Source organism: Borostomias antarcticus (genome assembly GCF_949987555.1).
Source record: "Borostomias antarcticus genome assembly, chromosome: 15".
Lineage (NCBI taxonomy): Eukaryota > Metazoa > Chordata > Actinopteri > Stomiiformes > Stomiidae > Borostomias > Borostomias antarcticus.
Window position 1 is genome coordinate 16775184 of NC_140248.1, and position 53906 is coordinate 16829089.

At 46.8% G+C, this 53906-nt stretch overlaps 6 protein-coding genes across 6 annotated transcripts in view; 4 read left to right on the plus strand and 2 right to left on the minus strand.

The window, feature by feature from the left end:
• Window positions 1–10931: 10931 nt before the first annotated feature.
• On the plus strand, window positions 10932–14338 carry napaa (N-ethylmaleimide-sensitive factor attachment protein, alpha a). Its single transcript, XM_084450059.1, has 11 exons — window positions 10932–11116; window positions 11207–11289; window positions 11634–11750; window positions 11915–11961; window positions 12426–12503; window positions 12614–12669; window positions 12788–12872; window positions 12987–13091; window positions 13282–13350; window positions 13491–13541; window positions 13667–14338. The coding sequence occupies exons 1-11, from the start codon at window positions 11022–11024 to the stop codon at window positions 13766–13768; spliced, it is 888 nt and encodes a 295-aa protein (XP_084306185.1). The 5' UTR covers window positions 10932–11021; the 3' UTR covers window positions 13769–14338.
• A 178-nt stretch (window positions 14339–14516) lies between these two features.
• On the minus strand, window positions 14517–16835 carry rsph4a (radial spoke head component 4A; the record flags this gene model as incomplete). Its single annotated transcript, XM_084449886.1, has 7 exons — window positions 14517–14748; window positions 14861–14978; window positions 15110–15254; window positions 15384–15833; window positions 16003–16308; window positions 16422–16650; window positions 16738–16835. 7 exons carry the CDS (start codon window positions 16833–16835, stop codon window positions 14517–14519), a joined length of 1578 nt encoding a protein of 525 aa, XP_084306012.1.
• A 678-nt stretch (window positions 16836–17513) lies between these two features.
• sympk (symplekin) lies at window positions 17514–27364 on the minus strand. The gene is made up of 27 exons (XM_084450113.1): window positions 27227–27364; window positions 26658–26776; window positions 26500–26565; window positions 26346–26399; window positions 26111–26184; window positions 25842–25968; window positions 25471–25720; window positions 25160–25330; window positions 24762–25001; window positions 24502–24653; window positions 24257–24407; window positions 23511–23736; window positions 23244–23394; window positions 22861–23096; window positions 21951–22032; window positions 21726–21839; window positions 21310–21457; window positions 20744–20904; window positions 20442–20550; window positions 20218–20318; window positions 20003–20093; window positions 19765–19866; window positions 19443–19630; window positions 18719–18895; window positions 18272–18349; window positions 17931–18119; window positions 17514–17755 (listed from the first exon to the last, which is right to left on the minus strand). Exons 2-27 carry the CDS (start codon window positions 26760–26762, stop codon window positions 17582–17584), a joined length of 3717 nt encoding a protein of 1238 aa, XP_084306239.1. The 5' UTR covers window positions 26763–26776; window positions 27227–27364; the 3' UTR covers window positions 17514–17581.
• A 1885-nt stretch (window positions 27365–29249) lies between these two features.
• hnrnpul1l (heterogeneous nuclear ribonucleoprotein U-like 1 like) lies at window positions 29250–37775 on the plus strand. Its single transcript, XM_084449648.1, has 16 exons — window positions 29250–29313; window positions 29817–30101; window positions 30339–30794; window positions 30918–31356; window positions 31458–31531; window positions 31627–31766; window positions 32285–32384; window positions 32484–32596; window positions 32729–32995; window positions 33183–33305; window positions 33407–33535; window positions 34849–35017; window positions 35724–36002; window positions 36087–36256; window positions 36444–36629; window positions 36735–37775. Exons 2-16 carry the CDS (start codon window positions 29858–29860, stop codon window positions 36864–36866), a joined length of 3021 nt encoding a protein of 1006 aa, XP_084305774.1. The 5' UTR covers window positions 29250–29313; window positions 29817–29857; the 3' UTR covers window positions 36867–37775.
• An 852-nt stretch (window positions 37776–38627) lies between these two features.
• LOC311319016 (protein FAM98A) lies at window positions 38628–41578 on the plus strand. Its single transcript, XM_084450453.1, has 8 exons — window positions 38628–38813; window positions 38945–39051; window positions 39166–39285; window positions 39399–39664; window positions 39748–39831; window positions 39954–40070; window positions 40731–40877; window positions 41051–41578. The coding sequence occupies exons 1-8, from the start codon at window positions 38755–38757 to the stop codon at window positions 41213–41215; spliced, it is 1065 nt and encodes a 354-aa protein (XP_084306579.1). The 5' UTR covers window positions 38628–38754; the 3' UTR covers window positions 41216–41578.
• A 7711-nt stretch (window positions 41579–49289) lies between these two features.
• Window positions 49290–53906, plus strand: part of LOC311318146 (ryanodine receptor 1-like) — a gene marked incomplete at both ends in the record, with an annotated part of 62724 nt that continues 58107 nt past the window's right edge. Inside the window, 4 exons of the mRNA XM_084449386.1 lie at window positions 49290–49337; window positions 52607–52726; window positions 52824–52925; window positions 53117–53137. Of these exons, the coding sequence (XP_084305512.1) occupies window positions 49290–49337; window positions 52607–52726; window positions 52824–52925; window positions 53117–53137 (291 nt within the window). The remainder of the gene's footprint in view (window positions 49338–52606; window positions 52727–52823; window positions 52926–53116; window positions 53138–53906) is intronic.

The window sequence follows — 53906 nt, forward strand, 5'->3', positions numbered from 1 at the left end:
GCTTTGATTTATTTACATTTTTGTTCTGAAGTTAGAAAGCTATTATTTGATCTTGGATTGTTTGGTTGGATGCAAATACACACACACACATACACACACACACACACACATCACACAACCAAACCATGCACTCATACACGCTGAAACAAGCTGGAATCATCAACCAAGGAAAGAAGAACTCAAAGAAAGTAAGATCCATGTGGTTGTGTTTGGATGTGGATTCTCTGTTACTGCAGATGTCCTTGGTCACCCTCTGGTCACCGCAGAAGAGAGTCGTCCGTTGGTGTCTGAAGACTATTTGTTGACAGTGGACCTGCCTGTCCAGGCCTCACCCCATGAGTGTTCTCTCTGTCACAAAATGCTTCAAACTGATAATGCCCTTGCCAAACACGTGCTGACACACCAACAGGAAAGACCACAGAAGAGACCACATGTGTGCTCCATCTGCCAGCGAGCTTTTAAACGCCACGATCACCTGTGAGTCAAACAACCCCCTCTGTATAACATCATGTTTAACTCGTTAAAAAGTAAATGTTCTATTCAAATGCATCTAATGGAGACATTCACATTTGGTCTCGACAGCAACGGCCACATGTTGACCCATCAGAAACGCAAGCAGTTTCAGTGTGCCGAGCTCGGATGCCGGAAGAGCTACTGCGACTCCCATTCACTGAAGCGCCACTACACCTCCCAGCATATCACCCCCTTCATGGCTCCCATCAGCCAGAGGCTTCCTCCTCCTCCGGCCCTCTCTGCTGCCCCCCAGTGGGAGCCTGTGGATAAACCTGCGTTCTGTGGAGCCTCTGCAGCCAGCGCTGATTACCACTCAATCTTCTCAGGCTCTCCACCGCAGCCGAAAGCAGACAGATGCCCAAAGAGCTTAGACTACTCTGGCTTTAGCAGCTACAATAGCAATGTAGGCTTGGATCCTCAATGTGGCCTGCCGATGAACGCCTGCTCGGAGCAAAACCTGCCTCAGCCAAAGTCTGTCGTAGCCCTGGGGACGTGGAGGCAGGGGATGGATACAGATCCTGGTAATGGCTGTACAGGGGAATTAAATGCATCCCAATGGGGCCCAGAGCTACAGGTCCAGATTCAGCCCCAGGTCCAGGCCCAGCTCAGCAGCGCCGCTACTGTAGCCTCCCTACCTCCTGGAGTGGAAGGCCCCGGCCCTCAAAGCTGGGACAGTGGGATTGACTTCATTATGTCTAACCTCCAAACTCTGGAGGAAATGTGGTCATATCAACCGTGCAGCTGGCCAGCCGACGCCAGAGGAGACAGTTTATTGAAGCCTTCCTCCCCGACAGACACGCAGTCTGAGCAGCATGATGTGATTAAGCAGCAGACTCCTGGCCAGAGGAGCTCTGAAGGGAGCACCCAGGAGAAACCTCAGCTTTATTCTTTAGAAAACCATAAGCCCGAGGCTTGCTCATTTCCCATAATGCCCTCCGAGTCTATTACCCAGGCTGTGTTTAACCACTCAGGCTCCGCTCTCCCAAACAACCCCAACCCTGGTCTGCCACCCCCAGCCGCCATCGTCCCTCCTGGCCTCTACAGTGTGGTGAGGTCAAAGACTTGTCCAGACAGGGCAGACAACGGCAAGACGAGCGAGAGACAAAGGAAGGCGCGTCCGGCGGACCTCCCTGCTCCGCCTCTTCCCTTGCCTCACCCGGCCTCTCTCCTCAATCCCCGCCGCCCCCAGCCCCGCCCCCTCAACCTCGTCTCCCCCAGTCAGGTGGCCATGGCCTCTTTCTCAGATAGCGCCTCGTGTTGGCCCCTCAAGGTACTCTCCTTTACTCGCATCACAGTTTCATTTGGGGTATCTAAAAAGTAACATCAAGTTAACATTATTTATTGGTAGTAAGATTATCAGACGACAATTCCAGTTTTTTTGTTTCTCTGACCAGGAAGGAACTCTCACTAAGCTAGGAAAGGGACAAGAGGTTACTCACAGGTAAATTCACTGTTATATTAGGGGAACAGTAGTCAGAAATAGGTAGAATAGGTAGAATTACGACTGAAACTACAGTAGAAGTACAGTAGTATAATAAATTCCCGTCATAATTCTCCTTATCTTATGCTTGGAGTAAGATTGTGATATGATTGGACAACCTAACCCCCCCCCCCCAGGATGACCCTTAGCTCCCAGCATGCTAAAAAGGCCAGGGCTTCTGGACGACCAACTGGACCATCCATCAAAATAGAATGCCACTCTCCAGAGGTACCTGCCTACTGTCTCACTGTGAAGTTAGTGGTAACTCAACCATCATATTGTGTTAAGATGTCAATTTGAATTTGACACTAGATTATTTTGTTTGTATTCTCTGTGGTGAATGGATGTGTTTGATGTTTCCTGCAGAGTGAGGACAGAGTTCCACTGAGGGAGAGGTCAGAGGTCATGGCTCTGTCTCCTCTGGTCATTCCTGTCTCAGTTCCCGTCACAGTCAAGACAGAAGTTGACATGGTGGAGGCAGAACACAGCTGTCACGCCTCAGAGGATGTAAGCAAGATAAGAACTACTTAATACCTTATGTGTGCTTTCACTTACAGTAAGCGTTGTATAACCATCCTGCGAGCTCGCACCACCCTTTCGCAGGCACATTTTCTTTCTCTAACCTCGTACAACCATCCTGATCTCGTACGAGGCTGACTTTCTGTTTCAGTGCCTTTACATCAGTCATTTAGCTGATGCTTTTATCCAAAACAACTTAAAATAATTGCATTTAACATACGAAAAGCCAATGTACTACTACTTGCCAGAACTCACAAGTGCATCTTAAAACAAGTGACTAAAAGCATAATCTAGTGCTGAAGGCACAGTGCAATAATAGCAATCTAAAACACAATAGGTTGGAACCAGTTAGTGAGCTACTTGTAACTCTGTGGATCATACTGTAGGTGACACAGTATAAAAACTAGGGATGGGTATTGTTAGGATTTTATTGATACCGGTATTGATACCGATATTTATCGATAGTCTTATCGATACTACTCTACCACTTTGGGACTCATACACTGTCTGGGTCGATGTTTCTGTCTCAGTTGGCCTTCATTTACATGGTGGACTGTCACTGTAATATAGTGATCCTGTGTGGTCCTTGTCCAGCCATAGCTGGTTATGGCTACTTTTTACACACATAGGCAAGGACATACACATAGGCAAGCTCAGCTATGATGTTTCTCTTTTTAACTGCATGCCACTTAGGTATGAGGGTGTCTGATAATGTGCCTCTGGAAGGGGGATGGGAACTGGGGTTAAGGGCTGTGGTCGTCTCCCTACAGCAGGGGTGCCCAATACGTTGATCGTAGATCTTGTTGGGCTGGTCATTTTAAAAGTAGCTCACAAGCTCAAAAAGTGTGGGCGCCCCTGCCCTACAGTAACAACAGTTAACAGTAACTGTTACTAACATTAGAAGATATAGACTAAACTGTGGTTACATTACTTATAGCAACCGGATATTTTCATTTAATCTCTCACCCGCTAATCGCAATGCTAATTTACGCTATGTTAAACTCCATTGAATTATGCTAAAAACATTAGCGATCTAAAAGTCTGCGATTGTTGGGATTAAATTTTTTTGGGGGGGGTATTTCAGGAGGTAAATACCGATAGCGGCACCGTTTGTCCATGAGCTTATCAATATTTCGGTACTGACCCAATGACATACCGGTACCAAAAAATACCGGTTCCCGAAACCCATCCCTAAAGAAACCCCCAGATTGAAATGGTACTGGTGGCTGCTTGTGTTCCAGGTAGGGAAAGCTCCGGGTGGCTCTGGGGGGCTACGGAGGATTCGCCGGCTGGACTCCGTGAAGAGTCTCATCATCCCCCCTCTGGTGCTTCCGCCGCTGTCTCCACGCCGGCTGCTAGGCGAGGAGGAGGGGCTGGCCGGCCTGTGGTGTCGCGCTGCCGGCGGCTATCCCAGCCAGCTGCGTTCCCCGACGTACCTGACAGACCACCTGCTGACCCCCGGCTTCCGGCCCCCTCCATACACGCCCCCGCCCATGCTGAGCCCGTTGCGCCCAGGAAGCGGCCTGTACTTCAGCACCCTGCCCCCTCCCCCCTCGCACCCCTGCCCTCCTGCGCCCAGCACCTACACGGCCACTCTAGGTGGGTGTGCGTCCGTCCGCTGAGGGAAGCTTGTCACCAGGGGGGGGCGTAGAGAGGTCGCTCAGTGACACCGTCTCTTCTGTTCTCTTTCACTCAGACGGAGCAGACGGGATCTCACTGGTGATGGACGACACAGTGGTCAAAATCGAGCCGTACGCCCCTCTCCTCTAGCCTATAAACCTTAGCTGTGTTCGGAATCGCTCCCTATTCACTATATAGTGCACTATATAGGGCATCAGCCATTTTGTTTGTAGTGTCCGAATTCTCCACGGAATTTTTGTTCCCTATATAGTCCACTATTTATTACCCACAATTCACCTTGATTTGCAGGGAACAGCGCATGTACCCTACATTTTCTCCGTTCCCTAGGTAGTTCACTACACGGTGAACCCTATATAGGGAATAGGGAGTGAGGGAACGAGGGAGCGATTCTGAACACAGCTCTTGTTAGAGTAGTAGGTGAGAGGCGGTCCTATGTTCTCTGCCTCTGTCATCTACATGTCGTTTGCAGGAGGATCAATGTGGGCCAGCGGTTCCAGGCGGAGGTGCCCCTGCCGCGCAACGTGCTGCTGATGCTGTACGACGAGCACCCTGCCCAGCTGGTGTGGGCACCCTGGGGAGACCTGTCCAGCAGCACCGAAACCCAGAAGAGGGGTGAGTCCTGCCCCCCCCCCTTTCTCCCTAAGATGTATTGGGCTGACCTGAAGTATTGGTAGAACATTTGAAGAGGATAGTGGTCAGTTAAATGTGTACATAAATTGACATACCATGTAGTATTGTGAGCTATATTATATCCACACTAAACGTTTGCTAGGTTGAATGTGTGAGGTTGCCGGTCTGTTTTATTACGTTTGCAGTGACAGAACTGCTGGACCTGTGCTGTTCCAGTGTACTGCCAGGAGGGGGCACTAACACAGAGCTGGCTCTTCACTGTCTGCATGAGGTGCAGGGAGACATTCTGGTGAGTTTCAGTTTCTAGCAGTGTCTCAGGTATTTATTCATTCGTCTTTTTCTAAGCTGAAACGTTGACAGAATAAAGCAGAGAAAAGGGTGGGGGAGTATGAGTTTTTTTGGGGGGGTGAAAACTAGAATTATCAGTCTAACTAAGAAACACATGAAAGTGATGATGTAACACGTCTCCAGGCTGCTCTGGACCTGCTGTTGATCAGGGGAGACTACCGTTGCTCATCTCACCACTTAAGTGACTACCACTACCCAGGTATCCTGTTCACTTGTCAATATTCATGACTGTTCCCATGTATCGGCAAATGTGAGAAGTGAAATTATCGTTTCCAAATACCTTTGACCTTTCAGGGTCTGACCATTGGACCCCTTTAGAGAAGAGACTCTTTCGCAAAGCTCTGCTTACCCATGAAAAAGACTTCCAGCTGATCCACACTGAGGTGAGACAAGAAAGTACTGAAAACGTGTGACTACGTTCTGAAACGACCGCTTTAGCCAGCTATGCCGCCGAAAAGAACAATACCGACTGATCTGACCTGAACACCTTCCTAGCATCCTCCCTACAGCAATGACTGACCGTTGTCTCCCTCTGAAGCTGCGCACCAAGTCCGTGTCCCAGTGTGTGGAGTACTACTACGGCATGAAGAAGCTCAAGAAGTTCAAGCAACGCAATCGAGTGTCTGAGAAGGAAGGAGCTGATGCTGAGTCTGTGAGTGACACAGAGTGACTGTTTCAACACTTTGAGATTGTCTCACACTGAAAAGTGCTTTATAAATCTAATTAATTATTATCCTTAATAAACTACCTATATAAAACAAAGGTTTATAAATCTCTATTGTTAGGGAAACACCAAATAGTATTGTACACTCTAGTTAAGTGAATAACTCAACCAATGTGTTTCAGTGGAGTTATAGGTATGTCGTGTGTGTTGCAGATGGCGTCTCCAGGTCACTCTGAGGACACTTCGATGGGACGGCAAGGGCCAAGGAGAACCCTGGCCAAACCAGACTACAGCACCATGGGACAGCAGGAGGAGCACACCATCTCTGGAGGTGCCTTGGAGTACGCCTGTGGAGAGTGTGGGCGGTCAGTGGAATTATTCAATCACCAATCACAGGGACATATCCATTTGCTCCCAGTTAATAACACCGCGACACGTCATTGGCTGCCCCTCTCTGAGTCACATTGAGCCGATTGTTCCCCCTATGCTGTCCCATGGACTTGGTCTTGCCCCCTCCCAAATCTCCTTCCAGGATCTTTGACAGGGTGAAGAGCCGCAGCGCTCACATGAAGAGCCACCGGCAGCAGGAGAGACAGTGGCTGAGCGGATACGCCTGGTCGTCAGGGGAGGAGTCTCGCCAGAGTCCCACCAAGAGCTCACGCCCGGCCCCGCCCCTCTACGACCCCAGAAGAGCACTTTACAGTTCATAGTTCAGCGGTCCGCTAGGAACTCCTCAGTCTCTGTTGGCTACTGACAAATGGAAATCAATAACTGTAGACATTACCAAGGTTTAGAGTTAAATCGTTCTGGCCATTATTGTTCAGGGAAATTACTTCAAAATAATGCCAATTTTATCTGATACTTGCCAAAAACCTGTGCTCATATGTGTAGGCAGTTCAGTTTCAGCAATGTTTCAACAATACAATTCAAGAATACATCCAACAGATTATACAACCTAAATTGGTCATATTGTTACCTTCTGAGAGTCCTGGTAGCTGAGGGGACAGAAGGCAGAGTCCTGGTAGCTGAGGGGACAGAAGGCAGAGTCCTGGTAGCTGAGGGGACAGAAGGCAGAGTCCTGGTAGCTGAGGGGACAGAAGGCAGAGTCCTGGTAGCTGAGGGGACAGAAGGCAGAGTCCTGGTAGCTGAGGGGACAGAAGGCAGAGTCCTGGTAGCTGAGGGGACAGAAGGCAGAGTCCTGGTAGCTGAGGGGACAGAAGGCAGAGTCCTGGTAGCTGAGGGGACAGAAGGCAGAGTCCTGGTAGCTGAGGGGACAGAAAGCAGAGTCCTGGTAGCTGAGGGGACACAAGGCAGAGTCCTGGTAGCTGAGGGGACAGAAGGCAGAGTCCTGGTAGCTGAGGGGACACAAGGCAGAGTCCTGGTAGCTGAGGGGACAGAAGGCAGAGTCCTGGTAGCTGAGGGGACATAATGCAGTGACAGTGCTGGCCTATACCTCCGTTCCTCCTTGTTGTGAGTGTTGTTTCAATGGATGTCTCACGTTGTTTTATAGTAAACAAATTACTTCATACATCCTTTTGATTGTACAGTTTTAATCAAACATAACAGAACAACATTTCAGCAGTGTTTCAGCAGAGATATCTTCGTGGACATGCTACAAGACGATTTTTTTTTACTTGATGCAAACAATGTTACATGGACTGTTACAATTTACAGTTACAGTACAAACGTTAAGTGACATTTGAGAAACCTTTGTAGGCATCATAAGGAACTTAAAAACAATGTATAAAAAACACAGTATATAGCTAATATACAGTACACCCATATCTGTACTTTGTCATGTATTTGATTCTGAACCTTCATTCTCTAGAGGCAAAGCCATAGACTAAAACAAAACGACCCAGTATGCACAGTAAATGAATAGTGGATGGACAGATCATAACTCCTTTCCTTTGACTAGGCCTTAGACTCATAGGACACTAAAGACTGATACAGAGTCTCTCTAGTCTGGTCTCGCCCGTGCTTGTCCGTGCCCCTCTCCCTCCCCATGCCCATCAGCTGCTCCACATAGTCACAGTTCTGGTGGAGGAACAGGATGTGGTCCAAGTGCTGGGGGCCCAGAGTGGCCCTGCGCTGAGCAGCGGGGGTCTCTCTGGCGGAGAAGGCGCTGTTGGCGGGGACGGCCGTAGCAGGGATGGCCAGGTACTTCCGGGCCAGCCTGGCCACGGCGGGGAACCGGCGCTCCTTGGAGCACCACCACTCCAGAGGGGACAGACTGCGTTTGCAGAGCGGTTCTGCGATGTAGTTCTCCAGCTGCTGGTGGATCTCGGGCATTCGCTCTGTGGGGTCCTCCCCCAGCAGAATATCATACATGCTCAGGGGCACCAGGCTCGTTTCTTTACGAGGGACGCCCTGCGAGTCCCTGGTCAGAGGGCGAGACAGGCCTTTCTCTGCGTTCGCTCTCTTCTGGAGACAACTTGTGGAGCTGGAGTGTGAGCCTTCACCCAGTGCCCCCTTACAGGCTCGTGGTGGCATTGTCCTGGGCATCATTGGCTGCAGAAGAATAATGTCTACCTCCTCATTTGATCCACAAGACACAGGTGAATCGGGGGGAGCCAGTGTAGGTTGTAAGTTCTCCAAATCCATATTTGTCACTCCCCCGTTCCTTTCCTCCTCATCCTCCGCCTCCTCCTCCTCTTTGTCACTCTCTTTTATAGTTTCCCCTCCTTCCTCTACCTGCACCTGAGCGGACAGAAGCTCCTTCACTTTGTCGTGCAGTTTGCTGCGGGCGTGCGGGCTCAGGAAGCGCAGCTCCTTGAACCTGGGATCCAAGAAGGTGGAGAGGACCGCGGGGCTGTCCAGCAGGGCGTCCTCTTCGCCCAGCCTCCAGCGCCTCTCCATCCCCGAGCGGACCCTCTCCATGACCCCTCGAGCCACGGGGCAGCTGCTCTCCGCGATGTGCTGCTCTACGACGCGGGACACGCCGTGCAAACACGGCATCAGGGACGAGATGGGGGCGTTGATGTCCTCGCTCAGGAAGGAGGCGGCGATGCGCACCGTTCGGAGCACGGGCACCAGCTCTTGAAGGAGCCTCCACTGGTGGTCCGCCAGGTTAGCCGCGGCCTTCTGCTCCTCCAGGACTGAGCTCACTACCCACTTCAGCTCCAGGAGACTCTCGCACATGTCAATGACGGTAGCCCAGCGGCCAGGGTCGTCCAGCACCAGACAAACCCCTGCTTTATTGGCGGCCTGCGCTTTGTGGTTAAGAGCGGCAGCCGCGTGGGCGTCATGCTGGAAGTGGGAGATAATCCTGCGGACCTCAGCTAAAGCCTGTCTGACTGGCTCCACACTCAGCCCCTCCTGGATGCACAGTTTGAGGGCTTCCCCTGCGCAGTGCAAGGCTACCGAACCCTCTGGTAGATTGTGAGGTAGCCTGCTCGGACCGGCGGTAGATCGGTTCTCTTTCTCAAGTCCCCTCTCCTCTGCTGCTCCGGCCTCCGGAGGAGTCCACTGAGTGTTGTGGACGATACAGAACACGACGTTTTCCGGCAGACGGAATTCAGAGAGAGCCGCCTTCAGCGTGTCCCCGAACAGGGTGAACCCTCGTCCGCCGAAGTCCGGCATGGGGATGGTCTCCAGCACACAGCGGGCCAAGTTCCAGTCTTTATCGACGAAATGTGCGCTTATAGTGAGGAAGAGCCGTCCGCCGCCTCCGACCTCGCAGCCTGCTACGGACTGCCAGTACTCAGTGCAGAGGGTCAGGCTCCGGGGGGTCAGGGCAGACTGGAGGTACTGCTGCAGGTGTTTTTTAAGAGCGTCGTAGCGATGCCAGAGAAGGCTGCCTAGCTGAGACGGGTTGGGAACGCGGTAGTGTGGCTCTAAGCAGCTCAGCAAAAGACCAAATCCCCTCTCCTCCACCACCGACAGGGGCTGCATGTCTCTAAACACCATTTCCAGAATGAGGTCGGTGAGGACCCTTGCGCGCTTTTCACTGCATCCATTGAGACTCGGCCCACTGTGCTTGGTACTACCAACGCTGTTCTCACTGTATCCAGCATGGGAGTGGGTTGGATCCGGGTCTGGGTTGGAAACTGGGTTCGGATTGGCAATGCCACCTACATCCGGGGCAGCACATGGGACTCGTGCACGTTTGGCCTCCAGTACCTCGGGAGGTATGTCAGCATCCTGTAGTTCTTCCTTCACAATGAGTGGACCAACGGGCTGGAACATGCTTGGGTTGGCTGTGGTAGATGTAACTGAATTAATGCAAGGGAAGATGGGTTGGAGCATTGGCTGGTGTGCTATTGTGCCAACCACTATGTTGTCAATGTCACGGAGATGATGTCTGCGGACCAGGTGCTCTCTCATACTGCTGGTGCTGTTGTGAAAAGACAACTGCTTTTTACAGATGTTACACTCAACAAGAGTGTCGTTCAGTTGGGTGCAATAGTTCCATACTTTGGACGTGCGTCTGTCATTGCCCCGGTCTGCTCTCCTCTTCATCCTGTTCCCCTGACTACTGGACATGGGACAGCCTGGGATATCCATGGATGAGTAACTGGATCACTAGAAGATAAGAACACAGATTTTTTTTAATAACTGATTTGTGGCTAGAAGCTTCAATGATGCAGAAAATTACTGATAATTACATTGAATGCATGATATAATGTAATGACCACCACCAAAGATATAATGACCTCCATGTATTGGGATTTCACCTGGATTTTAATTATACAAAATATATGTTCTGGTTAATAGGCATACTCTCAACACGTACGTTACGTTGCTATAAAATAAAATATAGCTGGTTGTAAAATCGTTTTCATTGAGGCAGTAGAGCCCGCCACGCGAGGCCATTGAATGGCCGAATGGTCTCGCGTGGCGAGCTCGGGCGCGCTACACAAACAGATACTCTTGCATAATCGCACCTTTGTTTTCCTGATAAACTTGTGTTGCAACTCAAAAGTAATGATCCAAACTGCACAATATCTTCATTTAATTACGGATACCGTTGTTTCAAAGAAAGTAACACATCCATTCCCGATTACACTGATCGAGAATGACCTCTGAACGGGAACTGATAGCTAAATGTTATACTTCCGGGATGACGTGACGCACTAGCTAGCAGCATCACCGCATGAACTGCGTGACGTACTGGCGTAAACTGTGCTACTGCAGTCAGTAACAGCTGTGCTGTGAGCTACCAGACAATATTTCATTATATCAGCCAAACATACATGCTTGCTACGACTTTCTGTGGAATATAACATGGATAACTCCGGTAAAGAAAAAGAAGCCTTGGCTCTCATCGCCCAGGCTGATAAGAAGATGAAATCACATTCAGTCCTAGGGAGTCTGTTCGGGTATGTGCTTGCAGATTGGCTAACGTTTATCTTTTACACCGACAGTGTTGACCGACATAATGAACATTGCTGTACATGTTTTTCCTTCAGGGGCTCATCCCGTAAGTATGAGGAAGCCTGTGATATGTACGTCAGAGCTGCAAACATGTTCAAAATGGCTAAAAACTGGAGCGGTAAGTTGGATTTTTTTTTTGGGGGGGGGGGTGATCACACCTATCACTACACCGTGGTGAAATAAAGAAGTGGGTGTACTGACTAAATAAGTGGATACTGTCGCAGAAATTTTAGTGTTTACGTTAATGGTGTTTACAGAAGTGGGTATACTGTGGGACCATGGATTAGGTATACTCCCAATACCTCCGGATCCCCTGCACTACACCGCTGACTATACACACACGCAATACACAACTATGCTTTGGTACACATTCGGGGGGGTGATGGATGTCATTAGGGCGGGTCAGCGATACAGATACGTCAGGCTGCAATGATGGCTACACATTTCGTTTCCTTCTTTCAGCTGCAGGCAATGCGTTCTGCAAGGCAGCTCAGCTTTACCTGCGGATGCAAAACAAACTGGATGCTGCTATCAATTTGATCGATGCCGGCAATGCCTTCAAAAAAGCAGACCCACAAGGTATAGCATTATATTTTACAATCGCAACCCATGGTGTTACAATGTTTATATAGTTGTCTGATTTGTATCTGCATGTGTATATGAGTTTAAATGACCATACCACAAATAAAGATAAATTGACAGCAGTGACTGTGAATAATTTTTGAACACACTCATCTCCTCAGAGGCCATCAACTGTCTGGGTCGAGCCATTGACATTTACACAGACATGGTGAGAACTATGTATCTCAACATTAGCTGCTCGTTGAACAGCACTTAAAGTAACAATAATTACGTTGTAAGGGAAAAAACATTCCCTAGAAAAACATTCCGTGTTGCTGATTGATTCTTAGTGCACGCTCACACTTGTCCAAAACTTGTGTTGACTCGTCACTAAATTTTAGTAGCAGACTTAATTTCTGTAACAGAGCCAAACAATTGGTTGCAAAGAGTTGCTTTTCATGGAGGTCCTCATTGACTGATCCCTCTCTTTGCATCATGGCAATATAGAAATATAACCCAAAATCCTATATATTGTAGGTTTAACTTCAAAGCACAAGAAGAAACATTTGGCAATATTCAGCAATGTGCATCACTGTTTGTATTACTGTATGTAATGACCTGCTGTACAACATTGCTGACTGATAGATTGATTACTGTGTCATCTGATTGTTATGTTAATGGTTTTGTCTGCAGGGTCGTTTCACCATTGCAGCTAAACACCATATCACCATTGCTGAGGTGTATGAGACTGAGCTGCTGGACATGGATAAGGTCAGCCACAGCACACACGAGCCACGAACTTCCATGGCTAACAAAGGAAGGGAATCTTTTAACATATAAAAACTATGCGACAGATAGTAAATGTTTGCGTCTATCTGCAGGCTATTGCTCACTATGAGCAGGCAGCAGATTACTACAAAGGCGAGGAGTCTAACAGGTACCCCATATATTACTCTTACAGTCACTTGGGATGTATTGATGCATTACCACACATATGCATGGATTCCCTGTTGTCTTTTGAATTGACTCTGCTGCTTCTGACATTTCAATGACAGTCTTGCAAACAAGAGCCTTCTCAAAGTAGCCACCTATGCGGCACAACTGGAGCAGTACCAGAAAGCCATTGAGATTTATGAGAAGGTTTGTAATGTCCAGTTTATACCAACACCAACATTTTAGTGACTTAGTCTGTATTGGCTTGCTCCTGCCTTATGTGATGTCTTCTTGACTTGTCTGGTATTTGTGTATACTTAGATTGGAACATATGCAATGGACAGCACCCTGTTGAAATATGGAGCTAAAGATCACTTTTTCAAAGCAGCACTGTGTCATTTCTGCGTGGACATGCTGAATGCAAAGGTGACTATACTCTTTGGTTTTCTGTGAATCAGGGTATAAATTTCCATTGAGTATGCAGACTTCATTTAATTTGACATGCATTATCCATAATAAATCAAACATGAGGTAAGTAATATTGTAGTATCTCTGTCGACAACAACTTCTGTGCCAACTACCTTTAAAGGTTCACACATTTCTTTTCTGTCATCAGCTGTCTGTTCAGAGATATGAGGGAATGTTTCCAGCATTCTCAGATTCACGAGAATGCAAACTGGTTAAGGTTAGTATTTATCTTTCTATTTGCTCTTTGTCTGCTCTGGAGACAAACAGTCCTTTCATGTGGAAGAGCCTTTGTTTCTGCGTCCAGTCAATGTGCTCCTTAATACATTCATTATACTTAATAACTCTTTATTTGAACAGAAACTTCTAGATGCATGTGAGGAACAGGATGTGGATGCGTACACTGATGCTGTAAGTTTTTCTTTTTGCATGTCCGTTGTATTCACTTTAGTCCTCTACATTGACATTTTTCTTCTGTGTTGAATTGTTGAAAATATCGTCATTATTCCTGTTTACTACTTCTACTCCTTTAACAGGTGAAGGATTTTGACGCAATCTCAAGATTGGATCAGTGGACTACCACGATGCTACTGAGAATCAAGAAAACTATACAGGATGAGGAGAGTGACCTTCGCTAACCTTTGCCTCCCTTAAAACAACCTATAATCTTACATTGAACCCCTTGATTTCCTAAACAATGCGTCACTTCACATTCCTGAATAACCTGTCTCACTTTCCATTTCTCTCAGGTTTCTCCCAGTCTTTATGTACAGTATTGTGTATTTAACCCTTTAAAGCAAGTGGCTCATTCCTTTACCTTCTTCTGTGTGTAACTTGTTTCCTTCATTCCCCATGGCTTTATCACTCTTTCATCTGTTCTATCTTCTTTATGTATGTGATGTTATCAAGCAATAAGGGCTTTTTCCCAGACTCCAAAGAACACTAATCTCAAAAACACTGTAGAGGAAAAACTAGAGTATTTCACATGCCGGATCATTCATCACTTATTTATTGTTGTAAAATAATACAATAATATATTGATTAAGAAATGTATGAATATCTATTTGATTCTTATATGAGGAAATATATTGGGGGAAAAGAGTTTGAGTGGAATACATTTTTGATTAAAAAACAATATTTTTGGCATGCAACCTATTCATTGTTGTAGGATTTAATGCATTACAAATAACATAAAAACTCCACTTAAGCAATTCTGTTTTGTTTTCTTATGCATATCGTATACTAAACATTTTATTCAATAAATTCACAAAGAGCAGAACTGCTGTCTGAATGGCTTTATTTTGAGTATTAGCAAACTAAGGCTTCTGTCAACATATTAAGTATTTCTAAATCTTTAATCTTTTATCAAATTGAATAATCAGCTTCTCAGTCATCGTCTTCCTCCTCCTCATCTTCTCCATCCAGGCCTTCTTCCTGAGCAGCTCTCTGCTCCTCTAAGGCAGCTTTTAGAGCCTGCTCCTCCTCCAGGCTGGGGTCCAGGGCCTCTGTGATTTCGGGCCCACTGGGGTATTCTCGCTGGGGCATGGAGGGTACAGATGGAGTGTACCCTTCGCCTACAAACTTCATCCCCCATCCAATGTAAATGTTCTCAAACTTCCTATATGAAAAAACAGAAACATTTGTCTTGGAACGGAATGTTTCAACCTAACCTGAATGACAGTAGATAATTATTTACACTCAAACTTGTGCTACTGGGAATCAAATCTTACTTTCCACTAGCGTAGGCATATGCTCCTGGCCACAGGTTGGAGCGTAGCACAGCGATGGCAAACTGAGAGATGAGGTTGGAGGACATCTTACAGGTCCAGGGAGGGGTGTTGCTTATTTCTGCAGTGAACAGAAAGCACAGTGAGCACTTGAGCTCAATACAGAGGATGAATAGCTTTTGTGCTAAATAACAAGTCAACCTATCACCACCACTGTGGGCTCATGGCAATAAAAGAGAATTAGGGACTAACCTGCATCCTCTGAGAGGGGAGTGAGGAGGGGAGGCCCCACCTCGGGCTCCGGCTCATCTGGCTCCTCCTCTTTCTCTTCTTCGTCTCCTTCTTCGTCAAAGTCGTCCTCAGGCTTCTCAGCTTGGTTCACCCAAATACAGCGACCCTAGAGAACGCCACATTTGTCACCATCCAGGGTACGAAATGAACACCATCACCTGAGTTCTTACTTGTATTTACTGAGTTCTTACTTGTATTTACTGCGGGGATACAAGTCAACAAACACCAGTGTTACCTGCTGCAGGATGTGTTGAACATGATGCACCCAGGTGGACAGAGACTCAGCCATTTCAGGAACCGCTATGCCCTCAAAGTCAGGATTCTCTTCAAAGCCGTCACGGGCTCCCTCTTCTTCCTCCTCACCTTCCTCCTCCCCGAACTGGTAGAACCCCAGGGGACTGACTTGAGTGCCGGCAGAGATACGAGCGATTTGTGCCCGTAAATAATTGGCCTCAGTGCCCGGGAAAGGGGGATAGCTGACGATGGGGGCATCCAGTCTTCCTGTGAAAAACTTGCGAATCTGGCGTGCAGCTGTTATTTGAGCAGGAGTGACGGCAGGCAGCCTCACCCAGGGAAAGCCAGGCTCTTTACACACAAAGTAAGTAAACTTGTTCACACCTGTGCGGTTGTCCTCCTTTGGCACCACTGGTGGTGGTTTGTAGGTGGATCGAGGGAGCGGATCAATCTAAAGTATTAGAGATTGTATTATATAAGTAATTGGCCTACAAAGTGTAATAGAACTTAGGCCACTACACCTCATCAAAATCTCTCAATGACCGTGAATGCGAAACAAAATTACCACGGCAGTCTCATTGAGGAAGTCTTTATTTCTAAACAAATTTATATTCACTCACCACTTCGACCATCTCCGCCTCCTCATCATCATCTCGATTCTCTCCCCTGTCCTCATCCTCTGCTCTTTCCTCACTCCCCTCCTCCTCCTCTTCCTCCTCCCCCTCTCTGTACTCGCCCTCGGCAACGATGTAATTACTCTCTGTGCCCAGGATCTTTCCCCAGAGGCGACAGCGCTGCAGAGGCAGAGAATCCACCAGATGTTTGAGTGCTAGGAATACCCTGTGCATCTCCTCTCTGCCCAGACCCACCCCGGCCTGCTCCAGGAAAAAGCCAAGCTCGCCCACGTTAGGAAGAGGCGTTTCAACCTGAAGAGAGACAGAAAAGCAAAGTGAATGATCAAGCCAATTAACAATGTACAACTCGCGCATCGTTAATAAGCTCTTTTAAGATTCTTTGAGGGTTGGGACTCTCATCTCACCAGCTCCTCCTCTTGGTCACCATCATCACCCCCACCCCGAGAAAAAAGCAACTTCTGCTGCTCGGCCAAGTGCTGGGCATTGGGAGTGGTTGGCATGTCCCGCAGGGTGCTCTGCTCGTCAGTGAGCATCCCTCGCTTCACCTCACGGCTCATATCCTCAATTACATCCACCACATTTTCTGGACGCTCGTCCATCACCTTGGTCAGTAACCGTGCGAGGTGGTCATAGCTGAAAGTGAGATGACGGGAACCAGTGTGATTCAATTATCAGCTTAACTTTAGAAAGTGTATCCAAACTGTACAGCTAAATACTCACAGGTTGAGGTTACTTTTCGTGCTATTCTTTAACATAAAAGCCTTGAAGCTGATCGCCGTTTGCTCCCTTTGGTTATTCAGTGCATCCTGGGACTCCATCTCAGCTAACGCTAACGTTAGCTAAAACCACACGTTGGCACAGTTTTGTTGGACAGCTGACTGCCAACACAAAAATTCGGCAAAGCTGGGTTTTGTTTGGTTCTTACCTAGCTACTCATGCAAATCACCACTGCTTCATACATCAAAATTATTAGCTAGCTAGAAAATATCAACCGACATACTAGCCAACAGTCGCCGATTTCCAATGCGATCGTTGTGATGGTAAACAATACGGTTGCTATGGACAATGCACGCGATAACTTAGTGATCCTCCTGCCAACCAATATCGCTACTGCCAAATAGACTGGGCAAAGATATAGAATCCAGCTCTATTAATACGTCGATGGAATCCACCCACTCCACTGAAGTTTGAAGATCTCAACGGAATAACGAGTTGACATTCGGTACGTTTCGGCATGCCCACGGCGGGATACGAACCCTTTACGCTTGGGAAGGAGGCACCGACAGTTGCGCCAACAGGGACGTCCCAGCTACTCCACGTTTCATTCGGTTACACCAACTCCTCTTCACGTCCCTAATACCGGAGCATGTCACCCATGAACAGGACCAACTTGGACATATTGTAGTTCATTTCCCCCCCCCCCCCAGTGAACAAACAGAAATAGACAGCAAAACATGCTACAAACAGATTTGTTTTATTATGACAAAGGACAATCTATAAGTGAAATAAAAACAGGATTTAACCAACTAAACATTAAGCATTTTGGGTTCTGTTAGTATTAGCATCATTCTGCATCTCCTGTCCCGCTGCCGGGCCCAGGTTCTGTGGCGCTTTCCTCTTTGTCGTCTTTTGACATGCCATTGTCATCTGAAGGTTCAGTAGGTCCCTCCTCCATAGGTTCCTCAACTGTCTCTACAGGAACTGTTGAAGAACTTTCTTCCACCACATGCAATTCCTCCTAGAATAATTATAATTCACAAGTTAATTTATTTAAAAGGTCACCTTTGCCAACCCACATGAATATGCAATATTTGTAGACACATGAAATAATGTGAGAATAGAAGACCTGTGGTATACCTGTGAGAATAGAAGACCTGTGGTATACCTGTGAGAATAGAAGACCTGCAGTATACCTGTGAGACTGTGTCCGTAGGTTCCTCCTGAATAGCAGCTTCCGGCTTTCCTTCCTCCATTGGCTCCTCCTCTTCCTTCGACTTGGGCAGACAGACAGGCAGCTGGACTGGTAGTTGTGGTTCCGGATCTTTCAGTGGTTCTGGAGAAGGTTCGGTCCTAACTGCTGGCATAGCGATGGGTGGCTCAACCTTTGTTGTGAAACAAGGGTGGTAGTCCGGGGAAAAAATATAAGGAAGAATGAATAATTTTAATCGTATTGGCATTGACAGAGGGAAATATTGACGATTATGCCTTTGAGACATTGAGACACCCTGCCATCTGAGATCCATTTGTCCATTACCTCTTTTTCCATCACAGGCTCAGGCTTCTTACTGTTGGCCTCCAGCACGGCCATGACGGAGGCAGGGATGTGGGCTTGCTATAGCAACAACAAAGATGGCGGATGTCATAACAGAGACATGGAATGGATTATTTGTGACCACTGCACTGCGATTATGTATGAGCACTGCTCACATTATCAATAAGTGTTACTTACAGCATAATCTATGAGTCAAATATAATTTTTATAATGAGGGAATGACGGCTGACTAGGGTTGCAAAATTCCATGAATATTCACAACCTTCCCATGGGAATTAACAGGTATTAACGTGAATAAACTGGAAAACAGAATTTATTCCCATTAATGCCCACAAACGTCCAGTTTATTCCCATTAATTCCCGTTGGGAATTTTGGGAAGTTTGTGAATATTTGTGGAATTTTGCAACCCTACTGCTGACGGATGTCACCTGGTGGGGTGTGAAGGAGTGGACATGCTGCAGGAGAGGGTCCCTCATCTCTGGACACCGCTCAAAAACACTGCTGAGCTGAGTATGGGGCAGCTGCAGCAGCACACTGAAGGACTGGGGCTTGGTCCTCTGGCAGCACTTCACAAAGCCCTCCCACACCTTGGGGTACTTCCACACCTGCACCACAAATGCCCACGGTTAGCACGGTTATAGTCTCAACGCCAGACCCATGAGAGTTCTTTCGCTGATACACTACGTGAGCTACGCTAACTACGTTACTGCATGCTGCACATGTCTCTATGGGTCTGGGACACTTCATGCAAAAATCTGGTGCTCAAATCCTGGCAATTCATTGGCTTCGCAGGAATCCCTGCGACACCAATCAGTAACGACTTTCGCGATCAGGCGCGCCCACCCATAGATATTCCCCGCCCATCTAACCTGGGCTAGCGTCTCTCATTTGCTGCTACGACCTGTCACTCTTTCAATTTGGAACCGTCGATACGCCCTCAGAATACCAGCTTGGGCGGCGAAGTGGCACAGACTCTATGATGTAGTATGCGGAGCGCAGCGATTCAACGTAATATTTGAGTCTGAAGAGAGACTAGCACGGTTATGGAACCCCCCCCCCCCCCCCCATCAACACGTTCAGCAAGAAACCCAGGCCTGAGTGTGTCTGAAAGCCCACAGGTGCATCAAGATGGGAGCTGAAATGGCCGCTGACCTGCTTGACGATGAGGCGGGACAGGATGTTCATGACGAAGCCGCCCAGGCGGGGGTACATGGTCAGGGACTGGATGACGGTGCGCATCAGCAGGATGGGGAGGGGGCTCTGCTCCATCAGCTGCTGCATCACCACCGCCAGCACCTCCGACGTGTACACGTTCCTCTCCCCAAAGCACAGGTTGGTGGCTGTGCCCAACGGACAGACAGGAGGGGGGTGGACTCTGGTTTAGCTCAAGACATGGACCACTTCTCACTGGTGGAGTAATTATACAATCTTTTATCACTGTTTTGTACTGTACTGGACAGAGGGGACTACTGACCTTTGATGATCGACTTCATGTCGCACTTCGTTGAGTCAATGTTGTGTAAGGCGATGAGGAGCTCGCCAGGGGTCAGAGGTGACATTGTGGAGCTGCCCTCACCTGGGAAGTAGAAGTGAAAGTAAAGTATAAGTACTTCACCAGGTCACTCTTCGATGAGTTCTCTGAAATATCATATTGGAAAAGAAATTCCAGACCCTCACAATTTTTTCAAAGGCAGTTATGGAGTGGATCTTACTATGCTGTGTGCCAAGAAGACGGTTGAAGACCTCCTTCACCACAATAGGGTTGAGCTTGATCAGCTTGGGAAGAGCCTGGATCACCTCTTTCTGCAGACCAAAGACGACAGACAGTAACTGATCCTGGCCTCAAGCTCTTATGTTAACTGTGGTTCCCTGATGGAGCGGCATGTTTGTTAATGTTTACAGCTGGTGTTTTAGGCAAGAGCCTCACCTTCTCCAGGCCATTTATGACAGGGATTAGGAAGCGCACGTCCGGCACTCGTTTGTGGTACAGGTCCCTCACTCGCTCCACCAGCTCAGGGGACGGAGGCACTGCAAGACAAAAGCCAAAAGACTGTCCACCGGGCTGACACTCTCCCCTTCTCCCTCTCCATTGTTTCCTAACCAGCGTTCGGTCAGCAGGCTGGCTAGTGGAGTAATAACACAGTGTTTTACCTTTGTCGGTCAGAATGTGCAGGCAGCGGGTGACCAGTGTCTCTGCTCCTTTGGGACAGTTCTCAACCAGCAGCAGCAGATCTGGAGAGTTCATCCCCATCCCCCGGATCTGGAGAGCAGAGAGAGACCCCGTGAGGGCTGAGGGGAGTGGACCAGAGAGAGACCCCGTGAGGGCTGAGGGGAGTGGACCAGAGAGAGACCCTGTGAGGGCTGAGGGGAGCGGACCAGAGAGAGACCCCGTGAGGGCCGAGGGGAGTGGACCAAGCAGAGCCGGGGGAAGGGAGAAGAGAGGGGAGGCTTACGGGCTGCTCGATCACTCGCAGGACACTGCGCTTGATGTCAGCGATGGCCTCGGTGTAGACGGACGCCAGCTCGTGGACCAGCCGGTGGTTCAGAGGCAGGAGGGAGAGGTAGAGGTACAAACACTGTCTCACCGTCTCCTCCGTCCACGGCGACGCCACCTCTGTGTGAGAGAGAAAGACACCGTTGTGATGGTCTCTCTCCAGACTCAAATGTTACGCTGAATCGCAGCGTCTCCGAATAGTCTGGGCTACTTCGCCGCTCGCGCTGGTGTTCTGAGGGCGTATCGACGGGTCAGAATTGAAAGAGTGATAGGTTGTAGCAGCAAATGAGAGACGCTAGCCCAGGTTAGATGGGCGGGGCATATCTATAGGGAGTGCCTGATCGCGAAAGTCGTTACTGATTGGTGTCGCAGGGATTCCTGCAAAAACAATGAATTGCCAGGATTTGAGCACCAGATTTTTGCATGAAGTGTCCCAGACCCATAGAGAGATCTGCAGCAAGCAGTAACATAGTTAGCGTAGTAATTCTTTAACCAGACAGGTGAAAGATGAGCGCAGTAACAAACCTGTGTCTTTGTCAGCCCCAAAGAGCAGTGACGGAGGGTTGGGGTGCACCAGCAGCTGCATGTAGTTCAGGGCAAACTTCTCTATGTAGTCTCGGAGCTGGTCCTTGTCATACATCCTCTTAATGAAGGCCAGGGCGTTGGCGCGCACCTGGACAGTGGTCACACAGGGAGAAACATGCACATGAGCCTGGGATAAATCATCAACAACCTGCAACTCAAAGTATGCTGTCTTTATAATCCTATCTACTGTATACTGTATGTGATGAGACCATACATCTTTACGTCCATCATGTTTTTCATAGAAGTTGACTTTTTTTCCCTACTATCTAACACCCAACAACACTAATTCCAGCCACTTATCGTAGCATGTGAATAACGGTGAGTGATTCTGTTGAGGAAAACAGAGAGGGTTAAACCTTCTCCTTCTCGTGGGAGCTGAGGTCCAGAAGCACATGGAGGTACTGGAACTGTCTGGAGGGACGCTTGAGAATCAGCTCCTTCAGAGTGGTCATCCCGAGGTACACCCGAGACTGGAACGCGTTTAAACAACAGAGGTACAGCGTGACAACCACGTCCTGACAAAGCAGGGACAGTGACAGGAGTTCGGGTAGTTTTGATATAATCAACATGGTCAGCTTTACCTCATCTTCGCAGTACCGTCGTATAACTTCCACAGCTGATTCTGTGATTATAGGAGCCTCCAGTACAAGCTTGGTGAAGAGCCTGGAAGAGGGGAGGAAATTCATTCATTAAGTTTTCATTCAGAAAAGGTATCAGCAACTAGAGGCACTCGTGGATTGTTCTGTTCACATTTCAATGGATGGATTTACTCTTTCCTATAGACTGCTATACAGCACGGCCTTTGAACCTGCACACAGATCCTGAACCTGCACACAGATCCTGAACCTGCACACAGATCCTGAACCTGCACACAGATCCTGAACCTGCACACAGATCCTGAACCTACACACAGATCCTGAACCTGAGATCCTGAACCTACACACAGATCCTGAACCTGAGATCCTTAACCTGCACACAGATCCTGAACCTGAGATCCTGAACCTGCACACAGATCCTGAACCCGCACACAGATCCTGAACCTGCACACAGATCCTGAACCTACACACAGATCCTGAACCTGAGATCCTGAACCTGAGATCCTAAACCTGCAAACAGATCCTGAACCTGAGATCCTGAACCTGCACACAGATCCTGAACCCGCACACAGATCCTGAACCTGCACACAGATCCTGAACCTACACACAGGGCCTGATTCATAGTCGACGTAAACAACGCAAGCTACGTTGTGAACACAAGCTCCAACACGACTCGAGAGCTTGCGTTCTGTGGAAACACAAGGAATTGCACTATTGCTTGCGTCAAGTGACAAATTTCGGCATGACACACGCAAGGAGATCTTGCGTGGCCTTGCGAAGCTTGGGTTGCTTGCGCTTATGTAGTTTGCGTCGACTATGAACCCGCCCTAAGGCATTTTAATCATTTTAGAGAGAGTGACTTGGTTAGTTTTAAGACTATAGTGCCGTTCCTCACCCATCCCTCTGCTCTGGTTTCTCCTGGAGGCCGGACAGCAGGGTGAAGAGGCAGTGGTCGTAGCTGTCCAGCAGGCCGGACGGCTGCTGGCTGAGGTAGGTGTTGTACTCGTGGTACAGCAGAGAGAAGGCCAGGTCGCTCCTGCCCCGGATGTCCTCCAGGATGAATTCCAGCACGTCCACTTTCATCATCCCCTCAAACTGGGTCACCAGTCTGGACAGGAGCTTGACACGCACCTGCAACAGGAAGTAGACGTAGTGAGACCGTAGTGAGACCGGCTGGTCTGGAAGTCTTAACACAAAATACCCGATTTGCAGCCCTTCATTGAACATTTTAAATCTATTCCAAAGATTTTTCGATTTCTAGGATTTGAGCACACTCACATGGGACATCCCACTCTGAGCAACAGACTTCTCTGAATGCAGGATTCGCTTGACGGCCATATTAGTCAACTTTTCAACCTGGACCTCTGTTAAAGGTTTGATCACATCGGCCAAACGGAACAGTTTTTTCCTCCCACTTGCACCTGGAGCTCTGAATAACAAGAGTCACCAGAGAGAAACAATAAGAATATAACCAAGAGACAAATGTTAGCGTGCGTATAAGTGTGTGTGTGAACGTATGATGGTGCTTGAGCCTCAGATTCTCACTTGGTCTGTGTGGTGGGGAGGATGGGTTCAGGAAGCCTCTTGAGCAGCGGGGCCTCAGTAGCCTGACTCTTCTCCTCATAGCCCCCCACCACAGAGATGGCCTGGCCCAGGGACAGCGCTGACACTTTGCGCTTGATAAGCAGGTCTTTAGCAATAGACGACTCCCCTTCTTCAGTGCCCTCCTCCTTCCCAGCGCCCTCCTCCAGTGCTCTGCACTGCTCCAGTCCTGAGGGAGGAGGAACCAAGGGACAAAGATCTCATGTCGAAAATGTAGTGATAAATATCAAATTATCATATAGTGCAGGGGTTCTTGACCTTTTGTAACTTAAGGTCCACTTTTGATTGTTAAAACCATTCTGAGGACCACCTTCCCAAATACATGAGAAAAAACAACTGGTGGTCCGTCTTTTCTCATCCGAGGGCAGGGGAAAGTTTGCATCCGAGAGAACGTTCGCTAGCGGGCTACGTTAGATGAACACATTCGGATGTGATTGGCGTGGTGAGATTCGAACGTAACTGCATTTTAACTTGAATTATTTGAAATATGTGAATTATTGAGTTTATTTAGATAGAAAAATAACTAGCTTTGTAAATCTTATGTTATTTTTTTCTAACCGTTGGCAGTAAGCTAACACTGCCTCCGTGGCCTACTAGATGGCGCTCTGCGGACCACTGGTTGAGAATGGCTGATATAGTGGACACGTGTAATGTACATAACCCATGTGAGTACACCTTTCCTGTCTAACCTGGTCCGATTCCGGCAGCGGTCATCTGTGTGGCCATCAGTCTGGCCAAGTGTTTGATCTGGGCGTCCGTGCCGGCGGACTCCACCGGGGTGTACGTGGCCTGGAAGGACGCTGGCATGGCGTCCGGCAGGTACACCATGCTGATGAGCACCTGCATGTGAGAGAGCGATACGGATATAAGCTGAACGCCGCCGACGGGGGTGAAGACAAGTGTGAATGCACTGCGGCCGGCGCCAGCGGCTCACCAGGTTGGCCACGTTCTCTGGGGTGAGTAGAGGGCGAAGGAACTCTGCGTTCAGGTCGATGGCTGACTGTGCTACTGGTGCGGAGGAGGGCTTGGAGACCGAAGGAGGGGCTGGTTCCTCTTTGTCTTCGTCGTCCTCTATGAGAGGAGGTTCTGAGGACGTATTACAAACGTGTCAGTTAAGAATGCAAATGTGGGTTCTGCCAGCAGCTGAGCAAGAATGTGGCAAAAATATCTAAACTGTTAAATACATCTGCTCACCCATCTTGATCTTCTTGCCCTCTGTGTAGGTCTCCTGGCGAGGCCTTTTGCGCTGCTCGCGTGCCGGCGGGGTGCAGCGGGTGATCTCACTCTGGGACATCCCCAGGTCTAGCAGAAGAGTGCTGATCTGACCCTGGAACTCCAGGCTGCAGGGGTGACGGAGCACTGACACCAGGTGCAGCTTGAGATTCTTACGAACACTGCTCACCTGAGACTTGGCCAGGGTCGGAGGCAGGTTAGCTGAGAAGTAAAAGTGAGAAATTCAATACTCCTATTTTCATATGTATACCGATACATATGACTTCCTCTCTAAATTCACCTTGCTCAATCACATCATACTCTATCAGACTCAAGATGGTTCCTCTCTGTTCGATCACATGGAAGAGTGTATTACTGACCATGCAGCGTCTCATAAGCCTGCACCACTTTGGACATGAACATGGGTCGCTGGCGGGCCAGCGTGGCCAGCGAGCCCAGAGCGGTGGTCAGGTTGATGCTGGTGATGGCAGGATGGACCATGAACTTCAGCAGCTGCTCCAGGGCCGACTTGCCCTCCTCACACAGTGTATCTGGGGAACACCAGGAGGAGAGCATGTAGCAAGTATATGTCGTTTTAGAGTCAGTGTTACATGTTTTCCAGTTCTTTGATATCCATTTTGTTTAACACGGCTCATATTTGAGAGCTATAATAATTTAATAGCCCTCTCACCATAACGAATGTAGGAGTGGTCTTTGGGAATTTTGTCCAAACTAATGTCTCCCTCTTGCCGTTTGGGAGTGTCAGAGTCAGACGTCCTCGGGGAGAGAGTGATGATGAGAGACTCGGTGAACTTGATGGCATGAGTGCGTACTCCGTCGTTGTCGAAGTCCAACAGGGCGAGAACATCCCCCTTCATCTGAGTGACCATGTCCCAGCATGCCTCCTGCATTTCTGACACGACCTTGGAGCGCACCAGCCACTGGCAAGATACATAACAAACAAACTTAACAAACATTCCTTGATGCAGTGAATAGAACTCACAGGACACAGCATGGTTTGCAGACAATGTTCTGGACGCCTTGACTCATTCAAGTGTGTACCTGCAGCGCCACCTTGTAGAGATGAGTGAGTGTGAGAATAGCCTTCTTCACCACGTTAACACTTTCATCCTTCAGCAGCATGTTCAGGTTTGCGATCAGCCTGAGCAGAAGTTCGCTGTCCCTTTTACTGTTGAGAAACAATCCAAAAGGTGCCATTTACATTTGAGTAATTTTAGCCGTTTGTTTCAAAGCAGCAGCATGAATTTGATCATCATCATAAAAGTGGCCAGTGAGCCTGTAGGTGAGCAAAATAGGGTTTGATCACGTACCATGCTTCTTCAATGAAACCAATGACAAACTTTCTCACTTCCATTGACTTATCAGTTTGAAACGTTATAATTTCCTGCAAGTGAGGGACAGAAGGAGGGAAGGAGAGTGTGAGACAAATAAAACAAAAACTAGTAATAACCTGTGTGTAGGATTTGATCTTAAGTTCAGTGTCTTAACACCCAGTTACATCCAACAAAGATGTGCTACAATTAGGAGAGCGTCAGATATGCTTACATCTAAGAAATTGTCAAGTAATGAAGGGTCCTTGTTGATGATCAGCTCCTGAACCTGTTGAGAGAAACAGGGATTAATTTAAGTTCTAAAGCAAAATAAGTTATAATATTTGCAGTCGTTGCTTTATACTGCCATGACCAAGACGATCACAAACCTGTTTGAGGACTGTGAGCTTGCTATCTGTGGTAATAAAAGCTGCCTGATTCAGAAGATCAACGACCTGTATGGCAAATTAAGAACACACATATTAGAAACATATTTTCTTTCATTTTAACTAGACATCGAGCAAAGAGGCTGAGTGTAAGGGGAAACCTTTTCACTGGTCGTCATGTCAATAACGTTAGCTGCATCCTCCTCTCCGGAGAAGAACTGCGATGCCACACTGGTCCTCGTCCCTTCCCCGCTGTTTGAGGCCATCTTCGAATCCTAAACTTTAAGATGAAGACAAACTCAGTTAGCCAAGCTAGGCAGGCCTACCAAATAGTAACTGCTAGCGATGTCCACAGCTCTGCTGCTGAACGATCACACTTGGACATCTGACCAACTGACACTGGTTGATGATCTAATGTTAAACTAGAAGCTAGCTAGTCAACTAAATATCACATATGAAGCTACAAACTGCTGAATTCTGTGTAACGTTGGGCGTCTGTTTAAAAAGCCCAGCAAGCGCGAGATTGGCTTTGGTGTCTATTATTCAGTGCTTAAGTTAGTAAACTAACGTTAGTAAGCTAGTAGTAACTAGCAACGATTACTCAGTAATTTAGCTAACACGAAATTAACGTCAACTTCCTTGGCTAGCACACACTAGCTAGCTCAGTAGAGATAGCCACTCGGCAAAAAAAAAATCGTGATTAGCTACATATCTAACTAGAGCTGCCTACCTAATCAGACGTTGTACTTCTCAAAACCACCAAATATCGCAGGTGTAACCAAAACAATGATCAATATTTTGTTATCCTCTTGAGAAAGGTAATTTCCATCATTCATCTAGGATGCAGCCATGTTTGACGGCAGTCCGTGCAACCAAAGAATAGCTCCGGGTAGATATTGTCATTGCGGTACAAAAAGCTGGTGGTGGACTCGAAGATAATCTAAACCCCCAAAACCCATTAACAATTAAAGGGCAATTTCAAACCCGTCCTCAGATCAGTCTGACCCCATGCAGTGGGCCCTATTAATCGAACTCCTTCACCTCCATGTTATACTAATAAATAAAAATAAATAAAAAACGTATTGTAGGCCTATCATCATCCTCTTTGAAGATGCTGGCTATGACAAATGGTAGATTTCACACTTTAGTCATTAGCACCTTTATCCAAAGCAACAATGCATGCTTCTTCTATAATCTATCTATCTATCTATCTATCTATCTATCTATCTATCTATCTATCTATCTATCTATCTATCTATCTATCTACCTATCTATCTATCTATCTATCTATCTATCGTACTAGGAATTTGCTTTCGGGTGAGGTGTATAACATTTAGACAACATTGGACAGGGTGCAGGGAGATACGTTATCTATCTATCTATCATCTATGTGTAGGAGTACACATCTATCTATCTATCTATCTATCTATCTATCTATCTATCTATCTATCTATCTACCATATATCATCAAGAAGGCTATACAGTAACATTTGGATCTCCGTCACTCCATCATCAAGTTTGCTGACGATACAGCTGTGGTTGGTCTGATCTCACTAACGATGAGAAGACTGACCTGGAGGAAGTGGGGTGCCTGACTACGTGGTGTCAGGACACCAACCTCCACCTGAAGGTCAGATGAAGGAGATACTAGTGGACTATGGGAGGAAGCAGGAGAGAACCTGCAGCCCTCCCATATCAATGGGACCCCAGTGGAGATAATCAATGGGATCAATGGGACCCCAGTGGTAGACAACTTTGAATGTCTTGGAGTCCACTCCCACACCTCCTGGACATCTACACCAGGCAGTGCAAGACCGGATTAGAACTATTTTCTCAATACAGTTGGGGAGAAGGTAACGCATCCACAAGGAGAACTCAGAGAGGCACAGGAGGAACTTCTACCCACAGGCCATCAGGATCCTGAACGAGGACACAGCCTAGGTCTGCTTTCTCAACAGGATGCCTCCCTTACCAACAATAATCACTCTAATCACACTTCTAGTACCTCTGATCTCTGGACTGAATCCAGTAGCTATATTCAGCACAACATTACATTACAGTCATTTAGCAGACACGTTTATCCAAAAGTATAGAGAACAGAGAAGGGAAGCTGTGTGGGAGAACTTGGGGTGCTTGAACACCAGACGAGGGGCAGCTTTCTGTACATGTTCTGGGGGGGTTAATTACACGGGAAGAGGGGAAGGATTAGGACATGAAATAGAGGTCAGAAAGATGAAGGGGAGTGATAGAGAGGTTAGGGATGGAACAGTGTCACAACAGCACCTTATGATATATATGTTAGAATAGGTCCTATCTACATCCTGTAAATAAACATGTGAATACATATCTATAATATATTTACATAATATATCTCTATCTATTGAACTCAACTACGGAATTGCATCTGTACTAGGCTATTTTGTACTTGGCTGTAAATATTTTGCATTTTTGTACTTTACTTTAGCCTAGCCTACTTGTTGGTCACACTAAGGTAGCGAAAAATACATTTCAGAGCTCATTGTCCTGTATTAGATGTGCTAAATAAACAAAACTTTTGTTGATTATATGATGGGCTATATGAAAAAGAAACGTTTTATTATTTTATTTACACAACTGAAAAACCCTTAGGACCAACTGAAAGTTCCTGGTGCAGTGGCGGAGGGGATGCGTTCAAATGTCAGCAGGGTTTTTATCCAATCACAGATAAGAAACGCTCAGAACACAGAGCAGGAACATTTTGTCGTCCATTTTGTACAGTTGGTCGCTGCATGAGTCTGAAGGAAGGAAAACTAGCGGTCTGGGTGACGAACGAAAGAGGTTTGTAATGCATGTAGCTAGCTATATTATGCATGCGAATTTTGATCTATTCTTATCATGCATTATGGAGAACTTTTCTGGCGAGTGTAATTGCTGGAGCTAACGTTGGCCAGGTAGCTTTGTCGGCAGCAGGTCACGCTGGCTAACGTTAGCTAGCTAACCCGGTAACGTTAGCCGGCTAATGTTAACGTTACTAGCTAGCAAGACAACGTTAGTCCTTTACAAAGCAGTGGCTTGGCTGTACTATGGAGCTAAGTTAAAGCTGGCTGGAATGTCAACTGAAACTTGTTCGACGTGTTTAGCTAGCTAACTTACTTTTGTTTTCCATATGACCCAAGTTAGTGATTTAGCTAGCTAGCTAACCAAAACATAGCTAACTGTTGTATTCGCTCTCGCCGCCTTAGCGAGCTAGCTAGCGTTACGAATATAGGCTCCCAGGTTTCTGCTAGAGCTAAGTTAGCTAACGTTGCCTAACAGTAAACGCATGCCTCTGAACTCCACAGACTGAGATTGCTGATCACTGAAGCAGGACGGTGCATGAAATATGAGCGGAATCAACGTGAAGAAGCTCAAAGTCAACGAGCTGAAAGAGGAACTTCAGCTGCGTGGCCTAGACACTCGTGGGCTCAAGGCGGACCTGGTCGAAAGACTGAAGGCAGCACTTGAGGCCGAAGCGGCAGGTGACGTGGGCGGACCTCCCAGTGCAGATGTTGTGGACGAGGCTGAGGACGAACAAGATGATGGTGGAGAGCTTGGAGATGCGGATGAAGACTGTCTTCTTGAAGGAGGTAATAGTCGTTGTCTGCACTGGGTTGGTGGCTTTGCGGTTTCTTTTTTTTTTATCCCAGATAACCGAAAGTTGGAAGCAGGAAATTGCCTACAAGGAACTATGAACCCATAGAGCTTATGTGCAAAGTGTACATGCTCTAGCTGATTCATTGTAACAAAGTCGTTTATCACAAGTGATATGTGAACAGTGTAAGTGTCTTTTATCATTGTTGACTTAACACGGTTTTATCAACCAGGGGAAGATGATGGTGAGGATGAACCATATGGTGAGGGGGATGAAGCACAGATTGAACAGGAGGCAGAAGGAGAGCTGTCCGATGAGGAGAATGTCAACGATGACCAGAGTGAGGAAGAGGAGGAACAGGAAGAAGAGAGTCTGGATGGAGGGCAGATGCATGGCGAAGTTCCAGCAGTGAGTTGTGGGATTACTGATTTCACAGAAGATGTAATGGAGCCACCGGCCACGCAGGGCTTTGACTCCAAGACAAAGCAGGAGGATCGGGCAGAGACGCCGGAGCCACAGATGGAGGAACCTGAGATGAAGGAACCTGAGATGAAGGAACCTGAGATGAAGGAACCGGAGTTGGAGGAACCAGAGTTGGAGGAACCAGAGCCTGTGCAACCACCCTCACTGGAGCCAGCACCGTTTGAACCTGAAACACAACTTGAGGAGAAGCCTGAAATCAAGCCAGGTCAGAAAACGTCAAAAAAGCGTTGATACTTTTAAAAACTGTAATGTGGGAATGAGAAACTATGCAAAAGGGATTCTCTTTCATTTTGTTCCATATTTCTTTCTCTTTGTATTTCTGGTGTAGATGAAGTTAAGATGGAGACAGAGATCGAAAAGGAGGAGGAGGAGGCGGAGCCTCTGCGGTCAGAAAAGCCCCTGGAAGCAGAGGAGCCCATCCGAGAACAACCCCCGCCGATGGAGCAGCGCCCGCAGACAGAGAATCCTCCGCAAGCAGAGGAGCCCCGGGAGACGGAGGGGCCCCGGGAGACAGAGGAGCCCCTGCAGACGGAAGAGCCCCTGCAAGCAGAAGAGCCCCTGCTGATAGAGCAAGTAAAGGAAGAGAAAGCGCCAGTGAAGGAAGAGAAGAAATCACAGCAGCCAGAGGCAGGCAGTGAATGGGAGGCCATGGAGGCTGAGCAGGCCGCCCCGGCCAAATCCGAAGACGACAAGCAGGGGAGCAGTCGCAAGAGGTCGCACGACGAGGGCCGTGGCTACGGCTACTACGAACACAGAGAGGACAGACGGTGAGCGCGGGGAACAACTTGGTGCTTTAAGCTTGAGAACAGTAGAGCTCAGCTTTGTCTGGACTGTATTTTGCTAATCCACTTTTATCTTTGGCACACAGGGCACGTTCTCCTCAGCCTCCGGCAGAGGAGGACGAAGAGGATTTCGATGACACTCTTGTGGCCATTGATACATGTGAGTGAAGTCCTCTTGCATTTCTGAATATTAAAAGCTGCAACATAACGTGTTATGTTTTGTTTCCCTTTGGCTAAACTCACTCTCTTCCGCAGATAACTGTGATCTTCACTTCAAGGTGTCGCGAGACCGGTATAGCGGATATCCCTTGACCATTGAAGGTTTTGCATACCTGTGGTCAGGTGCACGAGCCTCCTATGGTGTCAAAAAAGGACGAGTCTGCTTTGAAGTGAAGGTACAGTTGTCATATTCTCAACATATTTAGATGTTCACAGATGCACTTTGAGTGAATTAACGTTTTTATTTTCATTTTATTTCATTCCGAATAAGCATGTGTGTTATGTCGAAGAAGCCAGTATGTCATGTAGGGCTGGGTTAAAAAAAAATCGATTAATCGATTCTGAATCAAATGATTCAGAATCGATTCATGAATCCCAAAATCTATCTGTTATTTAATGAATAAATGAAGGAATGAATAGTTCATTAATTCATTCAATGATTCATTCATTCATTTTTGGAAATCAGTATCGATACCCAGCCCTAGTATTGATGTGTTGCATAACTTGGCAGTCATGTAATTAAGGTTACACCTAAAAAAAACAAACAGGTTTTAGTAACACTAAACGAATCGATATTGAATCGAATCGAATCGTGATAATCAATTCTGAACCTTGTGAATCGGAATCCAATCAATTCTTGAAATTCGAATCGATACCCAGCCCTAATGTCATGTGTCGTGTCCTTCCTGTCCAGATTAATGAAGAGATCTCGGTGAAGCACCTTCCCAGCAGTGAGCCTGATCCTCATGTGGTCAGAATCGGCTGGTCTCTGGACTTTTGCAGCACACAGCTCGGTCAGTCACAATTAGTCTAAATTAAATGGAACAAAACGTTGATGTATTTTGAAGTATCTTGCATGTTCAGATATGTACCTGTTTTTGCCCTCAAACCAGGCGAAGAGCCCTTCTCTTATGGCTATGGAGGAACTGGCAAGAAATCTTCAAATTGTAAATTTGCGGACTATGGCGAGAAATTTGGTGAAAACGATGTCCTGGGATGCTACATTGTAAGTATTGGTGGGAATTTGGGACGTATTTCCTGGAACTTAGATCACACACAGAACTGTGATTGTGAAACACAATCACACACAGAAAAGTGATTGTGCTTTTCTGACGAGCCGAATCCATGTCTTGTTCAGGACTTCGACAATGGCGAAGAAGTGGAGATGGCCTTTTCGAAGAACGGCAAGTGGCTGGACGTGGGCTTCCGCGTTTCGCGCGAGGAGCTGGCAGAGCGAGCTCTCTTTCCCCATGTTCTCGTGAAGAACTGCGCCATCGAATTCAACTTCGGCCAGAAAGCGGAGCCGTTCTTTCCCCAGCCGGAAGGATATACCTTCATTCAGGACGTGAAGCTGGAAGATAGGATCCGGGGAACCACTGGGCCGGCCACCAAGGCTGAATGTGAGGTTAGTGCCATCATCACGTTGCCCCTGATATTTGCTACCAACAGTGAAAGCTTACCTAGCAGGTGAATTACATGCATGTGTAAAATAGATCATTGGTCTATTTTGCTCGGTGCAAGTGTTGAGTTACATCAAGGCTTCTTAGTTTCACACAGTGTGGCTTATTTTGTGTGTCACTGTGTTTTATCAGTTGCTGATGATGGTGGGGCTACCTGCAGCTGGGAAGACCACCTGGTCTTTGAAATATGCGGCAGAGCACGCTGAGAAGAAATACAACCTCCTGGGTACCAACGCTATCATGGAGAAAATGAAGGTCAGGGGTCATTTTGATGCAGACAGAATGTATAGGCGCAGGTGATGAGCGCTGCTTCGGGAAAGGCACTTGCCACTTAAAATATGACCCCTGACCCTCAGGTGATGGGACTGCGTCGCCAGCGTAACTACGCAGGACGCTGGGACATCCTGATTCAACAGGCTACGCAGTGTCTCAACAGGCTGATACAGATCGCTGCCCGCAAGAAGCGCAACTACATCCTGGATCAGGTACTGTCAAAATCTCACACCCCCACACTCTGTTCACTGTCCCACTGCTGTTCACTGGTGATGCACATGTCCATTAATGCCCTTCTGATATGCTGTCTCTCTAGAAGCCTTGATGTGCATCTGAACTCCTGGAAGTTACCACACTTTCCTTTGTCCTGAACATGCTGAATTCATTTTTGTTTTGCGTAAATGAAAAACAGAAATTGTCATTGTATGTTTTTACCCCTCAGTACTTTGAATTTGAAATGTTTGAAATGAAATGTCATGTTGGAAAAAGCTTTAAGCTGCACTCATAGTCCATGCCTATAATAAGATGTTGAAAACAAGTATACACTGCTGGGTGGTGAGTAAGAAATACACCTTCTGTTGTTACGTTAATGCTAATGAGTTATCACAGCTTTAAACTCACATCACCTCTGATGTAAGATTAGATAGATTTTTTATTAGATACATACAGGCTGCATATGGAACTTTTGAATATTGTATGTTAAATAATAAAACATCAAGGTAAGTGAAAACTAACATGTTTAAATTTTCAGGGCGAAAGCCAAAGTTGAATTAAGGTAGGTAAGGTCTTTGGACCATTCTTGGAGTGCCTTGGAACATGTGAGTACTGACAGGTAAGTAGTGTATGTTTGTTACATGACAATGAGACAGATGGCCTTGTGACACCAAGCAGGTAAGTTGTAAGTAAATGGGGACCCTGGTATTGAAGGTTAGACATGGCAGATCCGTGCAGTGGATGTTTCCCTTTCATGAGGAATTGTTGAATTTGCAGCAGTGTGACAAACTAAGGTGGAAACTCATTTAGGTGTATGCAAGTGGTAATGTGTGGTGGTACGATGACAGGAAAGTATTACGGAGAATAACTTCCATGTTAATAATGCTAGAGATGAGTTAGTTGGATGTCCTGTGTGTGGTAAAAAGTTGTGTTTATGGTGAAAAACAAAGGCAAGAAACATCTTCAGAAATGAAAGATCCACAGTTGAATTTCTGTTCTGCAGACATTGAGGGTGGTAGTCTTTGACCAGTTTATAACTTGGAGCAAGAGTTAGTAACTGTTTAGCTTGCTACCGTGGGTCCCCCAAGTTCTTTCTGACAGGAAATGCTTTACCTAGACAACGGTAAGTTTGTGGGGTTGTGAGAGACAACTACATGTAGTACCAGAACAGTAAATATAGGCATGAAAAAACTCTCTCACTTTCATCATTACAGGAATCCAATTTCCCTCCTATGGAAGGCAGAGCTGTAACAAAAGCAAACAAGTGAACAATAATAAACAGCTTCTACTTCTTTCTTGTCACCATTGCTAGACAAATGTATATGGATCAGCCCAGAGACGAAAAATGCGTCCTTTTGAAGGTTTTCAACGCAAGGCTATTGTAATTTGTCCCACGGACGAGGATATAAAAGATCGAACATTAAAGCGAACTGATGAGGAAGGGAAGGATGTGCCCGATCATGCTGTATTAGAAATGAAAGGTAGGAATTCCATGGATAACCAAAATTAAACAACACAAAGACAATGTATTTGCCATGCTTTTGTTTTGTGGAAAGTTGGAAGATCCCTCCCACCCCCCTGCCCCCTCAAAGAGCTATTCCCTCTATCTGTTCCTCCTTTCTCAACTCTGTTCCTCATTCTTATTTCAACCTTTTAAGTTGCTACTTTGATACATCTCATTCTTCTAGCACTGCAAACTCAGGGTGATGTCTGGTTCAAGTGTTGGTTTTGGCTTTAACCCTTGAAGGATGACCCTTTAGTGAATTCCATTTGCAAATTTAAACTAGAGCATTGATGGGGTTCAGATCAATCCATCAATGTTACTGTAGTTGTACGACAGCTATGTCATTAGACTGCTACCACAAGCTATTCGTGTGGTTTGCAGCTGCATATTTCTTTCTCCTATATATTCAACTCGCCTCTTAGTTTTTGTTAGTTGTTTTTGTCTCCATTTCCCTTTCCTCTCTGAACTGGAGCAAATTATCCCCTGTCCCTTGAGGTAATGTTTTGCTCCAGGCCTGTCTTAACTTTCACTCTTATCACCTAACGTATTCTCCCCCACTTCCCTCTTTTCCCCCTCGACCCCGTTCCCCTGTTGTCAATAAGATCGTAACAATGATTTTCTTTGTCTTTCGACGGCGCCGCCTTACTCGTCCTGACAACGTCCTACCCCTCTGCTTCCCGTAGCCAACTTTGTGCTCCCAGAAGCTGGCGAGTTCCTTGACGAGGTGACCTTTGTCGAGCTGCAGCGAGAGGAGGCCGATGCGCTGGTGAAACAGTACAACGAGGAGGGCCGCAAGGCTGGCCCGCCCCCAGACAAGCGCTTCGATAACCGCCAGGGGGGTTTCCGGGGACGCACTGGCAGTTTCCAGCGCTTTGACAACCGCGGCGGTCCCCAGGGAGGAAGAGGCGGAGGCGGAGGCTATCAGAATCGCGGTGGCCCTGGAAATGGAAACTTCAGAGGAGGTGAGGAGTGATCTCTGTTAAATGCTTCTGTTAAATTGTTTTTGTGACATGTGAGGGAGTATACTTAACAGCCTACCTTTTCAGGGTATAACAGGGGTGGCTACCAGCAGAACCGTTGGGGGAGCAACCAGCGCGATGCAGGTGCTGGAGCTCGAGGTAGCTACAATCGCAACCAGCAGTCTGAAGGAAGTTACAACCACAACCGCCAAGGACAGTATAACAAGGGAGGCAGCGGGAGCTACAGCCAAGGACAGGTAAAGATTTCTTGGGCAGGATTATGCCATGTCACCTAATCTAAGTTTTACTCCACTTTTGAATGTGTTGTTCGGTGAATGATTAAAGCATCAAACCCCAAGGTAGATTATAACGCAATAAACGCTGATCTCATAGACTGATGTATTAGGAATTGAATGGAGTGTTTTGTTTTGTTTTGTATCATAGCCACAGACATACAACCAGGGCTACAATCAAGGATACAATCAAGGCAGCTACAATCAGAGCTACAACTACAGTCAGTATCCAGGCTACAGCCAGAGCTACAGCCAGAGCTACAGCCAGACTCCTCCTGCTGCCACTGGACAAACCTACAACCAGCAACAACAGAGCTACAACCAGCAGTACCAGCAGGTGAGCTTTGTCCCTACTGAGTTGGCTCATGTCCTGTTTGGTTGACCTAGAACTTTTCATAACTCTCTCTCTCTCTTGCCCTCTCTCTCCCTCTTTCCTACCCAGTATGCTCAGCAGTGGCAGCAGTATTACCAGAACCAGAGCCAGTGGAATCAGTACTACAGCCAGTACGGCAACTACTCCAACCAGGGAACCCAAGGTTCTCAGGGTTCCCAGGGCTCGCAGGGCACCCAGTAGACCCCGGGCGGAGCACCCAGTAGACCCCGGGCGGAGCACCCATTCCCTCAGCAGCATTCCATACCTTGTCCTGCCAGCGTCTCTGGCTTTTTAGCCCTCTGCCAACACTGTCTTCCTTTCTTATTAAAGCTCAGAATCTCCAGGTTTTCTGTTTAAAGCCCAGGTGTTAACCCTCCCTGCTTTGCAGGACACATGATCTTTGACCATGCCATGACATTAGCTTATTATGCATTAGGTCCTGCCTCCATGTAGTCACACGTGCAGTATTTTTTTTATTTTCTTGCCTTTTGTAGACCCTGCCCATGTGGAATAGGCAACAGTGGTGTAGTATAACATGCACAAGTAGTACACTTCAAAGTGTTGTGCAGTGAATATTTTTAGAGCTCAATGGTAGCTGGGGTTTGCATGTGTACAGTTAAGTTTGTTTCTACACAAAATGGAAGGATAGTGTTGGACAGTTGAGTTATTTTTTTAAATTTCCAATTTAGTTATTAGTTACTTTACGTTTTAGATCCTAGGATTCTTTTAGATCAAAGAACCATAAACCTTTTGAGTGATTGGTGTAAACTAATTATCCATATTAATGCATAAGTATCCTACCCCTATTTATTGAAATTGAAGTCTTGAAGACTGACATTTTGATTATTTTTATATAACATGTACAAAGAGATATTGTGATTGTCAAACTTTTAACAACATGTTTCACATCATCCTACGCATTTGTAATTCTCATGCACATCTCTTGTCCTTCCAAGTCGTTTTCCCAGTGTCGTGATCATAAGTTAGTTTGTGTGGTTGTAAAACTTTTTTTATACTGTATACCATTATGTAAAACAGTATCTGCATGTCGTTCTGTGTTGAATCAAAACTTGCTTTTTTTGTATTTGAGAATATAATCTGAACACGCATTACATGTCTTGGTTCTTGAGCTTTCTCAGCTATTTTGATTGAATACCCAAATGTATAGAAAGGTGGTTTGCAGCACCTCTTAATTATTTTTTATATCGATCATAGTTATCAAAGCCTCCCTAGGCCTCAAATATAAAACATCTGTTTATAACCTACGATTCGTTAGCTGTCAGTTTTGGTCGAGACACCATGCAGGAACCCCAGGAAGAGCTGAAGGGTCCACGCGTTTTGTACGCCCGAGTTCGCCTACTGGTTCCCGTGCTCCCTCTGCCCCAACTATGTAGCACTGACTCCGCTCACCTGGGCCACATCGAGCGCTAGGTGATGGGCCCATACCTCCATGAGTGCGTCCCTAAGGTTTTTATACCCTACACCCGAATCAAGGGAACTACATTCAGCTGTGAGGGGACTACAAAAGGAGTGCACTCGGTGACTTGAGTGCGAGTGGGGAGGGACTAGATTCGGAAAGGGCCAGTGCGAGTGGGGGGGGGACCATGGATGTATTAATAGAACTTAATTAATAGGGAGCGACTGGATTCGGAAAGGGCCGTCGCCTCACAGGGATATCCGGATGATTTGTTTTTACTGTTCAATATACCGCATCTTGATTGGTAGATGAAACGTCAACGTACATTATTGATTCCCATTGGTTGTATACCATAGTAGGGCGAAGCATTTGCCTGAAAATGTGTGAACTTCAAATACAGTTTATGAAAAAATGTGCACGAATTGGGAGTGCCAACAAGTGCATTTGTATTAAGAAAAAAGTAATCTAAACAATATTTAAAATCCGGCTAATCCATCCATGGGGTTCATTCATTTCGATAACTAAAGCAGGTACGACGTCTTGGCCCAGGGCCTCGTGGAAGAAAACTTCCGTATTCGTTTTGTAAACAACAGCGTGTATTGCTGCTTGCGGCAGGCGAGAAAGGACTGATATCCCATCTGTTTACAAACTGGTACCTAGCTAGCCAGCTAGATGCTTTGTTGGATTATGGAGAGAGACATAAGAACAATCCACGCGATAAAGGCTCTTGGGTAAACGTACCCTCTTTTTGTGGCAAATTCAAGCTGGTTTATTATTCATTTAACACTAGTAAGAAAAAAAATGCAGTGCTGCTGTGTCGCAGGGTGTCTCGTGCTTCATACTGCTTTTCACATTCCCTAAGGTATTCGGGCAGCGCCTGTGTCAAACAGTGTAGATGTGAAGAACTTCCCTGTCCACTCCTCACCTGGCTGGTGTCAGAATTGATGACCACATGTCCAGAGTTACAAGGTAGGCTATAATAGCACGTTTTAGGCTACGCATCTCGTTTCGCTATGAACATAAAAGCAGAAAGTGTTTGTAGATATTGAGGACCCCCCCCCACCCCCACCTACCTAATTTCAGACAGGCTGGCTGGTGTTGTGCTGGTAGGAGAATTGAGGACTCTGTTGACCGATCTGCTTTGTCCCCTCACTGAGCTGGCTGCAGATACCCTGAACCCTCCCCTCCTCAACAAAGTCATTGGTGAGCGAAAGAGGAGGCAGGCGGGCATCCTAGGAGCATGAATAACACGGGGGCACGGATGAACGCGAGTGGTGTATTGTTGTGAAATGCTTGTTCTCGTGTTTCATTCCCAGAGTTCTTGGTGTCAGAGTTGCATGCTGCGCGGATAGAGAAATGTAAGGGAACATGTCGCGAGGATACGAATGGAGACGAATCACAGCAGGAGCAGAGGCTGGAAGATTTCGATGCTGAGGAGACTATGAAGTGGTGTCAACAATTTGAAGATAATGAGGTGGCTGATGACGGGATCAGGAGGAAGGAGACAGAGAGAGAACTGGCTCTGTTGTTTCAAACCCTCGACATGGCTCCCACCTCTCATCTTACAGATGCATGCCATAAGGTGAGACAGCCAGGAACGTGCTGTGAAAAACTCAGTTGTCCTTTCATACAGAACTTTCTCTCACACCCTGACTTGTTCTTCAGGTAGAGTCAAGGCTAGCTCTGTTGCCAGTTGGGGTCGATGTGATGGAGCCTCTTCTAGACATCAGCCTGTCGTCAGAGCAATGGGTATGTTGTAAGAGGAGGAGGGACTGAGCTCAAGGGCATCGTATGGATGGCCCTGTGTACTTTCAAGTACTTTCAAGCCTAATCCATTTGTCTTTGTCGATGTTTTTCCACTCGATCCTCAGAGACAAGTAGAAAAAATACATCAAGCTCTCTTGGAGGACTACGAATGTCGTCGCCAAATGATGATCAAACGTTTTCAAGTCACACTTCAGTCCTTTGCCTGGGGGGAGAAGGAAAAGGTAGGCTTCGGGCCACGCAAGGTCTGCTAATTAAAACTGACTTGGCATTCAGACTGGCATCTCAGTGCTGAACTTTTGAACTTGAGCTGGTGAACTCATTATTACACCAAGGACTCTATAGATCAGGGGTACTCAAATACAGATTGTAAAGGTCCACAATTTTTTTCCCCAATCATCCAAAGGTCTGTCTTTTAAGAAAACAATTATAATACAAATCACCATTTCCCCATCATCGCTCTCCCAACCACAACTGATCAGACACTTCGCTGAAGTATAAATGCTAAATGTCGGTCGCCTTTTTTTTTTTTTTTTTTTTTTTCTGTCGACAGACATCTGACACTTGTCAACTGAGTATAAATTAAGCTTAACAGACTATGTTGTGGGACTGAATACTAAGTACTACAGAGGACACAGCAAATGCAGCCCGAGGGCAGGAAAGGGAGGTGAAACACTCCCCAACAGTTACTCTAGTAAGAAGATGAGGATCACACGTCATTGCAGATTTGTAGAACTCACCTTTGTGTGTGTGTGTGTGTGTGTGTTATATATGATTATAGTGTGTAATATATGATTATGTTGATACATTGTTCAGTGACACTTTTAAAATGTTTAGTTGAGTCTCACGTACAGTATATTAGTGACATATCATGTTCTCAACAGGAGCGAAGTCGAGCGCTTGCTTCAGTGCCTCCTCTGTCCTCCATGTCCCTCTCCTCCCAAGTCTCCTTGTCACTTCTGCTTGCAGCAAGAAAAGACCAGTCTTGCATTCTGCCAGTCAAAGCAGGGCCGAGCACTTCAGTCTACAAGGTATGTGCAGGGAACGTAACTGAGTTGAACTGGTGAGTAAATTCCACTGCGCCATCGAATTGCCCCAGTAGCTTTTCAGTGGCGTAGCTGGCTAAAGCGGTGTTTATGAGAGGGCCTCTACCTTGTGTCAAGCTAGTACGAAGAAAAATATGGTGACTGGCTGTGTGTCCCAGGTGCTGATGGGAAGTGTTCCAGACAGAGGAGGTCGTCCCGGGGAGATCGAGGCGCCCATGCCCTCCTGGGAAGGTCGAAGAGACGGAGGAAGAGGGCGAGGAGGAGGTCGTCATCAGCAACGACGCAACTTTTCTGGAAAGAAGAGAAACAAGAAAAATGAATGAGTTTGTTTCTTCTGGTGGTTTCATCAATCAATGATTTGATTAAAAAAGTGATTGATATGCAAGATAAAAACTACAAAAATATATGTTTGATTGGCATCCACCTGTAAGGAGTTAATTTCTCATGCAATCTATTTTTTTTATGACTCAGATTTTTTTCAAGTGCATGTTTTACATGTGGATGGGCACTGACCATAAATTATGTAGCTATGCAAAGAAGGATATACTTTTTAATTGCATATTCATTGGATATTTGTTTATCAGAATAATTCTGACTGAATTAAATATATACTTTTCAATTGCAGAAAATGTGATAGCGCTTATGGGCTCTTAAATTTTGGATGTCCAAATCAATTATTGCTTGAATAAAGCCATCCCGATAGCCTACAACTGTATCCTGTTGTTTTTTTCATCATGATTCTTGTGGGATTTAGGCAGTGGAGTCATCCAAAACAGCTATGAAATGGCGACCTCTAGCGGCTGTTCGTGACGGCTTCGAGGCAGTCTTGAGCAGCAACCTTGTGGCAGATAGGCCTGCCAGATAGGCTACTGAAAGACCCTTCAGACTAAATAAAACATTTCAAACTGGCGATGGCGCTGCAGACTGGTTTATGATAAGTTTGATAACTGCTTTTCTACCTTTACATGGTAGAAGAATTTCTAGATCTGACCAGGCATAGTGTTGTGGAACGCCCTGCATAGTGAGTGCACGCACCTGCGCCTACCAAGACGGCCGGAAGTGTTGGCAAATTGGAATACTGAACTATAGTGATGTAGCCTACTGGATGTAGTAGCCTAATACATGGGCATCGTCAATTTGAGTCGCTTTAATAACTGATTAAACATTCATAACCTAACAAACAAATGCCTAGTCCAGCGGAGGATCGTTCGCGCGTGGTAGCAGTGATTAATGCTTTGAAAGTTGATGGAATTCGGGTAAAAAATTGGAAGAACTACTTGAATGGAGCGTCCCCGAACAACGACCATCTCAGAAAAGTATTTTAAACCTAGATAATGTCACAATCTAACCAATGCATGACTCCAGGTAGCTTAATTCAATAATATATCAGAGCCTGACATGTATCAGCACAATATTTGATTATTTCAATTTGTATTGTATTTTCAGGAGAGTCAATTCAAGTTTGCATTTGGTCGGGATCTCTCATTGATTCCAAGGTGCCATGTAGAGGATGCAGGTGGGACGGTGTCAAAGTAAGTGAATTTTAGGCTTTTTCAATACTAACATTTCAGAGAAGATATGCAGGTGAATAGGCTACTTTATAGGTGTCCGGGGGGGAATTGACGAAACTAGGGTCCCATTGCATCAGTTTAAGTTTAAAAAAGAGGGGGGAAAAACAAGACAAAAAACTATGCTATAGTTACTGACAATCATATAAACAGCATCGATTGACTGATTGATGCTGTTTATTGATTGATCACATTAATCCAGGTAATAGGCCTACTTGTTGAAAAGTGCATAAAATGTGTTATATCTTCTGTAGGTTTTTGGTGGATGCCTGTGAGTTTCTATCTCACCATCTTCACACTGAAGGGCTGTTTAGGAAGACGGGGTCGCTGATCCGGATCCGATCCCTGAGGGTAAAGAATCACAAATTCCCCCGGGATGTCAGAGTTTATCTGTTCGTTTGTTGACATCCTCCCTTCTCTCCCCAGGCTGGCCTGGAACAGGGACATCACATCTTCTCTCAGCCGTACTCAGCCACTCTGCAGCCCTGTGACGTGGCCTCCCTCCTGAAGCAGTTCCTCCGCGAGCTGCCTTCTCCCCTCATTCCCCTGGACCTCCAGGGGCCGCTGTGCCTTGCGCAATGTCTAGAGGAGGAGGAGGAGGAGGAGGGAAGCCAGGAGAGAAGGAGGGACGAAGCCACGCTCCTCCTCACAGCCCTGCTTCCTCCCACTCACACACGGGCCCTCCGATACTTATGCACCTTCCTGAGACGGGCAGCCGGAAGGTTTGTCTCTGTAGACGCACCCTTGTTTACCCCGTCTGCTGCATGGTTCTATTCCCCCGCAAAGCCGCCCTTCCGATTCTCATCCCTCTGTTGGCCAGGTGTGATGAGAATCGTATGGAGGTGGGGAACCTGGCCCTTGTGATCGCACCCAACCTCCTGCAGTGTCCATCAGGGGGCTCCAAACTAACAGCCAGCACAGAAAGACAACTGAATAAACAAGCAGCAGTCATCAAGGCGCTCATTACGAACGCTGATCGAATTGGTAAGTTGCTACTTTGTTGTTGGATTTATGTTCCTCTGAAGGTTGAGCTGCTCTTGCAGTGTGGTGTTCTGTGTGACCCCCAGGTGCCGTCCCCTCCTCTCTCGTGAGCATGCCCCCGGTAGCAGAGGGGGGAGAAGCCCTTCCTCTGGTTGATGGCGGGAGGTTTCAGGAGAGGAACAGACTTGGCGTGTACAGAAGTTTAAGGCGACAGAGGAGGCGCAGTGTTGGAGGTGAGTTGCTATGAGTGGATCGCTGATTTTAGTACCGCTGAGAATTGCGGGTGCTCCTGCTTGATGTTTATTTGAAGTGTTTTGTGTGAATGTGTTCACTCAGAAATATTCGTGGATGCCCTCAGTAAACTGAAGACAGGTCTCACTACAACTGGCCCTTCAAATCCTACTGACAGTATGTGCATAATGTTGTGGTAATTATGTGCTTTACAGTACATTGATGTATGTCAATGCTGGCTGCAATTGAGTGTCTTGCCATAAGTAAAGCTGAAATGATTTAGTCCTCAGTAGTGTTCCTCTTCCTGACATACACAGCGTTGACCTTCCAAGCTTTGACCTTCCACCTTTGACCTCTTCACAGGTCATCCCGCTCCACAATCACCAGCAGGTACAACCAAGAGGAAATCCACTGAGGATCCAGCCCCAGATGCCCAGGGCTCCGCCAAGAAAAGGTTCTTTCAAATATCATACAGTATTATTTAGGGGTGGGAAAAATATCAACAAGGCGATTATCACATTGTGGCCTCTTGCGATACAATTATCGGGAAATATTGATTATATATTTATATTGGACACCTACACATTACACCTAGAGGAGCTTTAATGACATCCCATTCTAAATTCATAGGCGTTAAAGAAGTAGTAAAGGGAAAAATCATGTTTAGCCCTGTTTTAAGGTTACTTATGATCATATACAATGGTTCAGATCAAAAAGTTGACAAAACTAGCACTTTTGAGAGTGATAATTGCTCTACCACCGTTTTGGTCATACAATGGATGTGGGTGGGCACCTTGAAAAATCGTTAAAAAAACATGTTAAACTATCAATTTCAAAGACAAGAAACTCACCGAGGTGTTAGTTGGCGTTCTGACATATAATTCGCTATAAAGTAAGATTCTAGTTAATCTGGAAAGGCTTTTTTAAATATTTAGCATAGAACTATTTAGTCGCAGCACAAACGTGTGTAAACGTCCGCAAACTAGGTAGCCTAGCAACATAAACAATAACAATAGCTACCGTAAGTAGTTCCGCTTCCTGAATCCCCTCTGCGGATTGATCTACACATCTACAAGGTCAGGACCTAACTCGCAATCTCCATTCTAGTTCATCCCAAAGGTCCAGTTCAGTGGCCTTGTGGTTATGGTGTCCGCCCTGAGACTGGGAGGTCGTGAGTTCGATCCCCGGCCGAGTCATACCAAAGACTATTAAAAAAAAATAGTACCCATTTCTTCCCTGCTTGGCACTCAGCATCAAGGGTTGGAATTGGGGGGCTAAATCACCAAATGATTCCCGAGCGCGGCACCGCTGCTGCTCACCGCTCCCCCAGGGGATGGGTCAAATGCGGAGAACTAATTTCATCACCCTCAGGTGGGGTGTGTGACAATCATTGGGACTTTAAGGTGTTTGATGGGGTTGAGGTCAGGGCTCTGTGTGGGCCAGTCAAGTTCATCCACACCAACCTCACCCAACCATGGCTTTGTGGACCTTGCTTTGTGCACTGGGACACAGTAATGCTAGAACAGATAAAGGGCCTTCCCCCAAACTTTTCCTACAAAATTGGAATTATAGAATTGTCCAAAATGTCTTTGTAAGCTGAAGCATTAATATTGATATACAACCCCAGAAAAACAACCCCAGACCATTATCCCTCCTCCACCAAACTTTACAGTTGGCACAATGCAGTCAGGCAGGTAACGTCCATCACACTGCCAGATAGAGAAGCGTGACTCGTCACTCCACAGAACACGTTTCCACTGCTCCAGTGGCGGCGTGCTTTACACTACTCTATCTGACGCTTGGCATTGCACTTGGTGATGTAAGGCCGTCTCGTCCAACATCAGTGTCTGACCTCACAAATGCTCTTCTGGATGAATGGGCAAAAATCCCCACAGACACACTCCAAAAACATATAGAAAGCCTTCCCAGAAGAGTAGACGCTGTTATAGCTGCGAAGGGGTACCAACTCCATATTAATGCCTATGAATTTAGAATGGGATGTCATAAAAGCTCCTGTAGGTGTAAATATCTGCCCTGTAAACTTAAAGATATTTTTAGATGACGCCCCTTTTTAGTTGATATGTCAAACTTCTCACATGGATTTAAAATGTATGACCTTAAGAGTGTATAAGATTATTCAATTCTCTAGACTTTAGAGTGTGTTGGTACAGTAATTCAGCAATCAAGATGTATAGATTACTCGTTGAATAACAACAACACAACTCTTGTTTACAGACGCTCACTCCAGGACCTGAGGGACAACAACCAGCCCGTCAAACAGTGCTCTGATGGTGAGCTGCTCTTTCCCTGGGCGGTTGTTCTGAATTTCTTTTTATATTTGTGATATAAGCTCTAAATTTTGACAGTAGTTTCCGTTTAGACGCCGAGGCCTCAGTTGGCCAAAGCTGTAGTACCTTGCCTGTCCTAAGTGGAGTGGAGGGCAGTAGAGAGCAAGAGGCCTGTGTCACACTGAATGCAGCAGAGAAGAGGAATCGGAAAATATATAACAGGTAAATACTAGACAAAATGAATTTAGCACATTTATGTAAGAAATTGCATGATTGGTTAATTGGATGACACTGTTAAGAAATTGCATGATTGTTTAATTGGGCGACGCTGTTTGCTTGCTGAAGGCTCACAGCTGAGGAGAACCAGGCCCAGCGTAGGAGAACTCTACGGTTCTTCAACATGGTAACACGGAACAGCCCTGTATGCTATCATTTACACGACACTTTAAGCCTCACTTTCTGCGTGAGATTGAACTTGGAGTTTCGTCGCTCTCTCTGATTACAGGACGGCCAGGGCGCGTCCATCGGGAACGCTCCTGAGAATTGGACGATGGAAAGCAGTCAAAAGTTGACCTATGCTGCGAGTCAAGCGTCCGTCTCTGAAGGCGACGGCTCGGCACGAATACCGGCCATTCTGGTCGAAGGACCAGAAAGAGGTTTGTATCGTTTTCAAACGGATGGTCACTTTATGTTAGGGGTGTAACGATACACTAATCTCACGATACGATACACGATATTGGGTTGACGATAACAATACGATACGATACACTAAGGGCAGGTGTGAAGCGTTGCAGTAGCGCTGCTGTTCACACCAATAGTGCATTTCTCCATATTTCTACTCCAATACACTGTGAATTTAGAGCTTAACTGTTGTAATATCATGGATAGGCCTAGAGACAAAAGACACACTTTCACTGATATACAATAAACATATCACAATATTGTTTTCACCTTGACGATGCGTATTGTGACGTTTCTGTATCGCGATATATTGTGGCACGATATATTGTTACACCCCTACTTTGTGTCTCTCTCCTTGGTAATCACCGTGTCTCTATATGTTCAGTCGTAAGGGAGAATGAAGTGGAGGACGATCCTGAACTGCTGAATTACAGCTTTGCTGAGGACCCCCTGGACCCCCCTGGCCCCCCCTCTGGGATGCGGACGGTAAAACGCCAGTTTCAACGCTCCTATGCCGTGTGGGGCGATGAAGCCTCCGACGGGACTGATGGGCAGAATGACATCAGCTCTGATTGGGGCGGTCAGGCGAAGACTGAGGTCCAGCACCTCGCCGAGGAGGCGGGTCCAGATAAGAGACCGGCTGACGCCGAGGGGTCAAGCTGGGTCAGTCTGAGGCCCCGACGACCCCGGCGCTCCCTCAGCATGCCCGAGGTGACCTTAATACCCATCAGCGGCCGTGACGATGACCCCCAGGGAGAAGGCGCAGGGGACAGGAGCCTGTTGATCATGCAGGAGGACGAAGCTCCCGAGGAGGTCTGGCCGGTGTGGGCCGACCTGGAGAAGAGGAGACCTCAGCGTGGCGGGGCCGTGACCTCGGGAGGAGACCGGGGGGCGGGGAAGGAACGCCGCGACGAGTCGAAGAAACAGGAGAAGAAAGAGAAGCAGGCGGGTTTTAAGAGGGGGATGTCCGTGGCCGAGCGTCTCCGGCGCTTTAACGCCTTGGCCATGCTTCTCCGCACGCCGCGCGCCCCCGCCCCGCCCCCCGGGCCCCTGCTCCCAGACGTACTGAACCACACCCTGCTGGCCGGGCGCTTGCATCGGCAGGGGGCGCGGCGCTTCGGGCGTTCCATCAGCCACGATGGGGCTCTGGAACCAGGGTCCGTAGGCCAGCGGCGGCGGCAGGAGGAAGAGGAGGAGGAGCCTGAGGTGGTCCAAGCCCCCAGACAGCCCGCTTGGTCGGCTCCGACAGAGACAACCGCGAGACTGGGAACATCCGGCATGGAGCCCGTCCTGGAAGCCCATCCGTCCCCGCGGGAGTACGTCCTGCAGGCCGCGCCCGCACAAACTCCACTGAGGACCCCGGGACGCCCAGAGGAACGCAGAGGACCCCCGAGACCAGCAGAGGAAATCGCCAAGGAGACAGATCTGCATGAGCTTCTGCAGGTGCATTTGAACATGCGTGATTCAGAGCAGGTGGAAGGGAAAGACGTTGCAGGTCCGGAGCAGCAGGATAGACGGACCCAGACAGATGTTCCACGGCAGATCAAGGCCCTTGTGCGGCAGGATGCCCAAATCACGGAGGCCCAACCCACTCCCCCCGCCCCACGAGCCATGCACCTGTACACAGAGAGCTGTTCTCTCACTGTCAGTATAGCTACACAGACTGACAGAGCAACGCCCCAGGACAACGGCCACACCACACACCCAGAGGCCGTCTGCTCCGCCAGCGAGGTCTCTGAGCTTCACTTCGTAGCTGTAGATGTGGACAGATGTCCTCGCCCAGTGGACACTTCTCCAACAACCCTGCCGTTCAAGTCCCGGGCCACCAGGAGGCGCTACAGAGACTCCCCGCGCTGGCATGTCCATGAGATTAGCATGACCACTGGTGACCCGGTGCATATCTGAGGGCGCAGGGACAGCAAGATGATTTTCCGTTTTTAGTACATAGATGTGGTATGTGTAAAATCACGTCAGTTTTTCTTTTATTGTGACCTGGATAATTTGACACTTAACAAAAAGTGTATTTTTTATTTTCCTCCATGTTTTTTTGTTGTCACATGTAGTCCTACTGTATCGTGTGTTATTATGCAGCGTGTTGCTACCAGAAATTGCCACCTATTTAGATCATATTTATTATGTTTTTGGAATATGTTAGGTGTTGTGTTAACCACATTTTAATTTAAATAAAACCTTTAATATTTTAGAATAATCATCTTTTATTCAACATCTTTCAGGCTCTTTGGGAGGTCTGGGATGGATGGATGGATGGATGGATAGAGATGGATGGATGGATGGATGGAAAATTATAAATACTTAATAGTGATTATTTGATTTGGTGCGAGTCACGTTCCGTTTCAAATTTGATCACTTATACTACGAGCAACTCCTCATTTAATGTTGCAGAGGTTGATACAACACTGTCAGTTTGCTCCGCCCCCTTTTCAATGTGTAAGGAGCAGAAGTTAACCTGTCACTCTGTCTCATAACACGGCCACAAGCGCCAGAGCCACATTGTCCTTCAGTACGCCCACACACAGCAGGGAGACCGGCTGGGAGAGAGAGAGAGAGAGAGACCAGGAGAGCTGGGGCAGGACAGAGAGAGACGTTTACCCCTCTCTCCCAGGTGGGATCTGTAGTAGCTCAGGAGGATGGCAGAAGGAGGAGACGGAGAGGAGGAGATACAGTTCTTGCGTACGGTGAGTGATGGCATGATGGTTATGAACAGAGTACAAGACAGACACAATACTGTAGTATCACTTGCTCAACAGTATAGTGTCAAGAACAGTATAGTCAAGAAATGACCTGTTTATTCTTGATGTGTAACTTGAATGTGGTTTATAGCCCGATTGTCTTGCAGTGTCAGTGGTGTTTCTTTGACTGGGGAGAGCAGACTGACATGGACAGGTGCTCGGTCTGACTGCATTGTCATCTATTTATACATCAGAGGAGCCTGATATGTGACTGTTTGGGACCTGGGCAGAAAGCTTAGTGCCAAGGAACAGCTGACAGCAGCAAGCAGAAAGCTATGCACAGAGTCATGTGTGACCATTACGTGTTCAAATTAGATTTGTGTTAAAATTAGATTTACAGTAGATATACTAACTTTTCTGATGTGATGCACAGTGACAATGATACACAGTGACAGCATTTTAAAGCTGCAATAATTGACCCCCCCTCCACATTTTGTCAAAACTAAAATCACCAAATTGTTTCATTGAGCCATAGCATCCTAATAGCGTCCTACTTCAATGACTCACCCTTACCAGTCGCCACGTCTTGTTATTCCAGCATTTCTGCTTGTGTTGTCAAATTATGACCAGTAATTTAACTCTGCCCTGTGCCTTAAATGTTTATACTATACATTTTAGGCCTTTCGTTTGTAAACAGGTCTTTTACTGCCATCTAGTGGTAGGAAATCGATTACTGCCGCTTTAACAGTTACATGATCACAACTGATCATGTGTGATTGGATGATCGTTAGAACAGTTAACTGATTAAATTTGTTTTACATTTGAGAACTGTCAAATGAACACACCAGTGTGTGCACTGTTCAGCATTTGGAATGACTTGTGGGCAGCATTTCCTAATTGGTTGTTGATACTGTATGATGTCATAGCTGCTGAGATGGCCGGGATCACGACTCAGTAATCAGACACTGGGCTGCTGGTGAGTGTAGAGGGATCTCTCACCCTGAGCTCAGGCCCCCCGCTGACAGGGTCAAGGTTACCTACCCCCCATGGGGAGCACCGCTCCGTGCCTCTGTTGGGAATCTTAAAGGATATTTTGAGATTTTAATGGAAATGGTACATGATTTGAAATAGGAAATACATACCCTTGCATTGAAATATGGTTTTATTCTTGTGCATTGTTTGACTAAAGATCTTTATCAGGCATACAAATTGTACATGGCTGAAATGGTTCAAACAAGCTGTAGGCCTACCAGTTCTTGGCACAGACTCAGTATATTTTGGCAGCCATACAGTATTATGGACACAGTAATCGGCAACATGGATTCCCATTTAAGAATTGTAATTCTCATAACTACCACCTACCAGTTAAGAAAATTGAAGCGATTATGTTTTGGCCTATGCTGTGACCAGTCTGGCTCCAGAGATGTGGTGTGAAAGACAACTGAAATGTATATGTGTGTATTTGTAGAAGTCTCACTCCACTGAGCCCTGGTACTTTCTTTTGATAGCTCAGTGTTGGTGGCTCAGAGTAGCCAGGCTTGTAAAGTTCTCAAATCAAACTCTTTCCAAGATGACTATAGCCATATAAACCGAGTGCTCCCTCGTGGACAGAATAACGCATTATTAATTTACAACATAAGAAACGTGTGATGCATTATACGCCATATTACACGTCCTATGAATACTGCTTTTATCTTTCAGGTCTATTGTCCGTTTTATTAGAGACAGAGAGTAGCCTACAGGAAACTGTGATTTTCATAGCAGAACACCATCTTCAGCTCTGCAAACATACTGCAATGTAAAAGTACTGCTTTATGTTTATAGGTGTTTCATATCTGCGATGTAGGCTAAAGCTTAGTGTATATTCAGCTTCTGTTCTTACCAAGATGAGAAAGGCAGCATAATACATCTGAGTTTGAGTTTACGTTTGAGTTTATTTTATTTAGCACATTGTATCAACAGTGCAAGGAGGGAATGAAGCCCAATGGGCTTGTACAGAGTTTCACCCCTGTCAATCTGTCTGAGTCGCTCAGCTGGACAAGGAGGTGTCAGAGAGGCCGGCCATCACCGGCTTTGATGCTGTTCATCCTCAACTGCTGAGGTCTATATTTACTCAGTCTCTGGATTAACGAGTTTACATCTTGGCTTGTGACGACACATGTTCATTTTAGCCCATGTGAGATTTTGTTTTTCCTCAATCAGCAGGCTCAACACCTCATTTTGAGACCTGAGAAGGTTCTCCTCAGACCAGATTTCTGCTTGGCACTAAATAAAATATTTACTAGACTATGAAACTCTTACGCTGGCCGCGTGGCCTGCTGCTTCCTGCGTGTGCCCAGTACAAATTAATTTGTCGGTGAAGCTACGCAATGAGGTCCAGGTTTGCTGGACGGCTGGCTCTCAAGTGTCTGGCGGAATGTGTGGGCAGCAGGTGCGGGGTCCTGAAATAGTGGACCAGGGGCAGACTGGTGACCCCCAGCCAGAGTAGCGGGGAGATTAGCGTCAGGCCACGGGCAGCCAGAGGGAGTGAAGGTTAGGAATGACGGGGTGTTTAAGAAGACAGGCTGCTGACAGCTGTTTACATTTGGACCTGGTATCCAGGCAGCCATGTCACAGTGTCAATGCCACAGTAGCCACCCATAGTAACCAGGCCACAGTATCTACCCCATAGTAACCACGTCACAGTACCTACCTCACAGTATCCAGGCCACACTATCTACCCCACAGTTTCCAGGCTACAGTAGCCACCCATAGTAACCAGGCCACAGTATTTACCTACCCCACAGTATCCAGGCCACAGTATCTACCCTACAGTATCCAGGCCACAGTATCTACCCCACAGTATCCAGGCCACAGTATCTACCCCACAGTATCCAGGCCACAGTATCTACCCCACAGTATCTACCCCACAGTACCCACTCCACAGTATCCATCCCTGCTATTGTCTTCATGGGTTGATTTGAGATGTAGCTGAGACTGCTTTCATCAAATATACATTCAGATAACAGTATTTACAGATATCAGATTTGTGCCCTAGTGTATTTTTCTGTCTGTTTTCTCATCCACTACGTCCACGTTCAGATACGTTCAAATCTATCTCCCTCTAAATTGGTTTTGTCTGTAACCCCTGGCATGCATTAGTGTTTTATGGCCTGGGCACACTAAGGCTATAGTTAGTTCTCTATTCGTTTACTCAGGATGTTAGTAGACATACTCGGGTTTAATATCCTGCAGTGCTTTGGAGAATAGAAACTTGTTTGTTTGTCTGTGCGCAGGATGATCAGGTGGTTCTGCAGTGCACTGCCTCCATTTTGAAAGAGCAGATCAAGCTGTGCCTGTCCTGTGAGGGCTTTGGTAACCGCCTCTGCTTCCTAGAGACCACCTCCAATGCTCAGGTAGGTAACCGATGAACGGATCCACACAGGTATGGGAGGTACCGGGAGCTACCGGTTTTAGCCAGCTTAGCTGATGGAAGGTTGTGTTCTGTTCCAGAATGTTCCACCTGACCTGGCAATATGCTGCTTCATCTTGGAGCAGTCTCTGTCGGTGCGGGCCTTACAGGAGATGCTGTCCAACACCATGGACTTGAACGAGGTAGGAACATGCCTGGACCCGAGTTGCTGTTTCTAATGTTACACAACAAAGTAGTGCAAAACTTGGAAATGGTTTTGAAAGTACTGTAGCTAGTTGTACAGTAGACTATCTCAAGGTATTGTGTTCATTTAGCTACTTAACTTGGTTTTGTCTCTTTTCTGACACCTCACCCTCCCACCTGCCAACGATAGGCAGTCGATTTGGACAAATGGGTATGTCTGCTCACGTTTCACCTTTTCTTCCTGTCTCCCGAGTCCTCACCCTCTCACCGAATGACCCTGTCTGAGTCCCCCCTCACCCTCCTCAGCATAACCTCACCTCCCTCCTCTCATCGCACACACACTCCTTAGTGTTCACACAGCTGAAATACCAAGTGGCGTTTCAGATGACACTCAAGTCAGGGTTCTTGTCAACAGCGGACAGTATGAGCAGCTAAGAACTCCTTCTTAAACACCACATCCAACATCCTTGCCATGCTTCCCATGCCTCTCGCTGAGTTATGTCCTTGTGGGTTAGTAATTCAAATTTGTTCTCACTGTGTTTTTATGATTAATGTTTCATCCATCTCTTTTTATGGGAAAGCACTATGTGCTACATTAATTTGTATGAATGGTGCTGTATTGAATGAAATGACATTGACATTGAGTAGACCCAGGGCTGATACCACCTGCCATCCCGAGAGTGTCCTAACCTCCACACTCCCGGAGGCCCTGGTCATATCTGGTCTCCTCATCTCAACTCCTCCACCCACAGCTAGCTAAACACTGCATGTCCTGTGTGTCCCACCCTCTCACATTACTGGATCTCCATCCACCTTCTTCCTCCCCTGGGATTTGTAGTTTTCAACAAACTACCCAACCTCATTAATCTATAGAATGTGGGGCAAGGCCGTCAACGTGGCGTCTTCTTTTTCACACAGCCTTATAGTTCTGCTTGTTTATCTGTATGTCGAAGGTTAACACACGCACACACACACACACA

Bases quoted from the DNA above. Each gene is read 5' to 3' on its own strand.
- napaa (XM_084450059.1), top strand. From the start codon at position 11,022: ATGGATAACTCCGGTAAAGAAAAAGAAGCCTTGGCTCTCATCGCCCAG. The intron at 12,670-12,787 runs GTACCCCATATA...TTTCAATGACAG, and splicing joins AAAGGCGAGGAGTCTAACAG to TCTTGCAAACAAGAGCCTTC. The intron at 13,351-13,490 runs GTTAGTATTTAT...TTATTTGAACAG, and splicing joins GAGAATGCAAACTGGTTAAG to AAACTTCTAGATGCATGTGA.
- sympk (XM_084450113.1), bottom strand. From the start codon at position 26,762: ATGGCCTCAAACAGCGGGGAAGGGACGAGGACCAGTGTGGCATCGCAG. The intron at 23,097-23,243 runs GTGAGTGTGCTC...TTCCTGTTGCAG, and splicing joins CTCAGAGTGGGATGTCCCAT to GTGCGTGTCAAGCTCCTGTC. The intron at 18,120-18,271 runs GTAATGGACAAA...TTCACAACAAAG, and splicing joins AGCCTGTGATGGAAAAAGAG to GTTGAGCCACCCATCGCTAT.
- hnrnpul1l (XM_084449648.1), top strand. From the start codon at position 29,858: ATGAGCGGAATCAACGTGAAGAAGCTCAAAGTCAACGAGCTGAAAGAG. The intron at 31,532-31,626 runs GTGAGTGAAGTC...TCTCTTCCGCAG, and splicing joins TCTTGTGGCCATTGATACAT to ATAACTGTGATCTTCACTTC. The intron at 36,630-36,734 runs GTGAGCTTTGTC...TTTCCTACCCAG, and splicing joins ACAACCAGCAGTACCAGCAG to TATGCTCAGCAGTGGCAGCA.
- LOC311319016 (XM_084450453.1), top strand. From the start codon at position 38,755: ATGCTTTGTTGGATTATGGAGAGAGACATAAGAACAATCCACGCGATA. The intron at 40,071-40,730 runs GTAGGCTTCGGG...TGTTCTCAACAG, and splicing joins CCTGGGGGGAGAAGGAAAAG to GAGCGAAGTCGAGCGCTTGC. The intron at 40,878-41,050 runs GTATGTGCAGGG...TGTGTGTCCCAG, and splicing joins CGAGCACTTCAGTCTACAAG to GTGCTGATGGGAAGTGTTCC.